The 63,289-nt window shown below is 38.2% G+C and overlaps 4 protein-coding genes across 4 annotated transcripts; all 4 read right to left on the minus strand.

Annotated features, from left to right (window-relative positions):
- Positions 1–4,195: 4,195 nt before the first annotated feature.
- LOC101407844 (trace amine-associated receptor 4) lies at positions 4,196–5,242 on the minus strand. Its single transcript, XM_014781286.1, has one exon. It carries the CDS (start codon positions 5,240–5,242, stop codon positions 4,196–4,198), a length of 1,047 nt encoding a protein of 348 aa, XP_014636772.1.
- An 11,126-nt stretch (positions 5,243–16,368) lies between these two features.
- LOC106800058 (trace amine-associated receptor 3-like) lies at positions 16,369–16,912 on the minus strand. The gene has a single exon (XM_014781058.2). It carries the CDS (start codon positions 16,870–16,872, stop codon positions 16,369–16,371), a length of 504 nt encoding a protein of 167 aa, XP_014636544.1. The 5' UTR covers positions 16,873–16,912.
- A 9,607-nt stretch (positions 16,913–26,519) lies between these two features.
- Positions 26,520–39,418, minus strand: LOC101408101 (trace amine-associated receptor 2). The gene is given in 4 exon segments (XM_004422404.1): positions 26,520–26,908; positions 26,911–27,363; positions 27,366–27,513; positions 39,371–39,418. Coding segments are annotated over 4 exon segments (1,038 nt in total).
- Positions 39,419–45,502: 6,084 nt separating this feature from the next.
- LOC101403112 (trace amine-associated receptor 1) lies at positions 45,503–46,522 on the minus strand. The gene has a single exon (XM_004422329.3). It carries the CDS (start codon positions 46,520–46,522, stop codon positions 45,503–45,505), a length of 1,020 nt encoding a protein of 339 aa, XP_004422386.1.
- Between the last annotated feature and the right edge of the window lie 16,767 nt (positions 46,523–63,289).

Raw genomic sequence — 63,289 nt, forward strand, 5'->3', positions numbered from 1 at the left:
CCTGTTCAGCACAGACGTAGGAGCAGGTTCCTGCTGTTTTGATGAGGTAGATCCCACAATGTGTCCTGAGGTGAGACCACTAGACAGACCGTCCAGAGATGCCAGTTCCTCATCTTACATCTTTTCTTCCATTCTCCTTCCTCTAAACAAGCCATGCCTGTTATCCCAAAGGCCATTCAAGAGCCCACATGGATCACTTTTATTAGTGTGTAATGAGGGACTGAAGCAGCTAACACAGGTTATAGGAAGCCACTTTCTGGCTCGGCAATGGTCCTGGAGGGGTGGTATTGTATTATGCGTTATATTTATACTGAGTTTTTAATTTGCATCTCTTCATTCATCTGACTATTAAAACCAAAACATAATTCGGCAAGGAGGAAACAGTTAAAATCTAGTATTGGAAATTTCAGTCTATTTCATGCCTCCCCCTCACCTGATGGGGAAATCAAGCCTTGTAGCGGGGCACACAAGGTGCGCCCAGTCCACCTCTGACATTCTCGCAGCTTCGTCTCCCCATATCGTGTGGCTGAACTGATTCTGCTCCCACACAGGTATCCTGCTGCTTCTTTTGCTCATTTTGTTTCCTGTGATGAATTGTGCTCTGCCGACCTGAGCTGAGAATTGCATCTCCAGAGTCTCTTTACGTGCATGACTCCAAGTTAGAGGAACTTTGGGGAGATTTGGAAAGCAGAAGTGAAGTGCAGTCACTATTCTGCAGGTGTTTACAGGCAGGCTCAGTGGTGGACAGACAGGGGCACCTGACAGGTTCCATCTGGCCTCACTCCTGTCTGCTGACACTACCACCAAACTCACAGGGGAGGACCCACCGAGGCAGTAGCTAACTCACTACAGACTCCTCTACAGGGAGGAAGGTGTCCATGGCAGTCACCATCCTCCTGAGATAATGGCTGCTCTGTTCAACCTGGATGAGTCCTGGAAGGGAGAGCATTGGATTAGGAATAATGATGGGGTGGTTCACTTTTCCTTGGACTAGCCTGGGAAGAGCACGTGGAGCTGTTTTGAGAAACAATTGAGCTAATGTTTGTGGAAACCCTTTGTAAATTACAAAAATCTTTGATTAAGGTAAGGAATGATTATGACTGCAGTAGAAGCTTCACCTGCTCCTTCACTTCTCCTCTAATTAGCTCTGCTCCTAGTGGGCAAAAGAAAATGCTGATCTACAAAATGTCCTCAGACCCCAGCTCCTTGTATTAAGTAACACATTTAAAGTTCTTCTGTGGATCAAATGAGAAAATAAATATGTGCTGAATGAATGGCTGCCCTTCCTATTCAGTCCCTCAGATTTAGCAGTCCAAATGTCTGTTGGATTCCCAAAGAGGAAGGGAGGCTCATCATGCAAAGCAAATTGTAAAGTGCTCCTGCCATCATAGGGTGGTCTATTGCCCCATCAGGGCCTGGAAGGAGGTCTAACTTGGCCTGACGCCTGAAGAAGTCCTCCTGTTCCTTTGATTCTTCAAAAGGAAGGAGTACTTTAGCCTCTGAATATTGCCTCCAGGATTAGGGGCAGGGGAAATCTCCTGAAGGATTAAATTACCACAATCAGAAGAGAATAAACCAATACCCCGTTAAGCATCTTAAAACCCAATTTTGATTTCAAATACTGTCCTGTGATAATGGTAATTTACTGCAACGTCTCAGGACCTATAAATACTATATTCAAATTATCAAATTACAAGTACTGACCTTGAGAAGCTGTAAATATTCAACAGAACACATAGATCAAGAGGGTATGGACAATTCCCAACTGAATTAGAGATGTTATTAAAGGTGTTTTGAGTAATGAGTCTATAGACAGACTGGAGCAAGGGTAGATTCAGAAAAGCAAAAGGGCTCATAAAAACACTAAGGATTTATGTATGTGAACATTAGAAACCCTAGGATTAGATGTTCTACACGGAGGTGTAGTGTCATTTGGCCAGGTCAGAGAATGGAGGGAGTTTGGTTAATCAAGTATTCTGATATTACTATAAGAATTACTGTTTTAAAATATGCTAAACATTAAAACCTATGGTAATGGTAACAAGTTTTCTCTTTGCAATTTACCAGTGTCTTAAGGTTCTTGTTATGAAAAGCAAACTTACTTCCTGCAAAAGTAGGCAAATGTTGATGAATAAATTACTCTAGCCATGTATAAACAGATTCTAAGTTTGTGAGCATCTAAGTTTGGGTTGGAAGAGTTCTTCTATTGAACATTTCCATTTACTAAATTTCCCACTCTACCAATACACAGGATAGTGAACAATATTTCTATATGACCAAACCTTTCTATAAAACACTTGCACTATTGAGGCATTAGGAAAGGGAGGAGAAGACCTCATTTGTATCCTCAGAAAGTTCACTATATGAGCATGAAGTTCATTCTGACTGTTGCAAAAATTTATGAGTTGGTGAGTCATTTTCCACTGTGTGTCTCTGCTGGCCGTGTCCCCAGGTTCCCCAGCACAACATTGTGCACGTATAACCAAAGCCCGTTAGAACAGGAATTCAATTCAATTCAATTTCTTCCCTACAAATAGGCTCTTTCCTTCATCATCCCTCCCAGGGGAAAGAGTCTCTGTTGTCCAACATCCTTTGTTATACTGTGAATTTGAGTAATTCTTTCCCATTTTCCTCAAAGTTTCTATGCTTTAGTTGTCCAGTGACTATGTTCAGAGATTTTTATGGGAAAGGCACCATGCCAAGCACTGTGGGATGAAATGATGAATAATATCAGGACACAGTCTCACACACAATAAGCTTATAGATTAGACAAGGAGTCAACATACCAGTGTACACCCAACCCTAGTACAAAGCAGGAGTCAGAAGAGACAGGTTTGGGGTGGTGGGGTGGGCATAGAAGGAAAACACTAGATATGTTGAGTTTAAGATCTTGTTGGAGCATCCAAAAAGATACTCCAGTGGTAGTGAGAGATGAGAAACTCAAATTTGGGGGAAATGATAGGGCTGAAAATAAATACACTTGAGAGAAATCCATATAGAGGTGATAATTGAAGCTGTGAGGTTAGATAAGATTAGAGTAGGGTTTCTCAACCATGGCACTGTGGAAGTTTTGGGCCAGATAATTCTTTGTTGGGGGGCTGTTCTGCATTGTCGGATGTTTAGCAGCATCCCGGCCTTTACTCTCTAGATGCCAGCAGTACTCCCTCCCCATTGTGACACCAAAAATGTCTCAAGACATTGCCAAATGTCCCCAAGGGGCAAAACCATCCCTGGTCATGAACCAGTAGATTAGAGAGACAGAGAGATGATGTGAAGGATGAAAAGAAGATCGTAAAGGACAAAATTTGGTGAAATAAATTGATTGGGCAGGAGAAAGACAAAAGGACAAAGAAAACAGAATTCATTGAGGCAATAAATATTGTCCTAAAACTCTGGGGAGGGAAAGAACTTCAGTTTGTGAATGAATCTCAGTCTTGGTGAGTATTGGTATGTGCACACACGCCTGAAGAGATGGACACGCCACTTGTATGTACACACTCAGGCCACCTGTACACATAGATCAAAGTATGTACTGAGAGAAAGAAAGAATATATATTTCTAAACTCTTTCTTTATTCATTCTTCTCATTTAATAAGACAGTCCAATGTTATCAAAATTTTGCAAACCTCACATTAATTCTTTTTGAAAACAAGTTTAAGTCAGAACCAATTAAATTGGAAGTAATTATAATTGTGTGCTTCCTTCTCCCCTTCCGTGTTACTCACATGCTCCATAATTCAGGCTCCCAGTATTCCCAAGGCCTCTCCCCACTCCTCTAAGATGTAACAACAATCTCCAGAAAGATTTAGATAAACTCAGTTATACATGGCTGTCAATGAGTGTGACCATTGTGTCTCCTCTTCTGATGTTTACAAGAAAAAAAGGAGATGATTCCTGTTTGATTTAAGCCAAAGAAGCGAAATTTTAAGTCTCTTATTTTGGAAATTCAGGAATTAGCAAGCCTTGAGAGAGAGTTTCTTATTATTGGAGGTGCCTTCTCCAGAATCCCAGAAATTGGCCACTTTGGTAGCTTTGGTATACCCAGCAGGCGAGATCTAATGCTCCTACTTAGGTGTCTATTACACCAACTGGAAGAATACCCTTATCTCATCTCTCCATGTCCCTATCTTTGGGTGGAAAGAGCATCCAAGATTCCCCATCAGGAAAGAACTCTAGAGAATGGAGAACGCACTGCCTAAGCATGTGCGGGAAACAGGCTCAGGGCGGAAGAGTCAGGGTGGAAGATCATTCCTGTGACAATTATCCTCAATGCCTTGCGAAACCAAGGGTAAAACATGCCGTATATAATGGGATTGAAAGTGGAATTGAAATAACCCAGCCAGAGGAAGACACTGTACAAATCTTCAGGCGTTGTGAAATTAATGAAAGGGTCTGTAATTGTCAAGACAAAAAAGGGCAGCCAGCATGACACAAACACTCCCATGACTACACTTAAAGTCTTGGTGGCTTTGCTTTCTTTTTTGGATGATACCTTCATTTTGCTTTCTGATCCAGCCTGTTTCATCACGGGACCCGTGCCGATTTGCTTAGCATGCTTCCTGGCTACTGTGAAAATGTGCATGTAAACCCCCACCATCACTGTCCCAGGGAGAAAGAAGGCTATAAAGGAGGCCAGGGCCCCCCAGAGCTTGTTAAATATCAACACGCACAAACCCGTGCAGTCAATGGCTGCAACAAAATCTTCTGCACCAATTATGTTTAATTCTGAGAATACCAGGCTGAAGGCAAAAAATATTGGAATAGACCAACTGATGAATAGAAAGACCTCTACGACAGGGACGGTGATTTTGGTGACATAATGCAAAGGGTCACAAACAGCATAGTAGCGGTCCACAGAGATGAAACAGAGGTGAAAAATGGAGGTGGTACAGAGCATGATGTCACAGCAGCTATGGACTTTGCAAAAGAGATCCCCAAAGTACCAGCAGGATTCAATGGACCGGATCATACTGAAGGGCATGACCACACAGCTCAGCAGAAAGTCAGTGGTGGCCATGGAGAGGATCAGGAAGTTGGTCGGGAAATGGAGCTGCTTGAAGTGGGCGATGGAAATGATCACAACCAGGTTGCCCAGCATGGTCACCACAATAGCACCAGTCATGACAACGTACATGGCGCAGACACTCAGCACAGACCTCACATGTCTAGGGCACGAATTGTTAACCAAAGCAAAGCAAAACTGTGTTTCTGGGGGGTTCCAAAGGTCAGATGAATTCATCATCTTTATCCCGTGGGTGCTATGAGTCTTTCACAAAAGTACTGTGTTCCTCTCCTTTCTGTGAAAGAAAGAGGAAAAATAATAAAAATCGCTGGCGGTGCAACTTTTCAGAGAGGCCCAGCTAGCTGCATTTCCAATCCCAGGTTAACTCTCTATTAACCAGCCGCTGCTTCCCAAATTTTCATGTGCGTACGAGTCACCCACACATCTTTTTATAGCATAGATTCTGATTCTGGGGTGAGGGCCAAGAGTCTGCATTTCTCACCAGCTCTCAGGAGATGCCCATGCTGCTAGTCTAAGACCATCCCTTGACTAGGAAGGGACTAAAGACAACTGAATGTATATTGTCACCCAACATCTAAGTAACCCGGATAAAACCACCTCAGTAACCCACGTAAATGCATGACCTGATTGCACGAACGTGTCGCCCTTACTCAGGATTCCATCTGTAGGCAGGTCAAGAATTTCCCTTGTCCCACTTTTATTCACCGATTTGCTGAATAAAAGTCCTTCAAGAATTACCAGCACCTCTGCAACTATTATTTAATGTTTAGATTAAATGATAATTGCAATCTAAAGATTGTGCTTCTTTTTTTTTTAAATTTCTCCTGTGAGTATTTGTAAATGCTTTGGCTCCTGCCGCTTAATACATACTGTTCAGTTAAGGAAACATTTCTCTATCCAATGTCAACAATATAGTTTTTAGAATTTAGAGAATATGGTAAATTAAAACTATGCTAAAGCCTACAAGATTATACATGAATAATCTCAGAAAAGGGAAAAATATCTCAAACGATTAACTCTGTACATCTCATGGGTTGTCTCCTTTCATTAAGAGCTGCATTCGTTCATGAACTCAGACTCAGGTTGAGGTGGTCTGGTCCACAGATTTCATCTTACATTGGTTACAAATTTGGCATGCTCATTGTTTAAGCTGTCACTTTATATAATTCATGCTGTTGCCCTTAAAATGTAAAAATAATGGGACTGAATCACCCAGAATATGACCTGGGTTTGGTTTGTTTTTCCAGTGCTGGGACTGGATGCGCAGCCCTGATGACCAATGACAAGTGTTAGTCAGATCTAAGGCCAGTTTCGAGAAGTGAACTTTGGCCTGAGAATAGATTAAAACTCACTAGTCCATCACCAAAACGAACCCACAAGCACATCCTCACCAGATTTACTTGGAAAAGACATTAATGAGAATACAAGTACCTTTGGAAATAATACTTATAGTAGTTACTGCTATAGCTCAGCAATTTTTTCCAACGTTTATTATTTGAAATCTTAACAGTGTGGCACATTTTATTTGCTCTGGATATAGTAACAAATTCTCAGATTAGCATTTTTCTTTAGATATATTTTAATTGTACCAATCAAATACTATTCAATTGAGTTGAACTTGAGAAACCAAAACATACAGAAGTAAAATGTAAAAAGGACAAAGACTTATGCAACTCCTTTATAAACTATCAGTTTTAGAACACACAGTACAAATTGTTTAATTACTTATCACTTTGGTTCCTAAGCTCTGATAAATAAATGAAAAGCAATGGGATATATTGGAGTATATGAGTAAGACATTTGGCGTAAAACTAATTCGGCCTGAGCTCGTTTTTCCAAAAGGGCCTGACGTGGCCTGTCGAGCATGCATTGTACGTCTGCTTTAAACATTTCCTATGTCCCAAAGACCAAAATGATGCCTTTAAAGATAGGGATGTAGCTTCCCCGCATATCGGTATTTCTTCAAGGATAAGCATCTCTTCTTGGAAACCAAGGATTAATTACCAGCCTGCTGTGCTCACCTTGTGACCAGCGACCTGCTGTGCCAGCTAAGCGTCTCTTGACAGTAGTGAAAGGGATGTTCCTGTCATATGTGATGTATGCTCTTTATTCCAAAACGGTATATAACCGCTCTGTACACCCCACTTCTTCGGTGCCCGTCCTTCCTTGGGGAAGGTAGGCCCTTGGATATAGTCCTCTAACTTGGCTCATAATAAACTTACCCCAATTTTGATTTATAGATTGACTATGGATTATTTGTATCGATATTTCTAAGATACTGATTAAATACCTGACCTCTTTTAAGTTAACTTTATTCTACCTTTTATTTTCCTTGCTTTTGTGAACTAAAACAATTTTTTTCTTTAAATCTTTTAAAAATTACCCTTAAAAATAGCTAACAACTACCACAAAATTACTCAAGCCTTTGTCACCAAATCTCCATAGAGATAGCATTCCTCACCCAAAATAGTACCCCCTTCAATGTGCCATGGTATAATTTTTGGAGTTTTAAGTTTAATTTTTGAAAACCTAATCTCTGAAAGGATTGATGTAATTTAACCTCCTAGGTTTGTAAAGAGAATTTCCTTTATTTTATTTTATTTATTTATTTTTTTGTGTGTAGAAAACATGTATGAAACAGCTGCTAGAAATTAACAGCATTGTCTCATGTTTCTGATGCATGGTTATAGATATCAGGGAAATATTCAAACATTTAAGTGTTAGATTAAGAGAAAAAGATAAAGTAAGACACATGTATTTATTTTAAAAGTTATTACCTGGGTGGATTGTTAAGGTAGTGGTGAAGATGATAACACCTTTAAGCCCCTATCTTAAACTCTTAGCCAAAAATTACAAACACAAGTGAGCACACACAAATAGGACTACCAGTCCACTGCTCTGTTAAAAAAGGAAATTGTCATGAAATTAAATGTGGTTGGGGTTTTGTTTATTTTAAAACTTAAACAGAAATAGAGATTCCTTTCCTTTCAAGATTCTCCTCCAAAAAACATGCAGTAATTTTTCAATACAATAAAATAAACTTAACCCTCCTGTGACATCTCAGTTTTATCATGGGACATTGTTGTTACACCATTTTTTCTTTTTACCAATAGCGTTTCAACAAAGGACCAAATTAATGACAACATTTTGAACAATCACCAAATGAAAGCATAGAAAATGTTAATTATTTTTGCCAGGAGATAAAAAGAAACATGTGGGGACAATTCTGGAGAAGAGCAAGAATTGCATTGTTTTTTAGTTCAAATTTAGTTCTTTAAGGAAAAAGATTACAGAATAAGGAAACAGACACGAGGACTCCAAAATAATGATTTTGAAAATGTAAAAGATCTTCAGAATTTCAAGGAAAAAATGAAAAGGCAGTTATGTAATAATTTTTCCTCAGATATTAAATACCTAAAATTTTATTAATGTATATGTATTTCCCTCAAATAAAGAGGAAAATATTCAACAAGCTCAATAATGTATTGTAAATAAAGTGAAAAATTAGGAGAGGACACATCACAGCTGCTTTATCAGGCAGGAGTTTCTCTTCTCTTACTGGTTCCATAGCTCAAACTCTCCGCCTGAGACTCTTTCTCTGGAAATAATGATTTTCTCTTGCTTTGATATAGCTCACTCATACAATACTTCTTAGGTAAAGGAAATTACTTGTGAATTCAATTTAAGAAAGATCTGATGTGGGTCTTCCTATCATTGTATCTTTAGAATTTCAGTGATTTTTTAAAATGATGTAAATTTATTTTTGTAGATCAATATTTTTAGTTTGGTTCCTTTCAACATGCAACAATAAAAAAGATAAATCTATCTGATCTTTTTCATGTCTTAATATATTCTCCTTTGGTTTACCAGAATTTGTTTTGCTAATTAGGTAATTTGGAGCTAAAACCACTGAAAGGTGGCTTACCTGTCGTGCTAAGGATTCTTACCATGTGCATGTGAGCATTGTTCTCCGCCGCTCTCTTCCCTGCTGATTCCCCCCCGAGAAAAGGCACGGAGGCCCAAGCTCTTACAGGTGGCTCCTGGCAGGCTGTGCTGTCGTCAGTGTTTATACACAGAACATGCCTCCTGAGGCTGCATCACCTGTGTCCTGCTTTTGACAGGTGTGTCCTTTAACAACCTGCAGTGGGCTGCCAGCAAAGAGATGACAGCAAGTCACCGGAGAATTGGCTCTGGGAGGGTGAATCCGTTTTGTGCTATTGTCCCTGTGACTTCAGAGGGACCACAACGACCAGCCTCACACAAGGCCAAAGTGGAGAAGACTAAAAAAGTGAAAGGAAGGAAGGGAGAGAGGAAGAGAGGAGTGAGGGACGAAGGAAGGAAGCAAGAAAGCAAGGAAAGAAAGAAGGAAGGAAGGAAAAAATTTAGTTCAAATCCAGCGAATGTTCACTCCACTTATTACCAAATGCTAGATGTTTCGAATAGTGAGTTCTTTAATCCCTAGAGAGAATTTGACTCATTTATACCTTTTCCTTGTGCCATGCACAAGTCAGTGGTATTCATTCACACTGCAGTTCTTTAAGTCTATAATTTTCCTAGCTCAAACAGAAAGCAGTAAGAACCATGCTTCAAACCAACCAAATGAAAAGGGAAAACTTCCATCACCACGTAGGTATTTTCATGAGCCCTGGGGATCCACCTGGGGGAGGTGTTTCTGGTAACAATATTGTTCACGACGTGTTTCTTTACTCCTGGCTCCATCATGGTTGGTATTTATGGCAAAATCTTTATCGTTTCCAAACAGCATGCTCGAGTCATCAGCAACATGCCTGAAAACACAAAGGGTGAAGTGAAAAAACCTTATCTAAGAAAAAGGACAGGAAAGCATCTAAGACCCTTGGTATAGTAATAGGGGTGTTTCTGGCTTGCTGGTTGCCTTGTTTCTTGCTGTTTTGATCCACCCGTATTTAGACTACTCCACTCCTGTAATAGTACTTGATCTTTTAGTGTGGCTTGGTGACTTCGATTCCACTTGCAACCCCCTCATCCATGGCTTTTTTTATGCATGGTTTCGGAAAGCACTTAAGTACATAGTGTCAGGAAAAGTATTTAGCTCCCATTCAGAAATTGCAAATCTCTTTCCTGAAGCCCATTAATAAAAAACCCAGCACAAAAGCAAATAGAATATTGAAAATGAGACTATTATTCTGACCTGAAGCGCATACCTTACATCCCCAGATCACTGCAAATACTATTTTACTAAATTTCGGTAATCCAGATAAGTGTTCTGTAACTTGCACAAAAGCCACATTCAACTTCTTTGACCACTCAATCAATCATTTATTCATCGTGAACTCTGTATCTAATCTACACTCACTTCTGACTGTGAGAAAAAATGTACAAAAGAAATATGAAACGTAGGTCAGAACAGGTTCACCTCAGTTTACACACATGAGACAATTAAAGACTAATTGAGGAATAAAGAAAATAAAGTGCTAATGATTTTAACTCCTATCTGATTTCACTTTAGGAATTCAGAAGAGGAAAGGTCATCATGGCTGTGGCTCCATGGAGGATGTGTGACATAAGGTTGGTCTTCACTACCAACTAGCAGTCCACCTTATCACTTGGTTTGGGAGAATTACTAGCCATCATGATATAAATTACTCAATTATTCCGTGACCCCCTGAAGCTCACTACAGAGAGCTGCTGGCAGGAGAAGCAGTTGATCACACAGCATCATCTGCAGTTTGACCTGTTGTCCTTGTGATTTTTCACTCTGTGGTTTATATTGGAAATGACTTCTCTAGCTTCTCCTTCTGCTTGGTGTATCTACACCATTGGCCAGCATCACAAGGCCTCTCCTTTTACTTATTTCAACTACTGTCTCTGAAAGTTGCCGTCGGGTCTCATCAGATAAATTTCATCCACACCACAATGCCTGTTATTTAAGTCAGATCATTAACATTTGGTGAAAATCCTTCCAGTGATTTTTCTGTGAAACATTGAGACAAATAGAACCTTTCTTTTATTTGACAGGCTGGGAAATACACGAGTAACATAACAATCACGTCCACGTCCTCTCATACCTGGGATTACACTGTGGGAGGGAGAAGAGAAGGAGTAGAAGGATGGCAGCTTGTTACTGAATCCAAATTCAGTCTTCCTCAAATAGAAAAATTTAATTTTGGCTTTTTCCCTTCTCTCTTCTAAGCCCTTCTCTCCAAATCCCTGGACACCCTACATCCTACATCCAACTAAGGAAAATTACTCAGCTCATCTTGTGGCTCGAAGGACAATATGATTCAGTCATGACTACTCCCATTCACTGTCATTACCGTCTTCATTCCCTGTACTTGCTAGCAGAAAAACAATTGTGCATAATGAATACATAATTGACGGCCATGAAGTATTTTCATGTTTACCAAAGGGTACTTACTAACTGCTGGTCTTGAGGAGCACATTTTAGGCTGAGTCTGGGAAGAGATACAGAGCGTGAGAGTGCCACCAGGTTCCTTCTTCCAGAGATCTCACAGGACCCTGAATGTCGCCCAATCACAACTCTTCTTCACAGCTGAGGACGTTAAAATTGACCTGCCCCAGTTGGTGGTGACAGACACTTCATGTCCAGTGATCCTTCTACTGCTTTTGGCTTTCTCTCAGTTCCTGTTTTAAAAAGTCTCATTTGTTTTTCTACTTCCGAACTATTTCTCTACCCTAAAAACTTCATGGTGTGTGTGTGCGAAAGAAAAAATTACTCATGACACTTGTTAAAGATGGTCAGGCTGACTTTATTCAAGGAAGGTTACGACAAGGGGGTTTTGCAGTAAGAGAGAGGGATGGGCCTCAACTCTGACTCCAACAAGGTCAAGTGGAGATTTATACCCAGGGCGGGGGCAGTGCATGGAAAATGACTAAGAGGAAACATTAGGGTAAAGGAGGATTCTTGCTAGACTGACTCAACAGAGTTTTTGCTCCAGGCAGGCCAGAGCGACAGATATTGAGGCTGGTCAGATACCAAGGGTGGGGGATTTGTGCTAAACTGACTTAGCAGGATTCTTGCTCAAACTGGATGCTACAAGGGCTGAGAGGGAAGCCCGAGGTTGGGCATGGTCAAGCAGAGGGCTCAGAGGAGCCTGATTAAACTTTGGTCAGAGGATGGAGTCTTTGTCGTGTGTGTGTGTGTGTGTGTGTGTGTGTGTGTGTGTCCATATGCTTCCCATGGAAGCAGTGTGAGCGGTTTTCAAAGGGGAAAGGGAGAGTATAGGGATGGCAGCTTTAGTACGGGGGACACTGGCAAGCAGTTGTCAGACTGAGGACTGTATGTAGATATAAATCTATCTGAATATAAATGGGATAATCTATTCGAATAGACTTAGCTAGCTAGCTGTATGAAATATGTATATAGGAAAACTGTCCATATTCGTTGAGATAAATATTGAGTACTCAGTAAAGAATATAAATATTTATTTAGCATTTGTCTGTACATAAGCCTCCCCTCCCACCCATGTTAACTAGTGTTCTTGACTCCCATTTCACAGCTTTCCAATCTACTCTGCACAGTAATCTGAAGGTGATACTTCCCCTTAAATGTCTTACATCGTTTCTACGCTAGATCCCTTCTGTTTGCCTAGCCTTCTCCCCCACTTTGTTGGGAGGCACAGGTCAGGATTGGGATTAAGGACCTCCTTGCCCTGGGGTGTCCTATGGCATTTCGCCAATGAGAGCGCTTGCAGGAGACCATAGGGTGGAATGAGGGTGCAATTGGGGTGCTTATCCCAGGCAACCTCCCTGCCAGATTGCCCCGGGCTGGCAGTGTTTCTCCAGGAAAGACCACATGGGGTCCTCTCCATGCAGCCCTCCTCTTGAGTTCCCATGACTGCTCCCTCCCCTGTCACTTTGGGCCCAACCAGGGTGGTGGCTCTCTGCTCTTGCTGCCCCTGGGTACTCAACTCTTTCTTGCCGCTTTCCTTAAACGCTGCCCACATCTTCGTAAACCCTCCATCACCCAGGCTGATTGTGCTGCTCCCTGCTGGGCACCTGATGAATGTGGCTTTGCATTGCTCTGAGGTAAAGTTTTGAAATTCTCCCCACAGGCATCAAGTCTATAAAGCCCTGTGTTGCTGTCTGTATTTCCACATCTAGTCACTTGAATGCAATACTAGTTATTGATGCCTACCCAGGGGGATATAGCCCAGAACATAGTGATAAACTAGAATAAACCCTGTCCTCTAGAAATTTGCACCCTAGTGCAGGAAAATAAAACATGTGGGCAGATTAACATATATTTTGCAAGAATTTTGACCGGTGAAGAATGATATGTCTGACCTGAACCATTTGAACTTTGTGTTTGTTTTAGATCTGTTTGTTATTTAGTGTATGAGAAAAATCCTATTATAAATTCTAGTGTTCAGTTGATAAGTACCTGTTGGTCTGGTGTGCGAGTTTTCTTTTTTTTTTTACTTTACTCTTTATTTACTTTATTATTTTACCTTTATTTTATTCTATATTACTTTCTTCTTATTTCTTTTATTTTACTTTCTCATTTACACTTTATTTTTTGTTCTATATTTCTTAATTGGTCTCGGAGGAGGAGCAGCTGAGAGCAGTTTATGAGTAATGTCAAGGAAAGAAAATATCTTTTTAATGTCAAAAACAAGTAATTGTTTTCCTTTTGCAAATGAAGTTCCTATTTTTAGTAATAATTAAGTCCTGGGACTCCAAAAGTCATTTTGTCCTCGTGGAGCCCCAGAAGGGCTGTGGTGGTGGGGTGGGGAGCTCAGGGTCCGCCTGCGACAGCCAGAGTCTGTGCTTTGTGCTTTGTCAGCTCGGAAGCTCACTGAGGAGTGATCTTCATTCTAAATAATTTTCTTTAGCAGAACACCTTTGAAGCATCTTTCCTGAGCTTGAGCCTGGGCAGACTCCTAAAGCCATTAATTGGTCTTAAGTCCCCCAGTACCTCTTAAAACAATTTCCTAAATTAATTTCTTTCTGTTAAAATAACAATTTTCCTTTCTATTTTCCTGACTGGACGCTGACTGATGCAGTCAAAATTTATAAAAATCGACTGCAAAGTTATCAGTTCTCTATCTGGGAAGAAGTTTGGAAAGAGAAGTTTTGTAAAGCCAGATGAGCATAAAAAGAAAAACCCAACATCTTCCAACCATTCCCGGTCACCAAGACTTTTCATTTTATGAAGAAGTGAAACTGTCACTATTTGCAGATGACATGATTTTATATATAGAAAACCCCAAAGAATCCACCAGAAAACTTTTAGAAGTAATAAACGAGTATGGTAAAGTTGCAGGATACAAAATCAACATACAAAAATCAGTTGCATTTCTGTACACTAACAACGAAATAGCAGAAAGAGAAATTAAGAATACTATCCCATTTACAATTGCAACAAAAAGAATAAAATACCTAGGAATAAACTTAACCAAAGAGGTGAAAGATCTGTACACAGAAAACTATGAAACATTTCTGAAAGAAATTGAAGAAGACACAAAGAAATGGAAAGATATTCCGTGCTCTTGGACTGGAAGAATTAACATAGTTAAGATGTCCATACTTCCTAAAGCCATCTATAGATTCAATGCAATCCCTATCAAAGTTCCAACAACATTTTTCACAGAAATAGAACAAAGAATCCTAAAATTTATATGGAACAACAAAAGACCTCGAATAGCTAAAGGAATCCTAAGAAAAAAGAACAAAGCTGGAGGTATCACACTCCCTGATTTCAAAATATACTACAAAGCTGTAGTAACCAAAACAGCATGGTACTGGCACAAAAACAGACACACAGATCAATGGAATAGAATCGAAAGCCCAGAAATAAACCCACACATCTATGGACAGCTAATCTTTGACAAAGGAGCCAAGCACATACAATGGGGAAGAGAAAGTCTCTTCAACAAATGGTGTTGGGAAAACTGGATAGCCATATGCAAAAAAATGAAAGTAGACCCTTACCTTACACCATATACAAAAATTAACTCCAAATGGATTAAAGACTTGAATGTAAGACCTGAAACTGTGAAACTTCCAGAAGAAAACATAGGCAGTACGCTCTTCGACATCAGTCTTAGCAACATCTCAAACACCACGTCTGACCGGGCAAGAGAAACAATAGAAAAAATAAACAAATGGGACTACATAAAACTAAAAGGCTTCTGCACAGCAAAGGAAACCATCAACAAAACGAAAAGACAACCTAACAATTGGGAGAAGATATTTGCAAACCATACTTCTGATAAGGGCTTAATCTCCAAAATATATAAAGAACTCATGCATCTTACCAACAAAAAAACTACCAACCCAATTAAAAAATGGGCAAAAGACCTGAACAGACATTTCTCCAAAGAAGATATACAGAGGGCCAACAGACACATGAAAAGATGTTCAAAATCATTAACTATCAGGGAAATGCAAATCAAAACTACAATGAGATATCACCTGACGCCCGTCAGAATGGCTATAATTAACAAGACAGGAAACAACATGTGTTGGAGAGGATGTGGAGAGAAGGGAACTCTCATACACTGCTGGTGGGAGTGCAAACTGGTGCAGCCACTATGGAAAACAGTATGGAGATTCCTCAAAAAATTAAGGATAGAACTACCATATGATCCAGCCATCCCACTGCTGGGTATTTACCCAAAGAACTTGAAAACACCAATTTGTAAAGGTACATGCACCCCTGTGTTCATTGCAGCGTTATTCACAATAGCCAAGTCTTGGAAGCAACCTAAGTGCCCATCAAGGGACGAATGGATAAAGAAGCTGTGGTATATGTACACAATGGAATACTACTCAGCCATAAGAAATGATGAAATCCAGCCATTTGTGACATCGTGGATGGACATTGAGGGTATAATGCAAAGTGAAATAAGTCAGAGGGAGAAGGTCAAATACCGTATGATTTCCTTCATTAAGTAGTAGATAATAACAACAATAAACAAACACATAGGGACAGAGATTGGATTGGTGGTTACCAGAGGGGAAGGGAGGAGGGAGGAGGGTGAAAGGGATAATTTGGTACATGTGTGTGGTGATGGGTTGTAATTAGTATTTGGGTGGTGAACATGATGTAATCTATGCAGAAATAGAAGTACAATGATGTACACCTGAAATTTTTACAATGTTATAAACCAATGTTACTGCAATAAACAAAAAATTAAAAAAAAAAAAAAAGAAAATCCTCAGAGGGCGTAATAAAGTTAGTTTTTACCAGTTAGTTTCTATATGGATAATTTGATTCTACTTTTATAAATACTTAATCTTTGATGCCCTCCAAAGCATTGTGTGTTTAAATATCATGATTCTGTGGCCGGGATGGATGATGAAATTATCAACATAAACTCCTTGAGGCTTAGCATTTGGAACTATGGTGTTCTACCCCAACATTTGTTGAAAGTAAGAGCACAGAAATTGAAGCAAGCAACAAGAATCTCACAGCTCTGCATACCAGAAACATTGGCCTCGAACAGAACTAAACCAAAATGAAAAAGAGCAGGAGCCGACCAGCAAAGGGCCAGGAGTCGCTCGATCACGGAGGAGGTCGTCGTGGTCGTGTAGTGCAAAGGGCAACACACAGCATAAAATCGGTCAACAACGGAACAAAGGTGCAAGATGGAGGGCAGGCTTAGCATCATGTCAAAGCTTGCATGGAATTTATAAAAGCCATCCCCCAAGAACCAGCAGCTCTCCACGGACCGCACCATGCTGTAAGGCATGATGACAAAACCCAGCGGAAAGTCAGCGGTTGCCATGGAGAGGATCAGGAAATTTGTGGGAGAATGAAGCTGTTTGAACTGCGGTATGGAAATCATTATGACCAAGTTTCCAAGGATTGTGAGGACCATGGCTCCAGTCATAACCGAATACATTATCACTAGGGCGTGGAAAGGGTGGGAGGACAGGACTTATTTCCAAATTTTGGACAACTGGATAGGTCCTCAGGAATATAAGTTATATCCGTGGTGATTTATATCTTCAAATTCCTTTCTAGGAAGATGAGTCTATGTTTCTTCATTTCTTAAAAATGATTCCAGTAAATTTCAGCTCCTAATAGTACAATAAAGTTCAAAGTCACCTGTTAATTCACTTCAATTATAATTCATTTAAATATTTAAAATTAGATCAATTGTGCTTGCTTTCTGAGTTATTTGCTGCCTTAGAAAATGAAAAATCTCAACTGTGTATCTTTCATGTTCTAGTGTATTTTATTCTATTTTATCTATTTCCATTTATTCATTCAACATGGGTTTGTCTATCGACTGCTTTACTCCTGGTACTGTATCAGAAGCTTTTCCAGAGTTTATTCCATTTCTATGAGGTATCTAAAACAGTCACACTAATAGAAGCAGAGAAGATAATAGTGGTTACCAGGGGCTGGGGGAGGCGGAAATGGGCAGTTATTGTTCAATGGCATGAAATTTCGGTTAAGCTAGATGAATAAGTTCTAGAGATTTGCTGTACAAAATGGCTAATAATATGGTAGTGTGCACTTCAAAATTTGTTGAGGGTAGATCTCATGTTACATGTTCTTACCCCAAAAAACAAAAGCAAAAACAAAGGGACACAGAAAACTCTGGGAAGTGGTAGATCTGTCTATGACCTCGATTGTGGTGATGGTATCACAGGTGTTTGCATATGTCCAAACTCATCAAACTGTGCAGTTCTTTGTCTATCAACTATACCTCAATAAAGCTGTTTTTATAAAAAAAAAAAAAGAAAAAAGAATTTATGGTCGACTTTCACCTTGACCAGCCGCTTTGATAGAAACTCCGTTGAACTACAACAAGCTAACATCTCTTTCACCATAAAAGCTAAGTGAAATCACAAAGTTTCCTTTATGCATTCTTTCAATAATTTGAAATCTTCAGTTGTAAAAAGGCTGCAGATTTCTTAAGAGCTGTAAATGACATATGGCTATTGAAATACAGAGAGCCATGTACCTGTGGGCTAAGCCGTGTTGCTGCGTCAACACTTCACAGATTCTCTACTCTCTCTTCCCTTTCTCTCTTCTCCTCTGTCTTCCCATCCTCTCCTCTCCACTTTGTTCCCTTTCCCTGCGTTTTTTGAGTCTTTCTGCTTATCTGAAATTCTAACTAGTGGAGCCATGTCACATATTCCATCCCTGAGTGACTCATGAGGATCACAAATTTCACACTCTCAGACTCGGCCCAGTCAGATCTCACATGACTCCTGTTGGTCACAAGCCTGTCTTTTTGATAGACTACCAGGAGGCAAAGAACTTGTCTATCTTGTTCACCCCTAGATTCTCAGTACCCATGTTAATGCTTGTAGCAGGCAATAGATACATTTTTTTGAATGAATATATATAAAAATAAATGGCAAATTACTGTCATTTGTTTAAATATTTGCATTGTTCCAATAAAAGTAATTGATTCAAAATGCTTGAAACTTTGCTATAAATGAATGGATTCATGCTCGGCACACAGTTCACAAAATATTCCCGTATTAAATTGCTTCTGATGCTGCTATAAAATAATATCCCCCAGAGTAGCATTTAGATGGGCAGAGCTGGGAGATTTGCTGTAGACGTGTTTTGCTGATCCCTTAGGCTAGTGAGAAGAGAACTAAAAACGCCGAGTCCAGATAGAGATACAAAGGTTTTAGGAAAAGAAAAAAGAGCTGCCCAGTGTTTCAGCTAAACGCACTTGGGAGGTGGTGTAAGAGACCCCTCAGGGTCCCACAGCTGTGTTAAGATGGGGTTGTACTGGCTCTCTCCAGTCCCTTATGCAATGCTTAGCACCTCACCTACCACTGAAGGGAGTTGGGGGGTTTTCTTCCAGCTGAAACTCACATACTCTCAAAAATGAAAGAAAATACTGTGTTGGAGAGCACAGACTTACAACTAAACTTGTACAGTATTCAAGTCCATGAAGACGTATGCAGTTAAAGTACATCATTATCCAGGAAACTCTGTCACACTTCAACTGTCCGTGTGATCTCAACGATCACAGCCGCGACATTGAAACAACCTCACAGCAGCGTTGCATACAAGTAACTGCTCCATTTTTTAAGGATTGGAAGGGTTCTATGAGGTGTTTTGACATGAGATCAAATCTTCCACTGTGTGCATTCCTACTAATATAGGGGGAAGTCCATGTACTTTCAGAACCGGAGAAGACCTCGAATGGAATGTTTACAAAGACTTATCATGTGATGCAGTTTCCAGCCCCCGGCTGTCTTCATTCCACAGTATGGCTTTGAAATCAGGCAGACCTGTGTTTGATTATTGGTTCCACCACTTATTAACTGTATTGCTTTGGACAAGTTTCTCAGTGTCCCTGAGCCTCAGTTTCCTCCTTTATAAAATAGGGATAATGTGCCCTACTTCACACATTTGATTTAAAGATCAGAGATAATGTATGAAAATCACGGCATTCATCCAACGAGCCCTCAGTGAAACCCACATTAACCAGCTTTAACAAACTAACAATGTTCTTTTAGAAAACTATATTCTGATTTCCAAATCACTGATTTTCAAATGAACTTTGTTTCGTAACGTGCTTATAAGTTTGGAAGTTGTCTACGAAGACATTTAAAGCCATTAGCATTATTCGTATCTTCCTCCCTATGTTTCCTCATAAGAATTATGGCATCTCCTTCAATTTTGCCTTTTTTTGAGTCTTCCATGTAATCTATTACATTGAACCACACAGCCTATATGCAATTGCCTTTTTTGTAAGTTAAAATGTTCAAACACTAGTAATTTCAAGTAATTTCCCATTGGGATCTTTTCCTTTTCCCTCTCAAGTTTCAGTTTCAAGTACTGACTGATGCTGAGGTTGGCATATCTCCAGTCACATACATTTGCAAGAAGTAGATTTTCAATGCAAGATTGTATCATGGAACTAAAAATTATTGGAAAGAATCTTCAATGAGCTGGACACATTCATTTCAGTAGGAGGTAGAGGTAGCCCAACAGCAAACTCTAGGTTCAGAATCTAATTTTCACAGCCTTAAAGTGTGAATGTCATATAAGATGTGGCATAAAATGGAAACTTACAATCCATGGCTCTAACAGAAGGAGACAAATATTTGCACACGCTATTTATATGGCACAAACAAATACAAGTGTCACCATTGCTATAAAACACGTTCCCCTCTTCTAGAACCTAACTATTTGGGTAAACAACTTAAGGCTACCATTGCCACCTATGTATGTATGTATGTACAGATATATAAATTAATCCAAATTGTGATTTTTCTCATTTTTATTTGTTGAAAAAACACCAGATAAGAACGATCAGCAAAGGAAGATATGAACAATTAGTGTTATTTTTCTTTAATATAGTGACTCAAATTAAATGTAATAAGAAGCAAATTTTAAAGTTTTCTTATTTGAGCACAAATTTGAGTAATGTCCATAAATAATGTGCTTTCTTTTTCTCCTTTAAATTCTGGCTGTTCCATGCTTCCTGGAATTTAAGGCTGCAATCTAAAGTATTTCAACTGATTAGATAACTGCTTAAGAGAACTCATAAAATTTCAAACTAGCCTCTCTGACCACTTCGGAATGCCCGCTCATGGTGTGCCAGGTGAGAAAAAGTCTCTTCCCAAAACCAGCACCAATTTAAAGACCTGGAACTAACATTGACAAAGATGGTTCCATCATTTCTCTTGCCACAGGTCAGAAGATAATGTCAATTTTTATATAATCTATTAAAAAATTGATCTAAAACTACAAGGTCTCGAACATAAATACTATTTTCAAAATTCCAAATTCATTCTTAGACTAAAAGTAAATTCATCCAAGGGGCAGATTTCTGTTAATTTTCTATTAAACTTGTTAAGTAAAAACAATGGGGTGACAGTACAATTTCATGAGTAATTTCATAATTTAGACTAGTATCTTATTACAAAAGTATAAATGGTGTATGCAGTATAACAGAGAAGATAAGCGAAGGTTTGAAATTTATGAAAATTCATTATATTGGATTTTTCTGGTTAATTCTCTAATATCTAATATAGATGACAATGAATATTTAAAGACTACATTAAGAAAGACTACTTGGGAGCCATTTCAGGAATGACAATAAGTAGACCATATTCTAATGTAGCACTGAAAACTAAGATAAACAGAAGAAAAAGATTTCTTCCATAAATCTACATTATAACTATATATAGTAGTTTACACATAGTGACATCAAAAAGTAAAAATAGTATCTGGCACATAAATGACTGATTTATTCCAAATAGCTTGAGTTCATAAGTAAGCCTTATAAAACCACATGGCAGTTGGCAATGGGCAGAGATGACGTCTTGAAAATGTTGTCTTCTTGAAAGCAGCTGGGAGTGGGAAAATCATTTTAAGTGACAATAAATATACACACAGAATAGGCAGAGCAACCTCCATTTCCGAGAGCAGGGGCAGAAAGGAGAGTGAAAGTTAAAACCAAGCAAAGAGTCTTTACTAAAATTAAGTATCAGAGAATGTGTTAAAAGTAGGGGGCTCAAGAAGAATTGATCTAAATAAATCTTTTATCGAGCCCACATATATGTTTTTGGTGGACACCAGCGAATGGGCTGGGAAAACACGCCCTGGCTAGAACATCAGAGCACAGCCTTGCATATTATAAATGTGTCTTTTCAGCATCTGTTTGCATGAACACCCTGATTGTAGCCTTTCCTGCCTTCATTCTACAACACTCCAGCCACCTTTGGCCATGGTGGTTTCTACATTGCCCTGAAAATGCCCACTATGTGGTTTGGCCAACACCCTTTCCTCCACCTGATTGTCAGTCCCTTCATTTCTGACCACTTCAAAGTTCAGCTCAAGTATCATTTCCTTCCAGAAACCTTTTTTGACTCTCCCAGTTGGAGTTAATCTCATGCAATTCTAGACCATTGGGGTGGCCAGAGATCTTAGAGAAGTGGTGCCACTGCCTCATCTTACAGCTGACTTTGATTTCAAATACTTTTGTTTCCTTCTTCTAGCACAGCATTTTTTAAAACTGCCCTATCTTAAAATTTACAGTTAAGAAATTTCTCAAGAAATTTAGTTACTGAGATAACATCGCATTAACCATCTAACACTTGCAACCCCTAACACAGAGCCGTGTACACAGTGGGTAAACAGTAACGACTTGTTGAATTAAATGGAAAGAAATTAATTCCAAATGCATCATGAAACCCAGTTAATAGCATCTTGTCTCATGGTATTAGAGACATCTGGTTGGGAAAGATGAAAATATTAGGAGAATAGTAAAAGCTACTTAGAAAATAGCTAATAAACCCCCTTTCAAAACAAACAGTGTTCCAAATGAAATCCAGTCAACAATAAAAATTCTGGGTGTCTTAAAGTTTCCAAATTACTTGAAAAGCACATTTCCACTGCATCCTCCCAACAGTTCTATGTATATGAAATAACTAAGGTCTTGAGGGAGCTGTTGCTACTAAATGCTGGAACCAACAATATAATCCAAGTCTATTGGCTCCTGTTCCAGTAAACCTCCCACCACCCCTTACCATCTCTAAGAATGGGGAACAATTCATTTCTGGTCTATTTGGATAACAAGAAAGTCTATGGCTTCATCTGCTTATAGTTTCTCCCAACCAGTCCTTGCTAATCAAAGCATGGTCCATAGACCAGACACATCATCATCCCCTGGGAACATTTTTGGAAATGAAAATCTCAGACTCATCTCAAAATGTACTTCTTAGCAAGATGCCTACGTTATTTGTACACCCATTGAATCTGAGAAGAACAGTTCTTGACAATAGAGAACATGCATTTTTAGTTTGGGTACTCTGTATCTGAAATGAGTGAATAATTTTGAGGAGCAAAGAACAACAGACTATCTTAAGTAAATGCTGCTTGCAAAAGACAAAATACCAACAATGAAATATGTGGTATCTGACAGTGAATTAAGTAGCAGAGAACAAGAATTTTTTATTAAGAGGATATACTATCAAAGAGGAGAGTACATTTCAGCATTATTGAAATAGGTAAGTACCTTACATTTACTAAATCATGTCTCGCATAGTTCTTCTACTTTACAAAAACATTTTTTTATTGACACTTCATAGAAATTTACAAACTTTGCCAAATGAAATTTAGTGGAAAATTTAAGACCTTCTTTCACTTAAATATCATAATAATTGTTTTCCTGTTAGGGAAAACATCTTGCCTTCTCTATTGCATCCTATTTGTGATAATTTCTGGTTTTCTATAAAATTTAATTATTGCTGTTCAATTATTTAGAAGAAGAGAATAAATCAGCAATTTAAAAAAAAAGAAAGTCCATTTCCAATTCTTTTTATATACCCAGTGCCTCCCCTCTCCTGAAAAGTTAGTTGTGAATCACTGAGTCTCTTCCGGTGGCTTTGCAGGCCTCAGGTCAGGAAATTCTAGGAAGTGCAGTGTTAAGGATTAAGAAATCTGGTTCATATAAGTTTCCCTCTGCTCTCAAGAGAACTGAAGTGGAGAACTCAGATCCGGGAGCTCTAAGAGAGGAACTAATTGCAGAACCCCAGTGGAATTGCTCTTTTAACTCTCTTTCCTGGGGGATATTGAAATATTCTGCTTATTTTTAATGTCCCCAATAGTTCTCAATTTCTTTTTTTCCAAATGAAGGAAAACAATTTCATAGCAATTTCGTGGTCATTTGGGCTTCATTCTGGGAGGATAAGGTATTAAAAATACATAGACACATGTAGGCTGAATTAAATGTTGGCTGATATCCAAAAGAGGAATAGTTGTCTGAATCATAGATGGTTTCTGTTTACAATTTGATTCCCAAATGTAATGAGGAGATATGAGGGTGGGAGAGAAGTATTTATTTTTGCTTCAGTGATTTGTACCAGTTTGACTAAAACGCTTAGTAAAAAAAAAGGAAAAAAAGCCAGTTCAAGTGTCACAAATTTGGAAAAAACTAGTTCAGTACACAAAGAACACTGAATAAGAAGTCAAGAGAGCTGGGATTTAGTGCTGCTTCTATAATTAGCTGTATAATCCAGGGCAAATCAATTACTCTCTCTGGGTTCAGTTTTGTCGTCTGTAATTTCCTATAAAATTCTGGGTGTGGAGGGGAGATATTTTTTTTTTTACTAACTGTGGGAAATGAAAGCAGGATGAATGATGGAAAGCTGACAGTACACAGGAGGCTGGATCACTCTCTTACTTTCACTAGCAAACAAGTCAGGATGCCTACATTCTGAATCTAAAACATGCCATGACAAAGTACAGAGAAAATTAGCTGTTTCAATGAAAGGGGAATAACTGAGTAGAACTTTACAGAGGGGCTGTTTGAATGATGTTTTTAAATACATAAAAGATTCTAATAGAAAGAGAGAAGAAGCATCATAAAAAACTTTATGGCCATATAGGACTGCCAAATTTTTATTTCCTCTGTAAAAGCCAGCATAAACAGTAACCGCCACCACAGACATTATCATTCTATAAAAAAAAGACAGTTATGAACTCCTTTTCAACAAATGCCAACAGGCAGCCTTACCAAAAAATATTTAGTTTTATTTTCTAGAGTCATATGTTAAGGAATTGGGAGGTAAATTCAATAAATATTAATTCAAAATAATCTACTCTGCAGTAAGGCTTAAATCCATTTTACTCATTTTTTAGCAATCGGTCTTTTAAAATAAAGACAGAAAGTCTTTGTGTGTATGTGTGTGTGCGTGTGTGTGTGTGTGTGTGTGTTTAAATAGCAAAACAGCATGAACATCATCATTTCCTTAAGGAGAATTACCAAAGAGACTCAGTAGTATCCCACACACCATATTAGCTCTCATAACTGTACCTGGCTTTCATTACTATCTTCTTGGAAAATCACTTTTCCATTTATTTTGTACTTGCAGTCTCTTTCACCATTTCAAAGAAGCCCTACTATTCCTCCTCTACCCTCTGGGCTGTGTGGAGGGACTCACCCATCAGCAGGCCAGCAGGGATGGGGGGGCAATGTGTGCCAGCCCATCTTTGGGCAGGTGGGCAAGACTGATGCTTAAGCTGACTGCTGAGTGGTCACTGTTTGTTTAATTGTGATCTGTGCAATGAATTAAGATCAAAGCAAATTTGTGGGCAATTGTGTAAACTTTTCCACAAAGAGAAAAAAATGTTAATTTGTTCATCGATAAAATGTAAAAGAAGAAGGTAAAAAAAAATATTTCACTTACATATACAAAAACACATACGCAGGCACATAAATAAATACCCATATATAACTAAAATTAAAACTTCATAAGGCAATATTTACCCTCAAAGCAAGTGATATCTTCCGAGATTATCTACTTTCTTCCATTCGAGTTTGTTTTTCATTGAAAATGTTATTTGAAGCCACTGACATACTGGAGCCACTTGTGCCTACTTGCAAAGTAGGTTGTTAACTTTTCAGGAATTTTGAGAGCTAGTTGACTTTACATTGGCTTGAAATCAGCTAACTGAAGATTTTTTAAATATATACCAAGGAAATCATCAAATTCCACAAATCAGGGCTTTTTTTTCCTTTTCAGAGCCAGGTGATAAACATTTACCAGGACACCTCTGGTTGCAGATGACTCAATTGATTTTGCAAGTTATTAATGGGTCTCAGCTTACAGTTAAAAAGACACCGAATAACAAATATAAAGTTTCTAGTACCCAGAGCACCCCCCACATAAATATTAGTTTTCTTCTTTGCTTCCTCCTCCCACCACTCTATTATTCAAAAATATGTGTGTAAATATTAAGCAAAAAGGAATGTTGGATTCAAAACACAATATTTTTTGGTATATACTTTGCAGTTATTAAAAATCAGAACACCAATTACCAATACAAAATGCGTATGAGCCTGAGGAAGAAAGGAAGGCACTGAAGAATTCTCCTGCTAGTAACACAGAACATTGCCAGCGGCTGCTGTTAAGAAGGCTACGATTAAGACAATACTTGAAAATGCATGTGAAATCTGTGGCCTCTGTTACACAGTTTTCTTTTCTTCCTTCATTTAAGAAACATTGTATCTTGCAACAGTAAAATCTTCTATAGGCCTAGCTCTCTGCTAACAAATGACTGATTCCTGACAGAATATGCTTTTTTGAAAATATTTCCATATTTACTTACCTATCGTTTTTAGTTATTGATGTTTGAAATATCTCTGGTTCAGACACCGAGGAAGAAAAAGTAAATGAGACTATCCCACAGTGTGTGTACTGGTGCAAGGGGGAGAAATCCTCAAGCTCGGCTTTTGTTTTGATCCCTTCCCAAGAGTGTAAAAGTTTTTGTGTGTCCTCTTCATCCCGTGCCTGGCTTTTCCTCATCTTCTCTTTACTTTCTAATTTTCTTCTTTTTTCTACCCCTGGAAATAGTGGGTGTAGGAAGTACTCTGAAAAGGAGAAGTTTTTGGTTCAAAGAGAAGATTTCTTTTTTGTCCTCAAGTCTTAGAAACTAAGATCTTTCCATGGTAGCCAAAATCTCACACACACGCACATACACACACACACACACTCTTTAAGCAGCTTCATTCTTCTAAGCTCTAGTCCTTTTGCTTCAATTCACTCATACAAAATACATCTATTCAGTTCCTTTTTGAGTAAACAAATTAGTATCACAGAAATGTGAGCTGAAAATTTTACCTAGCAAAATGTACTTAAGCGCTCTGCGAAACCAGGGATAAAAGAAACCATATATTAAAGGATTACACGTGGAGTTAAAATAGCCAAACCATGTCAAAGCGTTGAACAAAACTATAGGAGCGGAGAAGTTCAAAAAGGGATCCAATAAAATTGTGAAGAAACAGGGAAACCAGCATAATAAGAAAACACTCATCACTATTCCTAAAGTTTTGGCTGCTTTTTTGTCTTTCTTCATTTGATTATTTTGATTTTCTGCCAAGTTATTGATTGCACGAGCGTGTTTTCTGGATACAGCAAAAATTTTGCCATAAATCCCCACCATCATAGACCAGGCGTGAAGAAATCCGCCATAAACAAGATGGTGTCCCATAGCTTGTTGAACATCACTGGGCAGGAACTGGAACAAGCCACCGAGATATCATAGCCTTCTATCCCATCAGCGTAGGCCTCTGAGAAGACCACTCCGAGTGCAAATGCTCCGGGGACTGACCAGCAGAGAAGTAGCAACCGTTTAGTGACTGGAACCGTCATTTTGGTGGAATAATGCAAAGGGTAACAGAAAGCATAAAATCTATCAATGGCCACGGAGCAAAGATGGAAAATGGACGTTATGCTAAGCATCATGTCAAAACTATAATGAATCTTGCAAAATGTAAGCCTGAAATACCAGCAGTTCTCCACCGATCTGATCACACTGTATGGCATGATGGTGAACCCCAGGAGGAAGTCTGTGACCACCATGGAGAGGATGAGGAAGTTGGTTGGTGTGTGAAGCTGCCTGAGTAGGAAATGGAAGTTATCATGGCAAGATTGCCAAACACCGTGATGAATATGGCTCCCGCCGTAAACGAATACAGGGCGGCTGGGACGCCCAGTGCCCTCTCATTTTCTGAGCAAGGTCTGTTTCCATGTTCAGAACAATCCAATTTTTCCTTCAGAAAAAGCAAGAAGATGGAAGTTTTCACAGAAAAACTCAAGAAAGACACAGAAGAAAAGGAAGATAATTCCTTTAGGCTGAAATATTACTTATGATCTTTTTCATTTATTTATCATAACCTTTATTTGCAACTTTATAGAATTCTAACTCAATGAGTTTAAATGCTCATTATTTCTTCTATACTTGCCTTGATTGAAATCATACCACCAACATTTAGTGAGCCCTTAGTGTATGCCAGGGCCTGAAATTAAAAAGAAAGAAGAGGAAGAAGAGGAGGAGGGAGCCGGGGAGAAGGAAGGGGAGCGAGGCTGGGAGAGAGGGTGCAGAGGGAGGAGGAAGAGGAGGAGGAGGAGGAGAAGGAAAAGGAGAAAAGGGAGAAGCAAGTTAATTATTGAGCTTCATATAATTGATCCTCCTTACGCACATAGATCTCTATCAGACAGTACATTGGCTTCTTCAAATGGGTCTGGAACACATAAGCAGATTTGATTTGATTGGACTCTATTGCCCTGTGGGACCAGGAGGTTATTATTTGAGAACCGTTTCATTCACGTGTTCTAATATTTTTAGTGTGATTCAGTTTTTTCATGCTAAGGTTGTTTGAAGAGGGAAGAATCATTTGAGGCTGTCTAATGATCTGGTAGAATCATCCTCTTCAGCCGATCATGGAGACTTGATAAGCATCTTACCAGCCAGAGCAGCTAAATCAGAGGTGGGCGGAGGCCAAAGCTGGACTCCCCCCTTCTTTGTGAAGAGCAAGTGCAGCACCCCAGTGCCTGTCCTCAAAGCCCTGCGCAACCCACATCAGGCAGTAGTGGCAGCCTGATAAGTCCCAGTGTGGGGGTCACACAGAGGGCTACGAGCAGGTGGGTAGTGAGCTCTAGGAAAGCAAGCCATCTCTACTACAGAAAAACAAACAGCACCTGCCCTCCCTGTGTTGGCTGAGTATCTTCACTTTGCATATAAAAATCGGCATGCTACCATTTATATATATATTTGGTACGTAACATGTTCATGAATTAGGATAACTTTCTTTTTAATGTACATTAAGGAAAAAATCATTATCTAAATACAAAGCTTAACTATAAGTATTGCAGAAAGCCTTCAGCCGTCCGTGATTTCACACATATCAGACCTGAGCAAATCAATAAATTCTCAGCCTCTGTGACATAAGAGCACCATGACAGACGGATCAATAACTGTTTATTGAGTGCCCACAAGACACAATGAAAGAAACAAGAGAACATGAACTAGTCCCTGGTCACAGAGTTTACAAAACAGCTGAAGAGACAAAACACATCTATTCTTAAACCCTAATGATTCTGGACCACAGATAGAAAGCAACGGTGGAGATTAACGACCAAGGAGAGGTCTAGGCAAATGTGCCACCAAAGATCAAAAGTGGGCAAGAGAATTTCAGGCTGGGCTAGACAAGAATGCTCGGGGGACGGTGCGGCTTTTGATCAGGCTCTCAGTGGGTGAGTAGGATTTGAACAGAAAAGCAAAAAGCCTATTCCAGGTAGAAGAAAGGGTGAAGAAAAGACACAAGATTGTTCTGAGAGGTTTAAAAGTCATTCTCAGGATCTCTGAAATACAAGGGAGAAAACAGGGTTGAGGAGGGAAGGGAGGGGGGGAAGGGAAGGTTTCTAGTTTCACTGTTCCCCAAACTGGTGTTCTCAGCCAGCATAGAGTCAAAGGAGCTTTCCCACTTTGTCCTCAAATTTATGTAGCTATTTTAAAAAGAAAAAAATTAAAGCAATTGAGTTAGCTACAGGAGATTGAGTGCAGATTTGAAATTAAAATCTTTCTCCAACTGATTCTGAGTGTCGAGTCCAAGGTAATTTTACCCTCCTATCCTTCCTCCTCTGGGGTCCTGTCCCCACACGTGCAGAACTAATGGCTAACTGTGTGACAGCACACATTGCAGCAACAGAACTAAAGATGGAAAAGGAGCCATCTTTACATCTGGGACATGAGTGATTACAACCATATAATAGGAACACCACCCAGCTGCATTTGGGGTCTGTGCTAATTAATGCTGTTTACACAGACGATAGACTTATTCCTGAAAGATAGTTTTCCCAAAACATTTTTATCCCAAAATTTCTAAAATGTATACAACTGCTTTTCAAACTGTGTTCATTTTCAGCAGCTATAATAGGGGTTTCTAATACGTGTATAGCATTTCTCTCCTGTTCCTGCTCACATCCTCACAGGGAAAAAGGTAGGAGAAAAAAACAAGAGGAGGAATTCTCCCCCATCTTGTACCAAGTTTTTCATCTATTTACCATTCCTTGTTAGCCACTTGCTGATCAGTTAAGCACCAGCACAGAAGAAAATACTGGGAGAAAATGCAGTTTTATAAAATAGAAATGAAAGTTCTAATCACCTTCAGTAAGCTCATTGAAAAGCACAGGAGAGCCAAGGAAAATTTTGTTGGTTTATTTTTAAATCACTTGAGTTCTTAGAAAGTAAAGCTAAGAGAAATAACAAATAATTTCATTTTAATGAAAATGGTGCACGCATACACACATAATATTCTTGTGCTAAAGGCAACTCCACAACAATACGTTTTAAGATTTAATTGCAAACTTCTTTGTGTTCCTAGCTTAGTGACTTTGATATTGTTAGTTATCCTACCATTCCGCTTTGGGAAAAGTTTTAGTCAATTCTTCTAAGCTTCAAATCATAGGGTATGCAGCTTGACTCCCTTCCCTTCTAGCATTCAGGAACTTTGATTAGCCAATCAACTCTAAGAACTATAATAAAGTTCTCTGAAACGCATAATAGGATGGACAAGTTTGTGTTCCTCATATACTGGCCACAGAGCAGGAAGGGGCACATTAGATGACTATTTGGTGAGTTCATCAAACAATACTTTTAAACGAATTCCACTTAAGCATCATCATTCTCCATGGTGTATTTGGCATGTTTCTTACATGTGATCCGTCGTCTATTTATACCTTTCAATGGCCGTATCTTCCACATCTTTCAGATTGAGTGTGGAAAGCTAAATGCAAAAACAATATTTTCAATGGCTATATTCTTCAAGTGTCATTTTTTCCTATTTTTTAAATCTATTAATGTAAGCACATATAGATACAAAGATTGAAACAGAATTATATAGAAAGCCTGGCCTTTTCTCCATTACTGTTATGTTTCTACAAAAAGCTCAGGCAAGAAAATTAAAGATTTAGAACTTAATGAATTGCTTGCCCATCCAGCTTATGAATGTCTAACTGTATTCTACTAAGTTGTTGACATAAAAGTGATTTCTACATCCCCAAGGAAGTGATTAAACTGCAGGACCATGACCACAATCATAAAGACTTTTCTGATTTCTCTAACATGGTTTCATTTCTTTTTACCTTCTCATTAAATTTGGTTAATGCTTCCAAAAGCATTAACCCGACTGGGAGGCCACCTATTTTCCAACAGTGACACCTTGTGGCAGTTTGGGAGAACTGAATCTTTGGATTCCGTCCCCAGAGAATATAACCAAAAGACCCACAGGGAAATGGGAAAGATGGTGTGGGAGATCAAGATTTGGCCACCCTGAAATATATCTCTTTACCTTGATTGTTTTCTCTGAGGGACGTTTGACCTCCCCCACAAACTGCCTAAAGAATTTAAAACAAAAGATCTGTTTCAGGAAGGAGTTATTATCATGACTGCTATAAAGATAATGTAGGATAGAGGTTACAATAGAAAAGGCACCAACAAGCCCATCTTATTGGGAGTTCTGTCTCTCTGGCCACATTCTTTGGATGGCCCTGCGAGGAGTTGCCAGACAATCATTTACAAGGGAAGTCTCCATTTGTAAAGGTATCTCCCTCTCTGTATTGGGAAGAGGGGGGATGAGCTCATTTCTAGAGACTTATCAATGTGGAAGGTGAGTCCTTGGGGCTGCATAATAAACCTTACTCTTGTTTACTGTGCTTTAGTGGTAATCTCCTGTAACTTACTCCCCCAACCCCCAAAATCCTCCTTTGTCATTGGCTGAACATAGTATTTAAGACGAGAATTTCTGCTATTGTGTTGAGAAATGCAGTGTCCCTGCTTTCTCCCATGTATACATGTTATTAAACTTGGTATTATTTTCTCCTGCTAACCTGTCTTGTTAATTATTTGGCCAGCCATAAGAACCTTAAGGAAAAGGGCAGAGGGAGATTCTCCCTCTTCCCCCTACAATGGCTAACTAATTTAAATAATTAATTTAAATAATACAAAGAGATATGATCTTTGCACCTCGAGCTGAAGAAAAGGGATATACCACTAACATAAGTATTCACAGTTTTTAATGGAACTCAGGTGTGCAGAATTTGAATTAATCACAATTAATCATGTCACACATGGCCTGCTTGCTTTATTTGCTTGCTTGTTTGTTTGTGACATCATGAACCTCCACGATTGTGAACTAGACTGGCAGCAGCTTACATAGTCCTATAATGCTGCTTTCTGCCCATGGCCCTAGGTAGCTGCTACATTGAATTTTGTTTATCACTTTTTGTATTCCTTTAATAGCTTTATCATGTGTATTTGTATAATTAAATCAAAATATTTCTAGGTTTGATTGTTTTTAGAGCTCTTTATAAAATGGGGATCATGCACTTTGTTGTCCTTTGGAATTTATTTTGCTGTTATTTGTCCGGTCAACTTTACACTATATGAAGCTGTAGTTCACTCATTTTCGCTGCCATATAATAATCTGTTTCTTTTTCCTCTTAGTAATACATATTTGAATTATTTCTAGTTCTGTTACTATTATGAACAGTGATATTTTGAACATTCTGGTGCAATTTTCCTGGTGCTTACATTCAAGAGATTTTCTTGGAAATATCCATGAGGTAGTAATTGAGGAGTCAAGCAGAATATGAATATTCAACTTCACAAGACAAGACCAACTTTACTCTAAAATGGCTGTACTGATTTGCATTCTTACAATCAATATGCAGAAATTCTATTGACCTACATCCAAAACATGGTATTGTCAGAGTTAAATTTTTGACAACTTAGTGAGTGAAAAGTGATATTTTATTATAGTCTTGATTTGCATTTTCCTGATTGCCATTGAGGTAGAACATTTATTCATATATTTATCATCCTTACTTGTTTCTCCTTCTGTCAAATCCTGTCATTTCTTCTGCACATTCTCTTTTTCTTGTTGATTTATAGAAGTTATTTTTATATCCTTGATAATAACCTTTTATCAGTTATATATATAGCAAATACATTCTCCCAATGGATAGTTTGCCTTTTCTTTTCTTTTCAGATATTTTTTTGATAAATAGAAGTTCCTTCATATAGCTGAATTTGTCTATCGTTTATGTTTTTGTGACCTTTAGAACAATGTCGATTGAGGTATAATTATAAAATGATGAAGCTGCCTTTAAAACAAAACTCATACTTCTTATGACACTTAAGAAGTCTTTTAGAGATGATGTAACTCAAAACCTTTTGGGAACTCCTTTCTGCCGGTCTTTAACTCGGACACAAAAAATTAGTCTCTTTTATTGTAGCTTATGTGCATTTGTAAACAATAAATACCACAGTTTATCACCCAATCAAATCACTGAGACTTTGCTTGAAATGTTTTTTACTGTTTCTGAAAATGCAATTCACACTAAGAATTTTCTTAAAATATGTATTAGCCATTTTAATCTGCAAAAAATAGGATTAGTTTTACCTTAGTCTGATAATGACTTCCTACTCCTCTGAATTCCTGAAGCCCTCCTTGTGGCAGCTCTCCTTGTCGCAGCTCTCCTTGTCGCTCAAATGCTCCGTATTGAGATTTTCAGTCTCCACTGCACTATTATGCCCTGTTTTCACTTCATTTTTACCCCTATCCTTCTCTATGCCAAACACACACTAATAAATTAGATTTTAAACAAAGAATTTTTATACTACAAAAAAGAGAGGAATTAAAGAAGGAAAGCAAGAAGGAAAAAAGAGAGGGAGGGAGGAAGGAAGAAAAGAAATGAAGGCAGGATGGAGGGATAAAGACACGCATGATACCTTCATGCTCAAAACTCTCCAATGGCATGCGTTCTTAGAATAACATTCAAAACCCTAATTTTGGTTAGGTCTGCATGATCTGGCTTTTGGCTATATATTTGACCTCATCTCCTATAACTCTCATTCTTCAAAGAAAGAAAGTATCAGATTTGATAGAAAAAAATCCAACTATAAACTGTCTTAAAGAGATACACCTAAAACATAAGAATACAGAAATTTTGAAAGTAAAAAAGCTAGAAAACATATTCCAAACAAATATAAATCAAAAGAAAGCTTTTGTGGTTATATTAATATCAGACAATAAATATGTTAAGGCAAGAAGCATTACTAGTGAAAGGATCCATAATAAAAAGAGTTCCATTTACCAAGATGATATAGTATATCTACATTTAATAAGAATCTCCAAATCTATAAGGAAAAAAATGACCAAAGGAAAAATAGACAAAATCCACAATCATTGTGGGAGATTTTAACACATATCTATCAATAAGTGAAAGAATAAATGCAATAAATATCAGTAAGATTTTAAAGAAGCTAGACCTAATGAAAATATGTAGAACAGTGTACAAAACCACTGCAGAACACAGTCTTCTCAGGCATACGCAAAATAGTTACAAAAATTGATGAAACGTTGGGATATAAAGCAAAATCTCCACTAATTTCAAGGGACGGAAATCATACATATAAGGTTCTCTGCGTATAAAGCAATTAATGTAGAAATAAATAACAAAAATATAACTAGAAAAACTCTTTACCTTTGGATATTAAACAACATGATTTCTAAATAACTCATTGACTAAAGAAGGAATCAAACATTAAAATTAGAATTTACTTTGAACTGGGCAATGAACAAATGTATTAAGGCTTGAAAAAGTTCTCTAAAGCAGAACTTAAAGGGATCGTTTTTCTTTTAATTGCTTAAAAGACAACAGAAGAAAGAAGGAAAGAAGACTGAAAATTAACTAAATAACCATCCAAATTAAGAAGTTAGAAAAAAATACAGTGGAATACACAAAGAAATAGAAGGAAAGAAATAATACAGAGTCAGAGCACTAATTGATAGAGGAAACCAGCATACAATAGAAAGGATCAACAAAGCCTAGAATTTTTTTTAAGAGAGAGGGAGAGAACAAACAATATTAAAAATGAGAAAGATAGATGAGTCTACAAAACTACATATTCAGCAAATATTAAAAAAGTAGTGAGAGGACATTATGAACAACTTTATGCCAATAAACTTGAAAACCTATGTGAAATGGTCGAAGTCCTAGAAAAATATACTTCATAAGAACTGACTCAAGAAGAAATGGAGACAGTCTGTTCTACAGTGTATATTTCTATAGCACAAATTAGCTCATACTCAATTGGTACATAGCAGGAGGATGTCAGTGTAATTCAGAATTATATGATGGTTCTTACGTGATTTTTTCTTGACCCGTTAATATTTTGAAGTGATTACGGCACATTTCCTCACAATTGAAGAAAAAGCCTGAGCAATATATGGAGACCTTAGGAATCTTCCTGAAGCACAAGTAGTGGCTGCTTTGGCGGCTTTGAAAACAACTGTACTTTCCCCAGCATTTCACACACGAACTGGTGAGGCTGAGGGTGCAGAGGAATATGCTGCAAAGGCATTTCCTCCAATGTGAAAGGTGTTTTTGATTGATGATCAATGGCATGCCCTAGATTACATTTTTTATTTTTTATTTTTATTAAAGTGATCTCTATTGGAAGTAGATGCACTCATGTATCCACAGTTCAAAGGAGCAAGCACAAACCTTCATCAAAGAAGTTGACTGACTATAAAGCCGAGTACAAATTCCAGCCGGCATTTACTCTGCTGATCTTTTTGTCAGGATTATTACTGCTTTGCTAGGACCCTGGTTACAGACCTGCATGGGGCCTGGGTGGTCTGCCACTAATCCTATTTCTTCCCATGGACTCTGTTATTCTTAGTGCACAATTTTAAGGACATTGGTTTTTAGGTCCCCACACATTTTGTTAAAACAGAAACACCTGTGACTAAATAGTCTGTGATCATTAAAATAAACAGTTTCAAATGTTCTCATAAAGAAAACTCCATGTCCAGATAGTTTTAATGGCAAGTTCTATGGAATACCCCAAGACCAAATAATTCTCCTCTTACTCAAACCATTCAGGACACAGAAAATGATCAATTTGCTGGTTGATTTTATGAGGTTAGCATAAACTTGACACAAATCCTGACAAGGATCTACAGGAGAGGAAAATTAAAGTTGATTGCTACTCATAAACATAGATGTAACAATCTATAGACTCCTGAGTTATTACAAAACAAGATAAACTATGCCTACATTGGTTTCCCCCAGGGACCTAAGCCTGGTTTGACATTTTGATATTAGGATATCACATGCAGTAATTCACATAACATCAGATTAAGAGAGAATAATCATTTGAATATCTCAACAGACACATGGTAAAATTCAAACTGATCTATGATCACACACACAAAAAGCTTATCCAACTGGGGGAAAAATCAATTTCCTTACCCTAATTAAGAGTATCTATAAAAAAAGAAAGTTTTCAATGGACATCTTACTTAATGGTGAAATATTAAAAGTATTCACTTGAGAATGAGGAATAAGGCTAAAGAGCTCTCTAAAACTACTTCAGTTTCCTTCTTTTGCTGGAGGCTCTGGCCAGTGCAGAAAGGCAGGAGGGAAATGCACAAGGATTAGACAGAAAGGAAAAAAAAACTGTTATTATTGACAAACGATATGAATGTCTCTATAAAATATCCCAAATATACATACACATTTCTAGAATTGATAAGAGATTAGCAAAATTGCTATTTAATAAAGAAATCAGAAATATATTGCTTTTCTAACAACAAGAAAGGATTAGAAATTGTAACTTTTAAAAAGTTTATTTTTATAACATAATCAAACTGTATAAAGTACCTTTAAAATTGATGTGAAAGTTGTTTATGGAAAAAGTTTAAAATTTTATTAAAAGACATAAGATGTAAATAAATAAAATATACCAAACTCAGGGATTGGAAGAACCACTGTGGAAAGCTGTTAATTTTTCTTAAAATGATATGTAGATTTAATATACTCTCTATCAAAATCTCATAGTGTGTGTATGTATGTCATTCAACAACTTGTCCCAAAAATTTATGAGGAATTACAAAAGACCACATAAACCCAAACTTTCCAGATGAAGCAAAAGAAAAAAGAAGAGGAGGAGAAGGAAGAGAGAATGTGGTGAAGCGAATGCTCCTTTATCTCACTGAAAGAGTTAATATAAAGTTATCATAATTAAGATCATGTGGGATTGGTACAGAGATAAAGAAATAGATCAATTGGAGCCTTTAAAGAGTGTGAAAGCGTATATTTTCCCTGCATACAAATGGAAACTTGATTTATGATACTGCCAATAGCAGATTAATGGAGAATGATTAGACGTCTCAATAAATGGTGCTGGGACAATTATATAGGAAGAATAAATGAAATTGGGCTTTATCTCACGCCACACACAACAATCAATTCCAGAATTAATGCGAATTAAAAAACCTAAATATGAATGGTAAATCTGTAAAACTATTAGAAGACAATATAGAAAATTTCTTTACGGTCTTATAGTAGAGAAGGATTACTGAAGTCACAAAAAGCACAAAACAAAGAAAATGATTGATAAATTTGACTACATGTAGATGAAGAATTTATGTTTAGTGAAAGTCACTGTCAGAAACTCCAAAAATAAGCTGCTAACTCAGGGAAGATACTTGTCACGCCCATAATTGACAAAGAGTTAGCATCAGGAATATGCAGAGAACCACAAATCAATAAGAAAAAAAAAATTTAAACAATGATTGTTTTCCTAAACTGGGTGTAGGCTGCAAGGATGCTCATTGTGACTTTTATAACTAACATTTATACCTTGCATATATTCTCTTAAATATTCTACTCAATATTTATTAAAAGCTCACTTGTTTGTGAGGACAGATCATCACAGTGCACTGTGTCCTGTGCAATAATAGAACTAGGCCTGAAGTGCTTTTGGAAACCAGAGAAGGATGCCCCACCTGGGCCGGAGCCGGCTGCTGTCAGACAACTTCAGAAAAGAGTTATGCTTAAGGTGAGGCTCCAAGAACAGGAAAGCAAACAATTCAGTGAGGGGCATTTTGAGCAGCAGGAATAGAGTGTTCAAAGCCTGGGAGTTCTGAAAAGACGCAGAGTTTTCAGGAAATTTAGATCACTTGGTGTGTCTGAAACAGAATATGCTTGTAAGAGGGGGGTAGGAGATACAGATAGAAAAGTAGGCGGGACAGATCACAGAAGGTCTTCATGTTAGCCAAGGAATTTGGACATTACAGTGTAAGTAATACAAAAAGTACTACGAACCCACTGCAGGATGTTCAACAGCAGAAAGACATTTGGACTAGGAGCCAAATTTAGAAGCATCAGTGGCTACCGTGTGGAGAATGGACTAGAGGTGTCGAGACTTGAGGAATGAAACCAGTCTTGAGATTTATCCATAGTCCATGGGAGGGAGAGCTAAGACCTGACATAAGATGCATTGCCCACGCTTGACTGGATATGAGGAGTAAGGAGAAGGAGGAGTCAAGGATTACTCCCAGATTTCCAGCTCGAGCAATTCCAAGGATAGTGGTCTCGTTCAACAGAGAACACAAGAGGAGAATGTTGGATAATGGGATAATTTAGTTTAGTTTGGCCCTCTAACTAACTCTAACTAACTGTGATCTAGCCTTACATATTCAAATTTAGCGTATGGTGATTCCATCTCTAGTCTACTACATGGTAGTAAATCAGGTGTTACTGAGGTGTTTTGTTGTGCTGTGTTTTATTTTATTGTTCCTTCTATGAACCAAAGAAGGAAAACCAATGGATGATCTATGCGTTTTTCCTTCTTCCCCAAACATTTAATAATTTTCTGTTTAGGAGAATATATAGACAAGATGAAAACCTTAAGCCACTTAAAGTTATCAACACATTTCAAGCATATGATATCACTGTTTGCAAACTCTTCTTTGTCAAAAGTAAAGTCTGGAGAGAATTGCTAATAACAGTAATTAAATGTGTTGGCTGGAGATTTATCAATGCCCACTGCACCTCGTTTACAGCTTGCCACTCTGAAGCTGCGATTCGAGCCCACGGTCTGAAGAGACAAGGATAAGCAGCATTTCTCTCACTGTGCTCTCATTTGCCAAACTTCTGAGTAAATAGAGACCAGAGGGCATCATTAACACATCTGCTGTTCTGTCTTCATCATGATGGGAAATAATTTCACACTATGGGTCACTGGGGAAGTAGTCATACTTAGTGGAGATAGGAAAACATTTATCGTAGAACTTTATTTGAGGAACCAAATGTTTGGGGAATTCTCAGTCCATTAAGCAAAGGCAAAGTGTAAATCTGAGAAAGAAAACTTTAGCTGATGCAAGAGAAGCAAAGCAGTGACTTCTACCTCAGCCTATCTTCTTATTTGATGTAAATATATTTACAGAGCAAAAACACAAGGAATCTCTTACCTGGAAGATTTTAGAAGTCAGGAAAACCCTTCACCTAACATCATACCTTTGCGTTGGTTGGCTCATACAAGAAAGCTCCTAATTAGGTACTCATTTTGTTTGTCCCTTAATGAGTAATTTCAAATTTTAAAATTATAAGTAAATTACATGTATCAATAAATTAAGCTCCTCTGTCAGTAGGGGGTACAATGTAAGATAAGGCCCACTCTTTTCATAGTAGAAAGAATTATTTTGCTTGTGTTTGATTGTTTCCTTTGTCATCTGATTCCAGTGGATCGTGACTATGGTGATTAGCAATCCTTACGACCATAATTTCTTCAACTATTGGAGCTGACCAGATGCCTCCCGGCATGTTTCAGGCCCACAAGACCTTGTTACCAAAAACTCCTTTCTGGCTATGAAGTTACTATCAGAGTAGAAGAGTGGATTTGGGGATTTCATAAATAAAAATTTTTTTAAATGTGGGGGGCAATCCTAGGTTTGTCAAATAAGGTCATTTGTTAAACCTTCTGTCTATTATTACCATATTTTTATAAAAGAAAAGAACATCTTAATCCTGGAAATTTAGCAAGGGCATAATCTTAGATGAAAGACATTTTGTTAAACTGAATAAGTATTCCAAAATGAAAAACACACTGCATTGTTTCTATTTTCTCACTTTGCAATGGCCTGTAAAAAGTTTGTCACACTAATCCTCAGACTGGGAGGATTTGGGAATCCCTGAGTTAGACTGTCAAGGCACCATTAGTTTGAGAAAATGACATGAAATGCCTAAATATCAATAAATAACTTGAGAAATAATTTTTCCCTTTCTGGTTTAAAAATGTTACATTCTAATCAGTTATCTTTCCTCTCTCCCTTCTTTGAGTAAACGTTCCTGGAGCATGTCCTCTATACCAGGCCCCGCGACCGGGGCTGGAGATGAAGGAGTCCCTGCCCACAGGAGCCCACAGGAGACAAAGCACAGCTCCTTATATTTATAGATACATTGTAGTATTCGTTTTTCCCATAAATTTTTGCCATACTATATAAACTGAAAAATTTAGAATTCCTTTTTCTCAAAGACTATGTCAAGGGTTTTTAGACGAAATGTAATCCTAAGAACCTGGGTTGCTGGTTGAAATTGCAGCTTTCCGAGACTCAGTCCAACCAGCCCAAATAATTCCAAGGCGATTAGGGCTTCCAACACCAGCCTTGGTTGTAGGCCATGAGCTCCATCTAGTCAGCAGTTTTAGAATACATATTTTAACAAATGTTAACATCTTTTTCTATTCGTAAAGAATACACATTTTGCCAAAGTTAAACCCATATAGGCTCATCTACTAAACCTGTCCAGGGATAAACCATGAATCTCCATTGTTTCCCCATAGCTGGCCCTTTTTCCTGAAATAGGAAAGAGGGTGGAGTTTGAAGCCAGACAGACTTGGGCTCAAATCTGTCTCCAACTTTTATTAGCTCTATACCCTTGGATTACTTACTGTCCTTTATTCATTTATTCCCCTAAAAGACATGCATTGAGTGACTTCTCTGTGCCAGGCATGGTGCTCAGGACTGGGCACAATGATGAATACAACACAGTCCCTAACTTCTGCAATTCACAGTCCAGTGGGGGCAGAGGGCATTTTAACATCACCAGTAAGTGCACTTACTTACCAACAGGGACGTGCACGGGATATTTTGGGAGTTCAGAGAACAACACCAACTTGGTCTGAGGGATTACAGATAGCTTCCTGGAGAGGTAAGCAAGATGAGTGTTTTGAAAGGGGTAAATGTCAGCCAGTGAAGGACGGGGGAGTAGGGGAGGAGGCATTTCAGCCTCGGGGGCTGCAGGAGCAAAGGCACGAAGGAGACAAAGCACAGGAATACAAAGAGCACTAGAATCTGAACCCAGGCTTCTCTGGTTCCAAAGCCTGAGGATGTCCCTCTGTGCAGAGTGCCTCAGGACTCTGCTCTATGCTGCCGTGCTTCAGGCGTTGCACGAAGTGTTCATCGAAATTCATTAGATAGGTGGATAATAAACAGTTATTTTGCAAATAGATCTCAATATTATAGTCCATATACAAATATATAGTTGTTTTATGTATATATATACACATTTTATATAAATTATTTTTTAAAGAATTAAAAATCCCTATCATCTTTCAAATATACTATATGCCAAACACCGACACGTGGCAGACTAGCAATGCACAAACGTGTCACAAGGTTCACTTCTTTCTGCGTAGTCCTTGGAATAAATCTTCTGCTATTCTTTTGCATAATTGTGATTGTGACACTTTTTAGGAAAGAAGATGATGTGATTCTGCACCAGCTTTTTTTTTTTAAACCAATATGTAATGTTTGCCTATGTCAACTTCTTTGTGTACACTACCTTAGCATATTCTGAATGAGCGCACCATAGCATATACCAATAAAATGACAGGGAATAAAACTAATAATGTGCGTTTGCTGAGTGTTTTTATGTACAAGGCCCCACACTAGGCAGTATCTCTCACCCAATAATCAACAGTCCAGGGAGGTAGGTAATATTATTGTCCTCATTTTGTAGGTGGTAAACTAAGGCTTAGAGTTTTTAAGTAACTTTGTCCAAATAATAGCTGATAAATATTGGAGCCAGAATTTGAAGCCCTGGTGTCTGGCTCCCAAGCTTGTCCTCTTCACCACGGATCATCTTCATGACATCGGGCCCGAGAGTCACATTATCTGTGTCTATATTTCAGCTCCCCAGCAGCCACCAGGGTTGAAAAACATGACTTTAACATATCACACTGTGAAACGTTGACCAAATTTCATAGTTTACCATCTCGGTTATTGCTTAGCTGACTCGTATATTCATGAAGAGGAAAGTTTGCCATTGATAAACCATTGCGAGTGGCTTAACCTGAAGCTTCCAAGTTGCTTTAATTGATAAGGATACTGAAAACTTTAAATTTGTGTGAGTCAATGATTTCTTTCTCCTGGGAAAAATCAGAAACAAATTAGATGCTGAGGTTGATACGACTTCACCGTAGAACCAGCCTCAATGGAACGTTCTAACCAAATTAGAATGTTGGAGCAGCATAGGTTCACTGGGAGCTTCGAGACTTGGGAAAGGGGTTTAGGACGAGGAGGGATGTGGAAAAGAAAGTCAGGATCAGTCAAAGACAAATTTACTTTCTTTGGATACTTTTTACAGCTGGCCATGTACTCAACAATCTGTGTTAAAACAGGTTTGGAACTTTGGAATTTGGAAGCTTTGAAAATTGCTTATGTCCCTTATTAAAAAAAAAAAACTTCAATCTGATTCATAAAATCATCTAGGTTATTTGAGTGTAGCACTCAAAATATCTCTCTGAATAATTGGTTTCTTGGTATACTTTAGAGTCTGCCAAATTTAAGAACACAAACCATTCTTCACGTATCTTTAAACATTTAAGTTAATGTTCAAGCTCTTGTTGACAGTGTATAACTAAACGGAAACTGGGGCTCGCCAGAATTCACAATGGCTTGGAGTTCATAAGGTTTGCCTTACTTTTTTGGCAAATATTTATGACTTTCCAAAGATTGGATTATTGACTTCAAGAACCAAGTTTAAAATTGAGATGGAACTTCCAGTTCATTGATCTCTTCAGATGGCATTATGATGATTAATAATAAATCAATTCCAACAAACTTCCTTGCTAATACACTTATTTTTATCTCTTCCTGAATGTAAACTTTTGTGAATACTCCTCTTTGAGAGGAGAGTGGAAAATGAGGCTGTTTTGATGGGAAGTTGCCTGGACTTGGGGAAGGAATGTCGTGTGGCAATTGCTTTCTTGGTATCTACCATAATATTGTATATCAAATTAAGATTCTTTCTGAGGATGCAAGCAAAAAGTATTCTCACAGGTAATTTATTAGAAGATTACCTGGGACTCATGGAATCCATGAGAAACTGGAGAACTCAGTTTGGAAATGGACAGACAGGCAGCTCTGGAGTCTAGGCAGCGAGAGCCCAGACAACACCAAGAGCAGTCTACTCATGATCTCACCATGTGGATGGAATGGAAACCCACGTGTTTTCATTGTTTTCTGCTAACAATTCTGCTAAAGATCACTGCCTTTTTCCCACTGCTAAAGATGCAAATTCTAGAGAAAGACTTTCTGAAAATTTTAGCTTGGGCTATCTACCCATCCATTCAGTTAAGGAGACGGGAAGGAGGCCAGTCTCTTCGTTACAGTTCCACCAAAGGTTATCCCGTTGGAATGGGAAGTTTCTCAAAAGCTAATTGTATTCCAGTTGGGAAATGGACTCTGGACAACTGAAAGATGATACCTTCTGCATGAAAGAATGAAAGCTAGAGCAAAGCTGGGACTATGGAAAGACAAATTAAGCCTTTCTTCATGTTCTGCTCAGAGGGTGGGTTATGGATTATCTCCTATTATGGTTTTAAAAATGAAAGCTACAAGGAAAGACAGGCTATAGGGGCTTTAGTGCTAAGTAAAAAAGGCAGAATTATCTGTGTCATGAACTCATCCCAAGAAAAATGTGGAATCAATATTAAAGTCTAAATAGTAACTTAAAATAAATGTAAAATAGGATGACTCTTGTCACCATTATCAATATTGCTCTAGAAATTCTGACGTACAGCAAAGAATATAAATAAGAATCGTTAACTACCGGAAAGGAGATAAAACTTAGCTTTGTTTGAGGATAATATGATTATGTATAGTGAAAACCCAAACAAGGCAACTGAAAAGCTAAGATAAATTTTACTGTATGCCAGCAATAATGATTTCATAGAAAATATAACAGCTTAAAAAAGATTTATTCACAAGAGGCAAAACACACACACAAAAACTACAAAACATCTAGGAATCTTAAGAGAATGTGTAGGAGCAAATGAAGAACACCGAGAACCTTGCTGTAAGGTACTGAAAACTGTCTAAATGGTTTTGTTCCCTTTTTTAAATTTGTTGGAATGGTCTTCCAGGTGAAAAAAGTCAAGGTAGTTTTTGAAACTAGGAGTGATTAGAGGCAACCTGAATTCCTATATACTAAATGAAAAGGTAACTCATAATGTTTTAAAAATGTTCTAGAACAAAAATCTAGTTGGATCAATGAAACAAAATATCTAGTACTGAAACAGACTTTAATAGATGGAAGGATTTGACATATCCTCAGGAGATCATCAGGTCTGTGAACAGAAATTCATATCCAGGAGTGTGCCTTTTAGTTTCATTTAAAATTAGCTGCCTTACTCTAACTTACTCATGAGCATAAGTCATTATTGTTAAATAAATAAATCCAAGTCCGTGGTGCTACTTAACATGAAACAGACTATGTGAAGTCTGTATGAGAAATAGCTCAATTGTAAACTTATAAGTGCTTATAATTAAGGATGTTTGCCCACTTCCTATTGGGGGATCTTATTTGAAACCACCATTCCTCTTCTTTTTTGTATGTGCCATCTTAATAGGCACACCATGTCTATTCTGGTCATACCTCTTGTTGTCACTCATGCTTAGCTGCTTTGGATGACTGCTTCCCTTTCAGTGCAGACCAGAGCCCAAGTGAATTTGTTTCTTTTCATGTAGCTTATATTTTGGGTCCTACCATACCAAGCACAACCTTGAAACATGGTGAAATCCTTCCAGACACTTTCATGAGCTTCGGTAGCAGATAACAGGCAGAAACTTCAATTTCTATTATTTAAAAAAAATTAATTAAAACAACCTAAGTGGTCATCAATAGCGAAATGGTTAAAAAAAATCTTTGTGCATCCACAAATATAACATTATATAGTCACCAAAAAATAACACTTGTAGGAATTTTAAAAATTATAATTCTTTTAGGAAGTGAGCTATGAGTGATATTTTTATTTTCATTTTGTTTCTATATGATATTTCATTTTTTCCAAATTTCCTACAAGTATGAAAATCAGAAAAGCCTATTTCAAAAAGATAAAAATCAAGATATTTAAGAACTGAAATATGTGTTAATAAGGATTAGTGATAAATAGCAAATTATGTATAAACAACTATTTAGTTGTAACATTTAATGTGTACTTTTAGTTTGTTTTACAAAAAGATATATGTATCTAAGCAAACGAGTGACAAAGTCATTTTAATTTGCATCCCCGAATGCAAGCCTGTAGTTTCCACCACTGAACACCTGAGTAAGGTACCACTGTCAATTCATGGCAGTTCATGTAAGGGCAGGAAAAGTTCTTTAAAATGTAGGCCCTTAAACTCTGGACTTGTGAAGCTTCAATATGTGTAGTAAGAATGACAAAGAACCCATCTACTCCGTCTCAAATAGGAAGCAGGCTATAAGCATCATAATTGAACTCACCAGACATTCTTTGACTCAAAGAATTGATAAAAGATCCTGCCATTGGTGCGTGCGGCTGGTTATGTTGTGTTCATAAATATGATCACCAACTGTTGTGCAAAACAGTAGAGTATAATAATTCTATGGATTTGATTCTAAAAATAATTGACACCTAGATGAATCTTTTTGGAAAATTTTGCCAAATAGAATCATCTTCAGTGCTCTTCTGAACGAGGGATAGAAAAACGCGTAAATCATTGGATTAAAAGTAGAGTTCAAGTAGCCAAACCAAATCAATGCGTCATTCAGGGTGAGTGGGATAGCGTAGTCCAGGAAAGGATCCATGACCATGCAGACAAAGAAAGGACACCAGCATATTAGGAAAACTCCCATCACAATCCCTAAAGTCTTTGCCGCTTTGCCTTCTTTGGTTCGTGAAATTCCATTTTTCTCTTCCAATCCAATTTGAAGCTTCTGGCTTGCATCATTAATTGATCTTGCCTGCCCTTTAGCTATGAAATAGATTCTAAAATAGACACACAACATGATAGATCCAGGTATATAGAAAGAAGTCACAAAGGCGAGTACCCCAGATGTTTTGCTAAAGAAGACAGAGCAATACCCTATGCAGTGAGTACGTTTGTAATACATCTCTTCAGCTCCTTTGAAGTTTAGCTCCAGAAAGATCATTCCAAATGCAAAAAGAGCAGGGACGCTCCAACTGATGAAGATCATGACAAAAATAACCAAGACAGTTATCCTGGCTTTGTATCTCAGCGGGTCACACACAGCACAGTAGCGGTCGATGGCAATGAAGGACAAGTGGAAAATGGATGCTGAGCTCAGCATAATATCAGTGCTGGTGTGAATTTTACAGAAGACTTCTCCAAAATGCCAGCAGTGCTCAACAGACCTCACCATGCTATAAGGCATGACCAGGCCCCCCAGCAGAAAGTCCACAGTGGCCATGGAATGAATGAGCCAATTCGTTGGGGTATGAAGTTGCTTGAAGTGTGAAATGGAAATAATAACCATCAGATTGCCAAGCAGCGTGGTTAGAATTATGAGCACCATCAAACTGTAGAGGGAAGCACGGACGTCATTTGACCAGCTGCTATTCACGCAGGAAATATTAATTATGTTGTGGCAAAAGGACATCATTCCTGAGGGCTGTCCACCAGTTTATTTCTTCCTTTGTGTGTTGAGGGATCTTTCTCTGAAATCCATAATCAGGTTAGAGTTCCTTCTCCTTTTGTTTCCATATACCTGTCTCAGGAAAACAAAGAGTAAATCATCTGCAAATTGATTCCTCTCATTTCTAACACATTTACCTATTTCTTCTTGCTGAAAAATAATTACTTTGAAAAGAGCTTTTATTTCCAAGTTTAGTTCAGTAGTGCAGTTCAACAAATTTTTTTAACATCTACTTTGATGCCAGATACTGTGCTAGAAATGCAAAGCTGAATTATTAGTTTGAAATATATGAAACTATCACTTTTGTAGGTTAGAGAAGGTCACATGATGAATTTTTCATTCGCTTTAATCTATGGAAATAGTCTTTGCTCAAAGGAAAGTCTTGTGGGAGAGGCTTACATTCTAAAGGATAAATATAAATTGCCAAAAAGTTTAGAATTAAAATATCTTAGTGAAAAACGGTAAAATATTTTAAATGTGACTCTTGTACAGAACATCCACTACTGCCTGATTTTGCACTTAATTATATACCTTATTTCTTATTTTATAATTGATTGTGATGGGAAGAAGCTTACATATCTTTACTTTCAGTTTGCAAAGTGCTCATACATATATTCCATGCATTATTTCGTTTAACATTTTGACATTTATAATATCAACATTATTCCTTATGAAGGAGGACATGACTCTTTTTTTTTTTTTTTTTTTTGGCTGAGGAAGATTCACCCTGAGCTAACATCTGTTGCCAATCTTCCTCTTTTTTTGTGTGACGAAGACTAGCCCTGAGCTAACATCTGTGTCAGTCTTTCTCTATTTTGTATGTGGGATGCCGCCACAGCATGGCTGATGGGTGGTGTAGGTCCACACCTGAAATCTGAACCCACAAACCCGGGCAGCCAAAGTGGAGCCTGCCGAACTTAACCACTAAGCCACTGGGTTGGCCCCCGACGTGACATGTTTTATTAGCCTAATTTTATTGGCAAGAAATTGAGGCTTAGTTCCTAAAACCATCAAAGCTGGCATACGACCTGACATCTCAATTACTAGTACAGTTTCTTTTTTACTAATGCAGTTTTTCTTTCCACTGCAGAAGGATTGACTCAAGATAAATTATTTTCAAGCACATTAAGTTTTGAACTTTCATGTGAGAATGTATGATGTCTTAAATAATGGTACCTGTGAGTGAAGCGTGATATTGTGGTCAAAATTATAAAGATTTTAAATATACAGACTAAAGTGTATGGTAAGTAGTGATGTGCATAGAGAAAAAGAGCACTGAGACGAGAGCCCAGGACTTGAGCTTTGGTGTGGGCTGTGGACACGGCCCTGGGACTTTTTTCTTTTAAGCTCTGAAACCCAATAAAAAAAATTTTTTTCATGCAATCTCAACTTATAAAACAGATAAAAGTAAAATCTTCTTAAAACACAGATGGCACCTTCTATTAGACCTCTTCCTCACGCCTCATTGAGGAACCCCAAGGCTCCACAGGACCCAGTTTGAAAATCCCTTTTGTTTCTATATGATTCCGTAATTCTCAGCTAAATTCTAGAATTTGCAATATATGTAATTATATATATGAGGAGAGAGAGAATTTGGGGGAAGAATATAAATTTCTGGCCATCAATGAACAACTTGTCACTATGTTGTGAAAATGCTGTAAAATAACAAGTCTTAGAATTCCAAGAGTCTGCCTTCCTTTTCATCTCTTCCCATTCCCTCTGGACTGATGGGTTAGATCAAGACCACACAGAGATCTAAATTTATCCAAAACTAGAATTGGAGGAATAAAGTATTTAGGTACAAAAATGCATATTTTAATAAATTTGAAACACCTCCTCTCCCTCCATCCCATTCTGCCTTTTATTCCCAGGAGGAAACATATTCATTCCAAGTGAATCTGTAAAATTTATTTCAGTAGACACTCAGGCCCATTCCACGACAGAACAAATACTGGACTAAAACTATTCAGGTTATTTGAACTAAGCAATATTTGAATTATAATTAAAATTTCACTAAAAGAATGATGGATTTTTACTATGAAATTTAAGTGTGTATTTAACTAAATACAGTTAACTAAGTACAGTTGTTATAAATCTTCTACTTAGACTTTTTCTCTCACTACTTCCCCCTTTTCCTTCTTTCTTTTACCTATGCTGTTGATATATTAAAGGAACCAAGCAACGCACCTGCCATCACTGTTCAGACGTGTTTGCTAATTAATTGCTGACAGTCAAAAATGTTCCTACCTGATGTCGTACTGAGTAGGAATGCTCAGTGGGAACTAGTGTCAAAACAGAAGTAAGGGAAGGTGAGAAAAGAAGATGTGTTGCTTAATTTTAGAAGGCGAAAAAGACATCTGACAAGTTTGTATGCCTTGTTCTTTGTGCATCTAAAATGTTCGGTTCCCAGATAAAATCCAGATGGTTCAGAGACTTCCTCAGCCTCCTGTTTGCACGCCTGGTTTCAGAGAAATAGAGCCTTAAGCAGAGTATCCTGGAAATTGTTGATAATATTTATGCCACTTCAGTAGAATAAAATGTCTGCCCAACTTAAAAAATATTACACCTAATTTTTATGCCAGTATTTTAAAAACTTTTATAATTTGTTTTTAAATAGATTGTCTTGTTTAAATAAATGCCTTATGATGGTACTATGAGTTCACTGTTTATCTGAGAACATGACATAATAGTGTTTTTGTTGCTTTTCTTCCAGCTCTGAAAATTTAGCTAGCTAGAAGTGATCATTATCTGTATATACAAATTACCCAAGTTGAATATACAATAGTAATATGGAAAGTTAATGAATCTTTGATTGTCTAGCTAAGTAAACAGTTCTGTGCAAATGACATAATCACCTAATGTTTGAAGATGGCATATGAATTAAAAATATATTGTTACGAGTTACAGTTTAAAATAGATCTGCCTAGCAGGAGAGGAGCTCACTGGTAGAGCGCCCCCAACCTCCCAGTAAAAGGTCACCAGCACTAATCCTCCCGTCCCTTTGTTACTAGTCCCATCAAGCACCCATCTCTAATTGCCCAGTTTCTCATTCTCCTGCTGTTCTATACAACTTCTAATCTGAACCCATCTCCCAACCCACCGTTACTCACAAAACCCTTCCAAGTGTGCCCTCTGGAGCTCACGGTCATCACCAACTTCCTCAAACTCTTCCAAATGCTTCCTTCACTTAGTTTTAACTAAAGCTGCCTCTCCTCTGAGGATACCTCATCCCCTGCAGCCTTGCCAAGGTGGCTGTTTTCTCTCCTGCATCCCTAGTACCCCTTATACCATAGGAATGAAAGAAAAGTAAGTGTCCCCATGCACTCATTGCCATTGCAGACCATTGTCCCTCCTTCCTTCTAATCCTCCACCCCTTTGAAGCTCTGTGTTCAAACTATCTCTCCTCCTGATACAGACATGTATAGACCCCCAAGTCAGTTCTCTTTATTTCTTGAAGATGTTAGCTCCTGACCTGATGTCACTCTCTTCAAGGCAACTCCTGCCAAAATTCCTGGTAGTTCTATTGTCCACATAAATGATCCAACAATGGACTTTCAGCTCCTTAACCCTCTGTCTTCCAACCAGCATGTCCTCCACTCCACTTCCTCTCACACATCCATGGCCACGGAGTTCTTACAGACAAGGCAGCAAAGAGCTACACACCTGGAGTTCGGCGATTTGTGCAAGCCAAGTGGTTTTGTCCACCAATGTTCAGAGGAGAATTTGGTGAAATACTTTTGGATTTATAGGTGTAAAACAAAAAAGAAGTGACTGAGATATGCAGTTTTCATTGGTAAAAGTGTAAATAAGCCTTCTGAATTTCAGGTATAATTATCTGTTAGAGAAGACAATCTTGTTGGACTAGAGACATACAAGATAATAGAAAAGAACAGAAACATTCCTGGCTTCTCCAAAGCTGTAGATTTTACAAGCTGAACTTTATGTTTTTCCCTTTTCCTTGCTTTACTTTCAGGTTTTTGACTTGAGCACACTGCTTCTAAGCCAAGGAGTGAATTGGTTCCCACCCCACCTTCCTTTCACAAAAGGTAAAGAATGTGAACGAATTCTACGGAAAGTGTGGAAAGCATGTTCAACAGCAGATTTCAGCAGAGGAGAAATGTGTTCTTTTTGTGATTAGGTGTGAGATTTAGTTATGAAATAAAAGGAAAGGCAGCCCTCAGTGCCCCTTGAAAGAGGCAGTCGTGGAGTGGGGAGGGAAAAGTCACAGCCTTTTAGAAACCAAGCTGCTATCATAGGTGTCCAGGTGCACAGAGCCTGGGAGAGGCAGGAGTTACACAGGCTTAAGTGAGGAATTTCTCAGCGTGCCCAAACCCTCCCAGAGAAAATCACTTGAGCTCCAAAGCAGATTAGGGAGAGGTCAAGATTCCCTGCCCCTTATCCCAGGGAAACTGGCAGCCTTTGAAGGAAATGACAGTAGAATGCCCTGGAGTTGCAATAGAGCAGAACCTTCCGCCCGGTGTAGGTCCTGGTGTGTCCTTACCCAAATGCACAAGCCAGTAATAGACATGCAAAAGCAGTCCCTAAGCATAAGATGTGGAGCAGTTCAACTCCTGGGGAGTTCAAGGCAGGGGCCACATGACACCTTAAAGGAAACTAAGAGAAATCAACTGTCTTTGACCCAGTTGGAAGCCAGAATCTGAATGCCTGTTTGGCTTGCTTGGATTTTTTTTTTTTTTAATGGCTTTGCATTTCTTCTATGTGGTGATCTTGCAGTTACACTTAATGCAAAATTAGGGATAGCGACAGGGGACATTTTAATTCAGGATTTGATTTTTTGTTCTAGAATTTTCTATGGCTATTCTGTACTACTTTTATTTAAAAAAACTCTATATGATACCCTGATTGATTTGAAGGGGGAAATTTAAAAGTAATATAGACCTAAAATTGCAACTAAATTTTCTTTTAATCAACATATATTGTTTTATGATTTCTTATTGCATCTAGATAGCATTACAAAAATTATATGGTCCTATAGAAACGGCAGTACTTGAACTTTTGGTGAACATTTAAAGTTTCAGATGGTTCCTGACCAATCTGTGACCATTTGAGCACCAGAAAGAAAACATTTCCAAACAATGCAACCATTTGAGTTTATGAAAGGTCACAAGTCTATAATGCTCAAAGTAGATAAAGGATTTAAAGTATGCTGGAAAAAGTCCTACACAGTATGTGAATTCATTGACTAGTCCTCAAGTATAGAAAACATTTGTTCAGAGACCCTAACTGTCCTTTCCCTTAGATGGGACTGGGAACTTATTGACTCTGCATTTGGTTTCAGAACCAAGAAAGCCTGACGTGTTTAACCATACCCTAAAATGGAAAAATAATTGTTAGGTTAAGATCTTCTGAAAGGGTGTTTTAAGGCCCAATTTAAAGAGCAGTGAGCGTAGCAAGACTAAACTTTCCAATCTAGCAAGACTCTACCCTGCACGAGAGTACTACCAGCTCTCATACGTCCCCATCAGTGTTTCTGGGGAAATAGGTACTGCTGAGATTTGCTGAGTTTACCTGCTCTGCCTGGCTATCTCACTTTCTTATCTAATTAAAAATACTTGCTTATTACATTCACAGTTAATACAATACAGAACTTAATTTTATAGTAGATGTAATTTGGTCTCTTCCTACAAATCTAAAACCCCAAAATAATGTATCTTCATAGAAACAAAAATAAGGCTGACATCAAACTTTCAAGAATACTGAATCCCTTGTTTTAATGGAGCAGTATATACAGAGCTATGAGGACAAAAATTGGAAACCAGAGAGTTTTATATACAGGAAAGATGTATTTAAGTAACTGTAAAAGATAGTCTAAAATATTAAAGTGCTCATAAAATATACCACCCATATGTCTTTTTTGAAAAAGCAAATTACTTGCAGAGAAGCTTAGTTGCTTGTGAAAAGTAGGAGAATTAGGATTTTCAGAATTGGGAAGAGGTCATAGAAGGACTAATAATTAGCTTTATGCAAATCAAACATAGAGTTGAGTTTAAAATAATTCTGGCAAATTTTGTTTTAAAATTGAAATGCAGTTGATGAAGACAGACATTTTTTTAAAATCAAGCATGGGAACAGTCATACCACTTAAGGACTAGAAGCAAACACTGTAAACAGGCCTGCCGGTGAAAGGAAAGTTTCTGCCCAACAGACCTTGACAGACCCGTCTTCATGATGCCAAGAAATTCCATACCCCTGATGGGAATCATCAAAAAAACATTCGTAAGCCATTTAAGAAAATACAGGAGCAACACAGAGCAAGGCCAAGTCCATTAGAATAGGTGGCTACTCTAAAGGCAGAAAAATGAGAACTTTAAACAAAATTTATTAAAAACACCTGAGAAGATCAAATTAGAGCACAGAAAAAGGTTCTGGAACCAAAGGAAATGATATCAGACAGTTTAAAAATCCATAGAGGAATTACAAAAGAGAATAAACACAATTGAAAACTGAATCACTGACCCTGTGAATCAGATGGAGGAATATCACACAGCCTAAGCCAAAATACACAGAAATAGAAACTCACTCATTATTTTTCAATAACCATTGGTTGAACGCCTTCCCTCTGTCAGGCACTAGGTTCTGGGGAAAGAGTGATGAACAGACACAGCAAAACTTCCTGCCCTGGTGCAGCTTCCATTCCAGTGAGGAGGGCACAGACAACAGACATGATAAAGAAACAAAATGTTAGAGTGCAATGGTTACTAAGGAGAAAAAATAAAGCAGAGAAGAGAGATATGAAGTGTTCGGGGAGAGGATCGAAATTCAGAATAAAGTAGCCGCAGATGACTAAAATAAGAAGGTGACTTTGAATTAAATATCTGAAGGAAGTGAGTAACTAACCATGTGGATATGTGGGGGAAGAGCAATCCAGGTAGAGGGTACAGCAAGTGCAAAGGCCCTGAGGTGGGAGCATGCCTAGTGCGTTTGCAAAGTAGCACACATCAATGTGATTGGAGCAGAGCAAGCAAAGCAGAGAAAAATAGGTGGAGATGCCAGAGAAGCTGCACAAGACTACACTGAAAAGGGCCCTCCAGGTCTCAGTAAGAATCTTAGCTTTGCCTTTGAGTGAGAAAGGAAGACACTGGAGGGTTTTGAGCCCAGCAACATGACCTGACAGGTTCTAACGGGTTCACTCCGGCTGCACTGTTGAGAACAGAGGCAGAGGGCAAAGACAGAGTGAGGAGACGATTAGGAAGCAGCTGCAGCAACCTGGTGAGAGGAGACGGTGGTCTGGACCAAGGCCGTGGCCGTGAGCATGGAGAGCAGTGCTCAAGTCTGGATGTGTTCTGAAGATAGAGCAAGCCAGATCTGCAGATCCACTGAATGTGGGCTGCGAGAGAGTTATCAAGGGAAACAACAAGGCTTTTGGTTTGAGCAGCGTGCTGGGTGGAGGTCTCGCTTTACTGAGAAGAGGAAGACGGCAGTTGGAGAAGGGTGAGAAGCAGGAGGAAGTTGGGGGTTCAGTGCTGAACTTGTGAGGTTGGAGTTATGCGCTGTGAGTGTGGCCTTTAGTGCCCAGCTGCCCCGGCTCAAGTCCGAGTTTGGCCACTCCCTAGTTCTGTGGCGTTGGATGCACTACCCCATCTCTTGGGGCTTCAGTTTCCTTATGTGGAAAAAACATCTATTTCCTGGGCTTTTATGAGGCTGGAATGAGGTAATAATTGTAATGTCCTTACAATAGCATCTTGTGCACAGTGTTTATCAAACAGGTAAACATGCAAGGGGAAGGTTAAGGGCATGTTAAGGGAATGTATAAGAAGCATTGTGAAGTTTTTTCGAGAATGCACATGTATTTAAGTCAATATAAAAAGATGCTCCCTCGAGGGTCACTATAGGCAGAGGGAAAGGAGGTGGGAGGTGGATAAAAGGGGAAAACAATAAGATGAAATGAAACAGATCGAGGTCATGTGTCACAAGGGAATGGACTGTGTTTTATTCACTGCTATAGCCCCAGGGCCTGGGAAATGTCCAGAACATGCACCAAGCTCAAAAATGACCCAAAGATTGAATGAATGAACAAATGAACTGTGAGTTCATTAGCTCATTCCTGTGCTCCTTGGGACCAATAAAAATTTAGGCACATACACTTAGACTGGTTCTGAATGCCAGAGATAAAGGGGAAAATTTTGTAGGCATCCAGATGGAAATTCCTTGATTGTGGTGATGGTGTCATGGGTGTTTGCATGTGTCCAAACTCATCAAATGGTACCCATTATATATGTGCAGTTCTTTGCATATCAATTATACCTCAATAAAGCTGTTTAAAAAAATAAAAGAGTGGGGCCGGACCCATGGCCACGTGGTTAAAGTTCAGCGTGCTCCGCTTAGTGGCCCAGGTTTGCGGGTTCGGATCCTGGGCACAGACATACGTCACTCACCAGCCATGCTGTGGCGGCATCCCACATACAAAGTAGAGGAAGATTGGCACAGATGTTAGCTCAGGGCCAACCTCCCTCAAGCAAAGGAAAAAAAGAGGAAGGTTGGCAACGGATGTTAGGGCAGGGCAAATCTTCCTCAGAAAAAATAAAAATAAAAAATAAGATAAATAAATAAATAAAAGAGGGGGGCCAGCACGGTGGCACAGTGGTTAAGTTCTGCGTGCTCCGCTTCGGCAGCCCAGGGTCGCAGGTTCTGATCCCGAGCACAGACTTACACCACTCATCAAGCCATGCTGTGGCAGCATCCCACATACAAAATAGAGGAAGATGGCACAGATGTTAGCTCAGGGCTAATCTTCCTCAAGCAAAAAGAGGAAGCTTGGCAACAGGTGTTAGCTCAGGGCCAATCTTCCTCACCAAAAAATAAATAAACAAATAAGAGAGGAGAGAGTATCAGGCTAGCGTAGGGCTTCTCATCTATCATTTTGAAAGTCAAAAGGCAGTGGAAGGAGCTTAGAATCTATTAGTGAAATCCGACGGCGATTCAACGACACTAAACTCAGCAGAAACAGTAATCATCCAAAGGCAACAGAAAGATAGCAAATATACATTTATGACCACCCTCTGAGAAACTCTAGGAAATACTCTATACAATATAAAAATTAAATCAAAATGAAAATTTTTAAATAGCAAGAGATGAAGAATAAAAGCGACAATCGTGAGTAACATAAGATTTAGTTTAAACCAAAGAGGATTATGATATGACACAATGCAATGCTTGTTAAATAAGGATTTTTGAAATGAAAAAAATAAATTTCAAGAAAACACTTAATATTAACCCGGAATTTAAATTCTCAACCATCTCAGTAACCTCCAGCTGTTACCAGGGTTGGTGAGAGGCTGGCAAAGTAAACTTCTTGACTGGATCTCAAGACGCATAGCTAATAATTTAATTTTGGAAAGTTTCTCTAGCAGCATTTTTTAAAAGTTAAAATGCTCATATTGTCTGACCCAGCAAATGTTCAATGCAGTAGTTTTTGTAACAGCAGCAAAGTAAAAAGTAAAATAGTCTGAACTTATATCAGACATATATACATCAGTAGATATATATATTCAATAAGATGTTCAATTGGATGAGGTGGTGCTTTTTATATAGAGACATAGAAAGAAGTCAATGATATCTTGTCAAGTAATGGAAAAAACATTTAGAGAGTATTTTAAAAGACCATATGTAGGGACATACACACACATATATATGTTTGTATAAGCATGGAAAATAGGTACGGAATGGTATACTCCAAATTTTCAATATTTTTTACTCAGAGATGGTGAGATTAAAACTAAAAAAAAAAAAATTAGACAACAATACAAAAGGGAAATAATACCAGATTTTAGGAATAATTTTTCCTGGGTGGTGAAATAATGGGGTTAAGTTTTACTTTCTTGTCTATAATTTCTACATATTTCAAATTTTATGCTATGAGAATGTCTCACTTTCATAACCAGGAAAAATGAATTTAATAAAATTAAACATATTGTCTATGAATTAAGTTTAAAATGAAACTTAAAAAACTATTGGTGAATAATTATTAATAAATTTATATTATTTGTGCTTCTTTTGCTTATACAATCCTTTACATGAGTTATTTATCCATTTTACCTTCACATTAAAATCACACATTGCTGAAGTTCTGAACTGAACCCATATCCTCTTTTTGTTCTACTGTACAAATTTGGAAACAAAATTAATTGTTAATAATTGATAAATAATTTTATTCCAAAATATGTTTGCAGCTAAGTAATTTATCCAGTATTATTTATTCAAATACTAAAAGTATTTTGGAAAAGCATTTATTTTAGAAGAGGGAAAGAGACAAGGGGCAGGGGAAACAGGATTTCCATATGTTTAAGTCATGATTCTTGGAGTGGCACTTCACCAGAAGCAAGCTGTTTCCATCTTAAAGAAACAGGAAATGTGGCAAAATCCATGTGTTTGCTTCTACATCAACACAGACCGATAGATAAGAGAGGAAAACAACCTCCAGTGGTATTATGGTCAATAGACCATACCTGAAAGTGTTTCTGCTATGTAGATATGCGTAAGACAATACGTACCAGATTTAAATAATCATAACTAAAAGATTCTTATACTAATTGATCTAGTATATGGCACGTATACACACACATACACTAAAGTGTGAAGTCATTTGGAAATGTGTCAGGATTTTTCCCACCAAATAATATTTGTGCATATAAGATTTTAGTTCTGTAGTTTAGTATATAGTAACATAAGATACATTTTCATTTCAAAACCTGTAAAAATCTCTATGAAGACTTTTTTTTTTATCATGTTAAAACTAGCCACCGTACATAGCATGGAATTTCCTTCTTCATTTGCAAGAAAATGAGATAAAAAAACATCATGTTTCAACTTTTCAAATTTCCTGGCTTTCCATAGGTGAATTTTTAATAAAAGCAGAACATTTTAAAAAACGCATGTAAAGCAAGGTATTTAAAAATGTGTAGCTATTTTTTTAGCTTCTTTTACTAAATAAAGCAGGTATTAAGTAACTAAACTACAGAAACTGTGCTAATCTTCCCGTTAATTAATCCTAAATTTTAATGTATGAGTAAGGACCAAAACACTGATAAGTCTTACTCTCTTCAGCATTCTCCCTGTAAAAATGGCTTAGACCTCCGGGCTGGTCTCTACAATTTGGTGTGGCTGCTCTGGGTGCTCAGACCTACCTTGTCAGGGAAGAGGGAGCAGAGCCAGGGGACGAGGGGACAGAGAAACACTGCCTTTGGGGAGGCTGAGTGGATCCACTGCTGCACAGCTGCCTGCTGGCTAGCACCACTGCTGCTCTGCGACAGGCCACAGTTAATGTCAACAGAATGACGCAAATATTAAAAACTGAGAAAGATAAGCTGATAACAAATCTTTCTGAAACAAGGTAACAGTATATATGTCAAGAACTACAACCGGGAGGTGCTTTTATTCTAAACCAGCATCAGGAAGCTAGCAGAGAGCAAGCTAAATAGAGAAGGTAAATATGACCATTACTTTAAAATATGCTCAGGCCTGGGCCACCTGTAGCCATAGTCATGGGTGTTAACAGCACATAAATGAAAACACATGTCCATTAAAACTGCCTTAATTGTTGACTGATCTGAAAGAAAAGTACTCCTGTATGAGACATCTGTACAAAGGAAATAACCAGCACCAAAAATCAGTTCAATTTCAAAACAGATGACTTGTACTGCCAAAGGAGTATTTGTAAAAATTAGAATGTACTTAAACCCAATTGCATCTTATAGTTAGAAAATAATTTAAAGCAGTGTCTTTCAAACTTTGTTTTAACCACGATAGAAAGAAATGCACTTTATATTATGACTCAGTACACATGTAGGTATGCATCCATAACTGAAGCACGTGTTTTCATTAAAAAATACCGTGACCTCATTCAATTCACTCTGATATTTTCTATTTTATTCTATTTCTTTTTTTTAAATTACTGGGATTTACATCCCAGTAGTTACTAATCATAATTAGAAAAACACTGCTTTAGAGGTTATATGATCATACATATTTATCCCATCAATCTTTTAGTTCCTATATATAAAACTTCCAAAATGCCCCTCTTCTTACACATGGAGCCAGGCCTTCAGTACAGCTGAGGGAATAGCTGAACAAGCACAGTTTCTCATCAATTTCTGTCTGTTATTCTGCCACAGGAAATCATGGGATCATTAGGGTAGATTCCTCACTCTTTCCAATTTCTCATTCTCCTAGCCTCTGCACCTTTGTCTTTGCTTCACCAAGAGTGGAAGGTGCTTCCCTGTCCTTTGAACTTGAGCTTTGCCGTTTGACTCGTTTTGGGCAAGCAAATGTAGACAGAAATCAATGTGTGCCAGTTCCAAGCCTAGAGCTTAGGAGGACCCACGAATGCCCTCTGTGCCATCCCCAGGAGGAGGATGTGCCCCAGCAAAGCCCACCATCCGAGGAGGATGAGAGACATGTTGCACAGACTAGGGCAGGAAGACACGAAGCCTGGGCACATCCACCCTAGCTGACCCCACAGATTCATGAGCGTAAGCTGCTATTATTTTAAGCTACCGAGTTTTGGGGTGATTTGTCACACTGCATTTTCATGGTAATAATTAACTCAGTCAATAATTAACTCATGGCAATAATTTCATGTAATTAACTCAGTCAGTTGCATTTCTAACAGAAGCCACTGAGATCTATTACCCCATTCTCCTGGCTCGGGATCATCAGAGAACCGCAGATACCATATGATGGGCCACCTGTGACCTGAATAGCCATTAACAAAAGCTGTAATAGCAAAAACAAAACAAGCATAAAATGAAAATTACCCTTTTCTAAGTGAAGTTAACCTTTTAATAAGTGACTAGAACTCCTGCTTCAGAAATTTCTAGATATTAAAGGTTGGTTCAAGAAATAATACCCAAGTTCACTTCTTGTACATAGAAAATATTATTTATCTTTCTGAAAATGAGTTCGATGTTTGCCTGAATCATACATATACCTGTCGTTTTGTGAATGAGTTTACTTTGCAAGCAAGTACAGCGCCTCACATATTGGAGTTTATTAAGATCTAGGAAATCAGAGCTCTTATCTGCTTTGTTCATTACTGTCTCCCGTGGCTTAAAATAGTGCCAGGCAAATCATAGATGCTCAATACATATTTGCTGATTAAATAATGTTGAATTACTGGTTAAATTTACTATTTTTTAAAGCTTTTAAAATCAAAGTATTACATTAATAAGGAATTCTCATAGTTCCACTTCCTTTAATTACAAAACTGTACTGCAAGTCAATCTTCTTTTCATTTTGTGTCGCATTCTTTCTTTTAACTTGAAATTTTACTTAACTGACAATTATGGGTGCTAGGTTTGTGGAATAAAAGTTAATTATGATTCTTCCCTCCAGGAAGAGATACCTAACGGTGAGACAGACATGCAAACAGATACTCACAGCACAATAAAGAGAGAACTAAATAAAACATAAAGGTTGTATTATGGGAGCACATAAAAGAGATCTTGAAACTGTATGTGGTAGCCAGGAAAGGCTTCACGAAGGAGGTAGTGTATAAGCCGAATCTGGAAAGATCTCAAAGGACTTCACAAAAAGGCTAAATTTAGAATAGGGAAACACACACAAAAACCTTTTATTTAGTTAATTTCATAGTGGACAATTTAAATCCTTTAATCAGTAACAATACGTTTTAAATTTTTATTATCTTATTCCAACGTCTTTCTTAGCAACAGAAGTGTCTTGAACGTGTGCTTTAGGGGTTCAAAGTAAAGTTTCTTTCTCCTTTTTGTTAAACACACACTTAAAAAGAATAGAAGCTAGCAAATGTCTTTTTTTTTTTTTTTTGCCATTCTGTTTTGCGTTGTTTTAATTGAAATATATTTGACATATAACATTGTGTAAATTTAAGGTGTACAACATGTCAGATTGATACATTTATATATTGTAACGTGATTGCTATTGTAATGATAATTGTCCTAATCCCCACCATCCAAGCCCGAAGCTAACGATTTGCTTTATCCTTGTTGTCTCATTTGCCAAGAACAAAATCTCAGTATCTTGATTTGTATTTGAAACAACTTAGTATCATTTTTGTAAATGGCATGTTTCTGTGGATATGTTGATGAGGTTTTCGAAACACATTTTTAAAAATTATTTCTTCTATATGTGAATAATACTAAGTGAGCTCTTATTATGAATGGAATTACGCTAAGTGCTTAAGTAATATTTTTACTTAATCCTCACAACAACCAAATTAAGTAGATATCATTATTCCCACTTTACAGATAGTGATGAGTTTGGGAGAGTTTAAGTGGCTTTTCCGATGTCATATTACCAGCAAATGTCAAAGCCAGAAATCAAGCCAAATCCGTGCTCTCAAGAAGATTCCGCACTGTCTCCAGAGCAAGTTTGTAATATCTGTAACAGTTCGTTATTGAAGAAGATATCACAATCTCACATAATCACTCAGATAAGAGAAGAAAATTTTTAATGAAACGGACTGAGCAAAGGGAGGAAGGAGGAGGTAGAGAGAATTATTCTCAGAAATATGATTGTTTTCTCTCCATCCACAATTTTCTTAGATATGAAAAAAGATCTTTAAGAGAGGTGAGTCTCCCCACTGACATAGGCTGGAGCAGTGGTTCTCCATGGGAGTGGAGGGGAGCACTGGCCCCCAGGGACAGTTTTGATTGTCACAGCTGGGAGTGGGGGCAAGGAGGGTGCTATGGCATCTGGTGGGTAGACACCAGGGATGCTGCAATGCTCAGGACAGCCCTCAACAATCACCAGGCCCCAAATGGCAGTGGCGCCAAGGTTGAGAAACCCTGGGTTAAAGTGATGCTGTCAGTCACTATGAGTGTTAAGACTCTCTCGACTAATAATTGGGGAAAAAAACAACTCAAACTGCATTCTTCAAGGAAAACCAGGACATCAAGGAGAAGAGAGACTGCCTGAAATAATGGGCAGAGGACAGGACTGGAAACAAAAGGACGATTATTCACTTCCCAGTTCTATTGAAAACTCTCTACATAGGCATATTGCCAAACTTCTGTGAGCATCAGCCTCTTGATCATAAAATGAAGGATTGGTCTTTTTTCAGTTCCACCGTGGAATAGTTCTTAGTGAAGGCACCATCCGTGTCCCTAGACATACGTGCAGGCTGCCCGTTGATTCGAGGTTCGAGTGGGACACTCCTGTAGACATTGTGAGCCCCGTGAAGACAGAGACCGCATATGCTTCATTCACCGCTGTGTCTTCAGAATCAGACTCATAGCACGTGCTCCATAACTGCTGGTCGACCAATCGACTGAGATTTCTAGCAGATTAGCTGAATGTTCACGTCCATAGCACAAGAGAAGTCAGAGCTTGTGACACTGATTTGGAAGGCATCAGCTTGGTGGTAATAGTTGAAGCTGTCTGTGTAGAGGATTTTTAAAAATCCCCCAAGACAGAAAGAAAGAGGGAAGAAGATGAAACTGTGAGGAATGTCAATACGTAAGTAAAGGATGCTTCTAGGTGTTGGGGAGAAAAAAAATAGACCAACACAGCCAAGGGGAAAAAAAGAATTTTAAGATGAAGTCCTGGCATAAAATGCTACAAAATGACAGAGTAAAGACCTGGACTGAGGATAAGGTCACAGGTTAAAGAAGGTGTCATCAGTGATTTTGGAGCAAGGTCAGTGCAGTGTCGTGGGCCACGGGGAGGGGCTCAGAGGAAAGCTAGATTCATACACTAGGAAGATAGTGTATAGTGAGACAATAGAGGTAGCCAGGTCAGTCAATTTTTTGAAACATGTGACAGTGAAAGGAAGGTGAGAAATGGAATATAGTTTGAAAGGAAGGGAAGTGGAAGGGCAAATATAGATTAAAAGTAAGAGATTTAATTTTCCTTTTTGAAAATAAGGGAAAAGACTCTCTCCCCATCCTTTTCTTAGAGCATTTACTTTAGAAAACTTGTAAGCTCTTTCTCGTCTGTGAAATGTACGTAAATCTTTTTAAAAGCTAAATAAACCTCTTGCCAGCATTATGACCAGGAATGTCTTGCTCAAGGCCCTGGGAACTGTCTCTCTGAAATGTAATCATTAAGGAAGACAATGCCCCCATCTCCCAGTTTCTACAGGATGGTAGGAGCCTGACCTCAGTGGACACCTGGCTCACAAAGTGCAAAACTACTTCTTATCATAAAGAGAAGTTTAGTTTTCCATTGGTTAAAGCCAATTAGCTAACACTGATGGTCACCCCAACCACCAAGTGAATTTAGGGTGAACTATGTCAGTGCTCTGACTTTAGGATAAGTTATCGTTTATCCTGAGAACATGTGTATATAACAGTCAAATTTCTCCAGAGAAACAGGACCAACGGTATGCGTGTATATATAGAAAGAGATTTCTTATAAGGAATTGTCTCACCTGATTATGGAGGCTGACAGGTCTCAGGATATGCAGGGTGAGCCTGCAAGTTGGAGACCTAGGAGACCCAAGGGTGCAGTTCCAGCCCAAAGGCAGAAAAAAGTCAACATCCTAGTTCAAAAGCAGTCAGGCAGGAGGAATTCTCTCGTACTTGGGGAAGGATCAGCCTTTTTGTTCCATTCAGGCCCTCGATGGATTGAATGAGGCCCACCCACATTAGAGAGGGCAATCTATTGCTTTATTCAGTCTATTGATTTCAATGTTGATCTCATCTAAAAGTATCTTCACGAAACACCCAGAATGATATTTGACCAAACATCTGGGCCCCCGTGGTCTAGTCAAGTTGACACATAAAATTAGCTGTGACAATG

The sequence above is a fragment of the Ceratotherium simum genome, chromosome 19, assembly GCF_057802395.1.
Source record: "Ceratotherium simum simum isolate JZ-2026a chromosome 19, ASM5780239v1, whole genome shotgun sequence".
In the NCBI taxonomy this organism is placed as follows: domain Eukaryota; kingdom Metazoa; phylum Chordata; class Mammalia; order Perissodactyla; family Rhinocerotidae; genus Ceratotherium; species Ceratotherium simum.

What these genes read in the sequence shown, in the direction of transcription:
- LOC101407844 (XM_014781286.1), bottom strand. Translation starts at nt 5,242, where the DNA reads ATGATGAATTCATCTGACCTTTGGAACCCCCCAGAAACACAGTTTTGC.
- LOC106800058 (XM_014781058.2), bottom strand. Translation starts at nt 16,872, where the DNA reads ATGTATTCGGTTATGACTGGAGCCATGGTCCTCACAATCCTTGGAAAC.
- LOC101403112 (XM_004422329.3), bottom strand. Translation starts at nt 46,522, where the DNA reads ATGATGTCCTTTTGCCACAACATAATTAATATTTCCTGCGTGAATAGC.